This window comes from Lithobates pipiens, unplaced genomic scaffold (assembly GCF_037356315.1).
Source record: "Lithobates pipiens isolate NorthernLeopardFrog02 unplaced genomic scaffold, aLitPip1_a1.2 Scaffold_8, whole genome shotgun sequence".
NCBI classification, from domain to species: Eukaryota; Metazoa; Chordata; class Amphibia; order Anura; family Ranidae; genus Lithobates; species Lithobates pipiens.
This window is the reverse complement of record NW_027507903.1, coordinates 604,244,198-604,316,286: the sequence shown is the minus strand read 5'-3', so window position 1 is coordinate 604,316,286 and position 72,089 is coordinate 604,244,198. Positions and strand designations below refer to the sequence as shown.

Genomic DNA, 72,089 nt, shown 5'->3' with positions numbered 1-72,089 from the left:
AAACAAAATGAAGACTTTGGAGTGGCCTAGCCAAAGTCCTGACCTGAATCCTATTGAGATGTTGTGGTATGACCTTAAAAAGGCCGTTCATGCTCGAAAACCCTCTAATGTAACTGAATTAGGACAATTCTGCAGATGAGTGGGCCAAAATTCCTCCAGGACGCTGTAAAAGCCTCATTGCACGTTATCGCAAACGCTTGGTTGCAGTTGTTGCTGCTAAGGGTGGCCCAACCAGTTATTAGGTTTAGGGGGCAATCACTTTTTCACACAGGGCCATGATGGTTTGGATTTTTTTTCACCTTTAATAATAAACACCTTCATTTACAAATTGCATTTTGTGTTTACTTGTGTTGTCCTTGACTATTGTTTAAATTGGTTTGATGTTCCGAAACACTTAAGTGTGACAAACATGCAAAGGAACAGGAAATGAGGAAGGGGGCAAACACTTTTTCACACCACTGTATATCAAAATACAATAATCTGTATATTTAAACCATGTATAAATCTGATTTAAAAATATCTAAAATGTAGACATCTACCTAATGATATTATTAGTATTATGTCAGCAAACAAGAAAAATCATATAATACATAAAGTTATAATTGTATACTCATACAATGTTAGATATATGCATAGATAATACAATTCTCAGTAAAATATTGTCTTAAACATGTAACAAAATTACCAACATTCCCGTTTAGGCATATTATGGCTCATGGAGGTGGTACATTAATATTTATGATAATATTCATGGTGTGATCTTCATTATAGAATGTTCATAGATGGTAGGTAATGTATTCGTTGAATTCCTACATGGCTTAGAATTTTGAGAAGACAAACCCAATATTTACTAACGCCTTAGAAAACGTTCAGTGGGGTAAATATTCCCCAAAGTTTTCTAGTAAGACTTTGACAATGGCATTTGAGGGCGGCACAGTGGTGTAGTGGTTAGCACTCTCACCAAGCAGTAAGAAGGGTCTGAATGAGTTTGCATGTTCTCCCTGTGCCTGCGTGGGTTTTCTCTGGGTACTCCGGTTTCCTCCCACACTCCAAAGACATGCAGGTAGGTAAATTGGCTTCTGTCCAATATTGGCCCTAGTATATGAATGTGGACTTTAGATTGTGGGCTCCTTGAGGGTAGGAGCCAATGTGAGTGTGCAATGTACAGGGATAGGGGTAGACACTCACTCAGGTTGAACTGGATGGACTGGTGTCTTTATTCAACCTTACTAACTATGAAACTATGAAACTATGTATCACCTGGGGAAAACGGAAAATTGAATTCAAATACTTACCGTAATTTTCCTTTCCTGACGAGCTTCATGGCAGCACAGCTGGGTATAAGCTCTGCCCCCCCCCATGCCTCCAGGACTTAACTGATATACATTTTAGCCCACCTACAGCCTTGGTGTTCTTTAACTAGTCCTACCAAGCTGGGTTTTATCTGTGCTGCCATGGAGCTCATCAGGAAAGGAAAATTACGGTAAGTATTTATTTTGAATTCAATTTTCCGTTTTCCTGATGGCTCCATGTCTGCACAGCTGGGAACTAACTAGCCAAAACGGGTGAGGGATAATGCTACACACTCCTCAATTCTGACTAAAAAAACAGAAGCCAGGATGCCTCTGCCAAACTCAAATGTCATTAAGCCATGAATATGAATATTTTGGTACCCACATAGGTGCCTTGCGGAAAGAAACAGACACTCGGCCTGCTGCCACTCTCAAGGTCGAGACCCTTCTAGTGAAGTGTGCTGTGATTCTCCTGGCACGGCCAACCCTTTCAACTTGTAGGCCAAGTAGATGAGCTTTACCAACCAAGATGCAATAATCTTGCTGGAAGCTGTAAAATCATTATGTGTTCCACCTAGAATGACACACAGAGTACTCCCCAAAAGGAACGTAGGAGTGATATAGATTTAAGGGGGAAGGGAATTTGGGAATTTGAGTGAAATGTACGGCCTGTAAAGTTTGGGACTTTACATGAAGCTCATGATTTGCAACACAACAGTGGGTGGATTCATAAATAGTTTAATTGTTCATATAAATATATACAAGGATAACCAAAATAATCATATTAGCACTTGACAAGTAGTGATGGACGAACTTCCGACGGGACGTTTCGCGAACGCGAAATGCGAACGGACCCAAACGTTCGCGAAACCGAACGTTCGCCGCGGGCCCCATTGACTTCAATGGGAGGCGAACTTTGCAAACCTTCATGTCGAATTTGCGGCCACGTGGTAATTATTAGGGGGTAAAACGTAGTCCCACCATCTGGACAATGACATAATACATGTATGAGGTGAATTTGGGATCGATAACTACAAGCATTTTTATTTTATTTGGGAAATTGTTCTAACAATTCAGGACTATGGAGCTAATGAAGGCAATGGAGGAGAGGGAAGGTCAGGGACCAGGGTAGGCAAAGAAGAGGGTGCAGGAGATGATCACCAGCAGCGTGACATACCGGAATGACACATGCACCGTGATAGAGGCATCTGACAGCAGCACCGTAATACAGAGCACTGACAGCAGCACCGTGACATACAGCGCTGACAGCAGCACCGTGACATACAGCGCTGACAGCAGCACCGTGACATACAGCGCTGACAGCAGCACCGTGACATACAGCGCTGACAGCAGCACCGTGACATACAGCGCTGACAGCAGCACCGTGACATACAGCGCTGACAGCAGCACCGTGACATACAGCGCTGACAGCAGCACCGTGACATACAGCGCTGACAGCAGCACCGTGACATACAGCGCTGACAGCAGCACCGTGACATACAGCGCTGACAGCAGCACCGTGACATACAGCACTGACAGCAGCACCGTAAGCAGCCCCAGGAGGAAGTCAGCACAGCACAGGGATGGTGTGATCCCCTCATAATAAGAACCCCCAGGAGGAAGTCAGCACAGCACAGGGATAGTGTGATCCCTTCATAATAAGAACCCCCAGGAGGAAGTCAGCACAGCACAGGGATATCATAAGCAGCCCCAGTAGAAATATGACACCGCTCAACCTCTTCAAAGAGGAGGGTAGGGGCATATAGTACGGTGTGCTTTTTTGGGTCAAGGAAGTGAGCCAAATGAATTAAGAAGGTCTGTGTGCTTGATTAAAAAAATAGTTTATAGACATATACATGGTCTACTGGTCACATGTGTTGAATTCCTCCGAGATCCATGCCTCATTCATTTTTAGAAATGTGAGGTAGTTAACACTGTGGTGAGCTAGGCGAGTACGCTTATCGGTCACAATCCCCCCTGCTGCGCTGAACGTCCTTTCGGACAGGACACTGGATGAGGGGCAAGCCAACAGTTCGATTGCAAATTGGGCAAGCTCTGGCCAGAGGTCAAGCCTGCCCACCCAGTAGTCTAGGGGTTCATCACTCCTCAGAGCGTCCACATCGGCCGTTAACCCAATGTAGTCGGACACCTGACGGTCTAGGCGTTCCCTGATGCTGGATCCGGATGACACCTGTCGATGGGTCGGCTGAAAGAATGACCTCATATCCGAAGTCACCAACACATCTTCAAACCGGCCTCTTCTTGCAGGCGCTGTTGGATTGGTACCCGCAAATCCTTCTCTGGGAGTGGGAATTGCTCCTCTGCCAGCGCACGCAAAAGCAGAATGCAGCATTTCTCGAAGCAAGGCCTGGAAGTGCTGCATTCTGACAGCCCTCTGCGACGGCGGTAACATTTCCGCCATTTTGTGTTTGTACCGGGGGTCTAAGTACGTTGCCACCCAGTACTGGTCCTTGACCCTCATGCTTTTTATACGGGGGTCCCTATTAAAACACTGGAGCATGAAGGCCCCCATTTGCACTAAAGTGGAAGCGGTGTGGTGGCCTGGCTCCTGCTCATCATCCAGGATAATGTCGTCCTCTTCATTCTCCTCTCCCCATCCTCGCACAACAGGGATCCCAGAAAGGTTTAAAGCATGCTCTTCTTGCTCCTGCTCATCCGCCCCGGCACCATCCTCCTCTGACTCCTCATCAGACTCCTGTTGTTGACTTGTCTCAGATAGAGTAGCCCCCCCTGGGAATTCATCCAGCATTGCGACTTCCTCATCTTCCCGCTCCTGCTCCTCCACAGCCTGATCAATGACACGACGCAATGCACGCTCCAGAAAGAAGGCATAAGGTACCATGTCACTGATGGCGCCATGGCTGCGACTGACCAGTTTGGTGATCTCCTCAAATGGCCGCAGAAGTCTGCATGTGTCGCGCATGAGCAGCCACTGGCGCGGTGAAAAAAAACCCAGCTCCCCAGAACCGTTTCTTTCGCAGAGTTCATACAGGTAGACGTTAACTGCACGTTTCTGCTGGAGCAGCCTATCAAGCATATAGAAGGTTGAGTTCCATCGCGTCGGGCAATCGCAAATAAGACGTCTGACCGGCAGATGGTGTCGCCGCTGAATGTCAGCAAGGCGAGCCATGGCCGTGTAAGATCTTCTGAAATGGGCCGAGATTTTCCTTGCCTGCCGCAAGATGTCCTGGACCCCAGGGTATTTGACAAGGAATCGCTGCACGACCAAGTTTAAGACGTGTGCCATGCACGGCACGTGCGTGATTTTGCCCTGTTTCAATGCGCTAAGCAGATTGGCACCGTTGTCACACACCACTTTACCAACTGTCAAATTGAGCGGTGTTAGCCACTCATCTGCCTGTGAACGCAAAGCTGAAAGGAGTGCCGGGCCAGTGTGGCTCTTTGCTTCCAGGCACAACAGACGCAGCACGGCATGGCAACGTCTCACCTGGCATGTGGAATAGGTTCTGGGGAGCTTGGGCGGTGCAGTGGAAGAGACGCTAGCAGCGGAAAAGGAGGAGGCAGCTGAGGAGGAGAGGGAGGAGGATGGAGTAGGAGGAGGAGAAGAAGAGTCAGGCCTGCATGCAATCCGTGGCGGTAAAACCAAATCTACACGGGTGCCACGGGTTACATGCTTGACGGCCGTCAGAAGGTTCACCCAGTGGGCAGTAAAACTGATATACCTTCCCTGCCCGTGTTTGCTAGACCACGTGTCTGTGGTCAGATGTATCTTGGCACCGACACTGTGTGCCAGAGATACATTCACTTGCCGCTGAACATGGCCATATAGCTCTGGGATGCCCTTCTCTGAGAAATACTTCCTTCCTGGGACCTTCCATTGTGGTGTTCCAATGGCCACAAATTTGCGAAAGGCCTCCGAGTCCACCAGTTTATATGGCAGTAGTTGGCGGGCTATGAGTTCTGACAAGCCAGCCGCCAACCGTTGGGCAAGAGGGTTATCCGGCGTCATCATTTTTTTACGCTCAAACATTAGGCCCACGGAAGCCTGCCTTTTTGCAGAAAAATGTGAGCTTGGCGTGATGGAAGGTGGAGTGGAGGACAATTGTGAGGAGAGAGGAGAAGGAGAAGTAGAAGACGAGGCTGGACGGTGAGAGCCTGCAGTGTGGCTTTGTGTGTTCCGTTGCTCCCACTGGGCTCGGTGATGGCTGCTCATGTGCCTTCTTAAGGCGGTCGTCCCTAGGTGAGTATTGGGCTTACCGCGACTAACGCGTTGACTGCAAAGATTGCAGATGGCAACGCTATTGTCAGCAGCGGACACGTTAAAAAAAGCCCACACTGCGGAGCCATGTGCCGGTGTCCTGGGAGCGCCAGATGTGACCGTACATGGTCGATGACTCGCTCCTGATACATTTGCAGTCTGCTTTGTCCCTGCTGTGCAATGTAAGTCATTGCTGCTTCTCCTCCCTATCTGCTGGTCCATATCTCCCTCTGAACTCCCCTCCTCTTCCTCTCTTGTGGGCACCCACGTGACATCACTAGACACGTCATCATCAACGTCACCTTCCCCACCGCTATAAGTAGAGATCTCGGAGTAGGCAGCAACACCGGGGACCAACCTCCTCCTTGGGCTGATCTGGGTACTGGCGTCAGACTGCTGAGTAGCGCTTGTTGCTACCTCCTCTTCCTGATCCAATACCAAGAGTGGCTGCGCATCAGAAATGTCCTCTTGATATGGATCGGAAAATAATTCCAGTGACTCAAGCGGAAGGTATGTGGTGGTGGTGGTGGTGGTCGTGTTGTTGGTGGTAGTGTCTTTGGGGGTGCACATAGCAGAGAGTGAAGAAGAGGGTGCAGATCGAGAGGATGAGGAGGGTGCAGAAGAGTAAGGCTGAGCGAGCCACTCAACCAAGTCTGGTGCATCCTTTAAAGTAATTGAACGCACCTTCTGCAACTTCCCACTTTGGCTCAAGCCTGTTGCTCCTGCCCTACCCCTACCACCCCTGCGGAAGGGCCTGCCTCTTCCTCTGCCTGTCATTTTTTAAATGACCCTGTGACAAAACTCTTAGTCCCTATACCGATGAAGGACTGCTGCAGTATAGGGCAGCGGTCAGCAGTGGTGCACGTCAACCCTATCTATTGTGGACCGATAGCGGTCCTTACAGAACAGCAGACTGTACCGCACTCAAGCCTATGTACCGTAGCACCCTATACCAAGTTACCAGTCCTTATAAGAACTTTTGTGGAACAAGCAGGTTGTGTGTTAGTGATTAGCAGACTGTACGTCAGTCCCTATACCGCTGAAGGACTGCTGCAGTATAGGTGAGCGGTCAGCAGTGGTGCACGTCAACCCTATCTATTGTGGACCGATAGCGGTCCTTACAGAACAGCAGACTGTACCGCACTCAAGCCTATGTACCGTAGCACCCTATACCAAGTTACCAGTCCTTATAAGAACTTTTGTGGACCAAGCAGGTTGTGTATTAGTGTTTAGCAGACTGTACGTCAGTCCCTATACCGCTGAAGGACTGCTGCAGTATAGGGCAGCGGTCAGCAGTGGTGCACGTCAACCCTATCTATTGTGGACCGATAGCGGTCCTTACAGAACAGCAGACTGTACCGCACTCAAGCCTATGTACCGTAGCACCCTATACCAAGTTACCAGTCCTTATAAGAACTTTTGTGGACCAAGCAGGTTGTGTATTAGTGTTTAGCAGACTGTACGTCAGTCCCTATACCGCTGAAGGACTGCTGCAGTATAGGGCAGCGGTCAGCAGTGGTGCACGTCAACCCTATCTATTGTGGACCGATAGCGGTCCTTACAGAACAGCAGACTGTACCGCACTCAAGCCTATGTACCGTAGCACCCTATACCAAGTTACCAGTCCTTATAAGAACTTTTGTGGAACAAGCAGGTTGTGTGTTAGTGATTAGCAGACTGTACGTCAGTCCCTATACCGCTGAAGGACTGCTGCAGTATAGGTGAGCGGTCAGCAGTGGTGCACGTCAACCCTATCTATTGTGGACCGATAGCGGTCCTTACAGAACAGCAGACTGTACCGCACTCAAGCCTATGTACCGTAGCACCCTATACCAAGTTACCAGTCCTTATAAGAACTTTTGTGGACCAAGCAGGTTGTGTATTAGTGTTTAGCAGACTGTACGTCAGTCCCTATACCGCTGAAGGACTGCTGCAGTATAGGGCAGCGGTCAGCAGTGGTGCACGTCAACCCTATCTATTGTGGACCGATAGCGGTCCTTACAGAACAGCAGACTGTACCGCACTCAAGCCTATGTACCGTAGCACCCTATACCAAGTTACCAGTCCTTATAAGAACTTTTGTGGAACAAGCAGGTTGTGTGTTAGTGATTAGCAGACTGTACGTCAGTCCCTATACCGCTGAAGGACTGCTGCAGTATAGGTGAGCGGTCAGCAGTGGTGCACGTCAACCCTATCTATTGTGGACCGATAGCGGTCCTTACAGAACAGCAGACTGTACCGCACTCAAGCCTATGTACCGTAGCACCCTATACCAAGTTACCAGTCCTTATAAGAACTTTTGTGGACCAAGCAGGTTGTGTGTTAGTGTTTAGCAGACTGTACGTCAGTCCCTATACCGCTGAAGGACTGCTGCAGTATAGGGCAGCGGTCAGCAGTGGTGCACGTCAACCCTATCTATTGTGGACCGATAGCGGTCCTTACAGAACAGCAGACTGTACCGCACTCAAGCCTATGTACCGTAGCACCCTATACCAAGTTACCAGTCCTTATAAGAACTTTTGTGGACCAAGCAGGTTGTGTATTAGTGTTTAGCAGACTGTACGTCAGTCCCTATACCGCTGAAGGACTGCTGCAGTATAGGGCAGCGGTCAGCAGTGGTGCACGTCAACCCTATCTATTGTGGACCGATAGCGGTCCTTACAGAACAGCAGACTGTACCGCACTCAAGCCTATGTACCGTAGCACCCTATACCAAGTTACCAGTCCTTATAAGAACTTTTGTGGAACAAGCAGGTTGTGTGTTAGTGATTAGCAGACTGTACGTCAGTCCCTATACCGCTGAAGGACTGCTGCAGTATAGGGCAGCGGTCAGCAGTGGTGCACGTCAACCCTATCTATTGTGGACCGATAGCGGTCCTTACAGAACAGCAGACTGTACCGCACTCAAGCCTATGTACCGTAGCACCCTATACCAAGTTACCAGTCCTTATAAGAACTTTTGTGGAACAAGTGAGTTGTGAATGTTTAGCAGACTGCAGCAGAAGGGCAGCAGTCAAGTATAATATCCTTTCTATATTTGGAAGAAAGAATATTATACATGTACAAGCCTATTACTGTACCACTGATACCAGTCCTGAAAAGAACCTTTGTGGAACTAATAATAACAGCAAGTCTTTAAAATTACCCTCACTGCCTGACAACACTGCTTCCTTCCTGTCCCTATACAAATTGGCAAAAAAAGAGAACGATTAGTGGTTACTGGAACAGCTCTTTTGTGGACCTTGATAGTAACAGCTAATGATGATGATGATGATGATGATGATGAAAGACTAATCTGGCTGTCCCTGTAGCATACACCGTCCTTTCCCTTTCTCTAAACTAACAAAAGACACTCAGGCTGCTGCAAGAATCAGCAGCACAGCAAACCTATCAACACCTAACACCTATACCAGTCCTGAAAAGAACTTTTGTGTACCAAATAGCTAGTGGTTTATCTCTCCCTACTCCACACAGGAACCTGTCCCTATCGTAACAGAAGAAAGAATGTAAAATGGCCACCGGATCGGGTGTATTTATAGGTTAGGGGGAATGTACAAGTGTCCATGTGCTGTCATGTCTCAATTGGCTGTCCTGTATCACATGATAAACGTGTCACCAAAGGTTAAAGTTCTTGTATACATTAAACACGTAAGTCCGCCGCGGCGAACGACGGAAAAAGGCGTTCGAACGTGCGGACCGCGAATGTCGGAAATTCGCCGCGAAACGACCGCCGGGCGAAACGTTCGTCCATCACTATTGACAAGACACTTAGACTAAGTACTAGCACTGGGTACAGTGATCAACATACATATTGCTAGTGTCATATGGCAAGACAAGTAAAACAGGTAATAACAGATAGTATCATTAAATATGAACAACATTGCTAGATAAAACCAAGGGACCACCAATGACTGGATAGATGAGCACATATTGTACAGTAATGCCTGCATGATCTCTGCTCTCAAAATTCCTGAAATGAGAAATATTCCATATAAAAGATAAAATGTTGGATGGGGGTATATCTGATAGCTCAACGTGTTTCGTGGTTCTGGACCACTCATCAGGAATAGACACGCCATATTTCTAAAATGTGATATAGACTCTGAAGGTCAGTTCAGGCACAAAATTTGAGCTTTGGCATGAGTACCACCCTGTCTTGGAAGTACGCGAGTATGAGTTCTTGCTCTGCTGATTCTCTTCTGACTGATGTTATTGCCACCAGTAAAGCAGTTTTCAGTGAGATGTACCACGGAGTGATTGAAGGCATCTGATGCAATAACGTCCAACAGCAAAAAAGATCCCATTTCAGAAACAAATTGAGATTTCAACCAAATTGCATCTTGAAAAACAGTATAATTAGTTGTTGGATGCCCACTGTATGCCGGTGAAGGCAGAGATAGCCGAAATGTGTGTCTATAGCATACTTACACATAGACCTAAATCAAGACACGCCTGCAAGCATTTCAGAACATACTTCAGAGGAGTCCAGAGTAAAATCTCGATCAGCAATAATACTGGGAATTTATGCCATATTCTACTATAGGCACGGTTAGCGCAGTTCTTTCTTGTTTTCGTAAGAGTATTTACAATCTTCACAGAGCATTCAAATCCATTAGCCTCTGCCTCTCTAGAGCCAGGCCATCAGCCTGAGCCTGTTGGATGCTGAATGAATGGGACTTTGGAGAAGATTTGATCTTGCATACAGAGGGAGTCAATCCTTGACACTTATAAGGATGAGCAAAAGGTACAGAGTCCCCTTCAACCAATCTGGGATCATCACCAGAACTGTCACTTTCCCCCACCACAGCCTCAGATGGAAGCTGAGAATCAAAGGGGGCAGCAGAAAGGCATAAGCTGTCTTGGAGATCCACTATACAGTCAGCACCTCCACCCCGATTGCTTGCGGATTCTGGGCCCTGGAATGGAACTTCAGCAACTTGGTGTTGACTGGGGATGTGAGTGGTCTACCTCTGGAAGAAAAATATCAAGCTCTGTTCATTCTCGAAAGACTCGCAGGCACATAGGCTGCAGATAGCTGCAGAAGATTGACTTGGACAGATTCTAGAATTAGAGAAACCTCCTTCAAAAGGGAGAGACTGAGCATTGTTTCCAGATGTAGGCCACAGTCATTGCGCTGTCCAACTTTACCAGGACAGGCTTACCCTGGAACATTGCAGATGATTTAGTTTCTTCAACGATAAGTTTAGGCCACTAAAACCCGAAACCCAGAAACCCGAATTGAACGTGAGTGAGAGTTAAACTGAGCCTACCTGAGTTGCTGGAGCGAGACGGTTTCTATGGCTCAATCTGAAATGTGAAGGATGAAATATAGCCTAAAATGCTTGCCTTAATGGACCACATGTTAATCACCAAAGCCATACCTATGTCCACAGAGGAGCCACATAGTGCCCATAAGGCATGTATGGGTGGCACAATCCCAAAATAACAGAAAGCATCCTAACGTGGAACTCTTTACTGACTTATTGGTTTATGCATTGCCCTCCCAGTTTTTCCTGGACTCCCAGCCAGAAATGTAGAAGCTAAGCTCTCTGGAGTGAGAGTGAGCGTGAAAACTGACTCTTGAGTTTTTTGGTCTGCTTTAACTCAGCAGACATTCATCTTGAGGCAGGAAGCCAAACTAACCAATATTAAATTTAGGCTTGACCTTCAACGATCAAGAAAAATGCAGTGATGGCATTTGTCCTTGAAGGCCACAACATCTTCTGATGGTAAGGTCATGTATATGGCCAATCCCACAAGGGACACACACTGACCAGAGGGGTGACCTCAACCCCTGGACATCTTTTAGTTCAAAAGGGCATAATTTTGACATCCTGCTGTGAGAACATACTCCAATCTTGTAGAACAAGCACTTTATCCATCCAACATAAGGACATTGTCAAGCTGTCCTCTGGAGGTACTTAAAATATTTTCAAAGCTTCACTTCTACTCAAAGGCATTTCACCAACCTTACCAATCTGGACAAAGGTCGTCCTCATCTTCCTGTTCAGAAGAGACTGAAGAGGATTGATTGGCTTAAGAAGGCCTTGAATAGAAGACTGGACATTGGAAGAAGAGATGGCCCTTGCAGAAGATGAATTCAGCAAGTCTTGACGTCTTGACCATATGCTTAATTGTGACAACTTGGTCACCATTAAGGATGAGCCGAACACCCCCCAGTTTGGTTCGCACCAGAACCTGCGAATAGACCTAAACTTCATGTGAACTTTAGAACCCTAGTAAAGTCTATGGGACTCGAACATTCAAAATGTAAAGTGCTAATTTTAAAGGCTAATATGCAAATTATTGTCCTAAAAAGTGTTTGGAGACCTGGGTCCTGCCCCAGGGGACATGTTTCAATGCAAAATAAAGTTTTAAAAATTGATGTTTTTTCTGGAGCAGTGATTTTAATAATGCTTAAACAATAGTGAATAGTGAAACAATAAAAGTGTAATATTCCTTTAAATTTCATACCTGGGGCGGGGGGGGGGGGGGGGTCTATAGTATGCCTGTAAAGGGGTGCATGTTTCCTGTGCTTAGAACTGTCCCTGCACAAAGTGTAATTTCTGCCAGAAAAAGTCATTTAAAATCACTCGCGGCTATAATGATTTGTAGGCTCCCCGTAATACAGAGAAGTCATTGAAAGTCATTGATAATAAAAAAATAATAAAAAATAAAAAAAAAGCGTGGGGTTCCCCCAAATTCAATTACCAGGCCCTTCAGGTCTGGTATGGATATTAAGGGGAACCCTGTGTCAAATTTAAACAAAAAAAAATGACGTGGGGTCCCCCCTAAATATCCATACCAGACCCTTTATCTGAGCATGCAACCTGGCAGGCTGCAGGAAAAGAGGGAGGGTGAGAGCGCCCCCCCTCCTGAACCGTACCAGGCCACATGCCCTCAACATTGGGAGGATGCTTTGGGGGTCACAGACCCCTCAAAGCACCTTTGCCCCCATGTTGATGAGGACAAGGGCTTCATCCCAACAACCCTGGCCGGTGGTTGTGGGGGTCCGCGGGCAGAGGGCTTACCAGAATCTGGAAGCCCCCTTTAACAAGGGGACCCCCAGATCCCACCCCCCCTGTTTGAAATGGTAAGGGTTGTACCCCTACCATTTCACAAATAAAGTGTACAAGAATGTTAAAAAAGACAAACACACTTTTGAAAGTCCTTTATTAAAAAATAAAAAAAGATTCCAGCGGTGGTAATCCACTCTTGCTATCCAGCAATGGATGATCAACTCTCCGGGGTCCAGCGATGGCTCATCTGATCCAGCGACGGGTAATCTCTCCGTCCAGCGCAGCGCAGTCCATCCATCCTCTGTCTCCACTGGCGGAGACACTGTGGGATCCCGGCAGCCGGACATTTCTTATATGAGGAGAGCGGGGCCATGCAGGTTTCCGTTACATCAGAGGGAGGCGGGGTCACCCACACGTCATTGGGGAAGCCAGGTTTCCCCACTTGCGTCAGAGGGGGGTGGGGTCAGGTGATGGATGGCCCCGCCCTCCTCATAAGAAATGTCAGGCTGCCAGGATCCCGCAGTGTCTCCGCCAGTGGAGACAGAGGAAGGATGGATGGACTGCGCTGGACGGAGAGATCCCCCATCGCTGGATCATATCAGCCATCGCTGGACCCCGGAGAGATGATCATCCGTCGCTGGATAGCAAGAGTGGATTACCACCGCTGGAATCTTTTTTTATTTTTTTTTATTTTTAATAAAGGACTTTTTCAAAAGTGTGTTTGCCTTTTTTAACATTCTTTTACACTTTCTTTGTGAAATGGTAGGGGTACATTTGCACCCCCCTTACCATTTCAAACAGGGGGGGCGGGATATGGGGGTCCCCTTGTTAAAGGGGGCTTCCAGATTCTGATAAGCCCCCCGCCCGCAGACCCCCACAACCACCGGCCAGGGTTGTGGGGATGAAGTCCTTGTCCTCATCAACATGGGGACAAGGTGCTTTGAGGGGTCTGTGACCCCCACAGCATCCTCTCAATGTTGAGGGCATGTGGCCTGGTACAGTTCAGGAGGGGGGGGTCGCTCTTTCGTCCCCCCCTCTTTTGCTGCGGCCTGCCAGGTTGCGTGCTCGGATAAAGGGTCTGGTATGGATTTTTAGTGGAACCCCACGCCATTTTTTTTTTATTTGATGCGGGGTTCCCCTTAATATCCATACCAGACCTGAAGGTCTTTTTTTTATCAATGACTGTTCTCTGTATTACGGGAGCCGACAATCCATTATAGCCGCGAGTAATTTTAAATTACTTTTTTTCCTGCAGAAATGACACTTTGTGCAGGGACAGTTCTAAGCACGGGAAACATGCGCCCCTTCACAGGCATACTATACACACCCACCAGGTATGAAATTTAAAGGAATATTACACTTTTATTGTTTCACTTTAAGCATTATTAAAATCGCTGCTCCTGAAAAAACAGCCATTTTTAAAACTTTTTTTTGCATTGATACATGTCACCTGGGGCAGGACCCAGGTCCCCAAACACTTTTTAGGACAGTAACTTGCATATTAGCCTTTAAAATTAGCACTTTAGATTTCTCCCATAGACTTGTACAAGGTGTTCGAATTTGCCGCGAACACCCCAAATTGTTCACTGTTCGCCGAACAGGCAATGTTCGAGTCAACTCGAAGCTCATCCCTAGTCACCATCATCTTAATCACAGCCTGCCTGAACAAAGTAGGAATCACATGTTTATTCACCTCTGCTTGGGAAGAAGCCGACAATGGTTAATTTGCTTGAGGAGGTTCAGAGACTACTCATTGGCACCATATCCACTTTCAGACCGGACCATTTTGCTGGTAAATGACCAGAGGTCTTTTTACACTTTGGCACTGCGCTGCTTTAACTGGTAATTGCGCGGTCATGCAATGTTGTACCCAAACAAAATTTGCGTCCTTTTCTTCCCACAAATAGAGCTTTCTTTTGATGGTATTTGATTGCCTCTGCGATTTTTATTTTTTGCGATATAAACGTAAAAAGACCGCAAATTTTGAAAAAAAATGATATTTTCTACTTTTTGTTATTAGAAAAATCCAATAAACTCAATTTTAGTCATACATTTAGGCCAAAATGTATTCAGCCACATGTCTTTGGTAAAAAAAAAGTCAATAATTGTATATTTATTGGTTTGCGCAAAAGTTGTCACATCTACAAACTAAGGTACGTTTTCTGGAATTTACGCAGCTTTTAGTTTACGACTGCCTATCTCATTTCTTGAGGTGCTAAAATGACAGGGCAGTACAAAACCCCCCCAAATGACCCCATTTTGGAAAGTAGACCCCCTAAGGAAATTGATAAGAGGCATGTTGAGCCCATTGAATATTTTATTTTTTTGCCTCAAGCGATTGAATAATGACAAAAAAAAATTTTTTTTTTTTTTTTTACACAAAGTTGTCACTAAATGATATATTGCTCACACATGCTATGGGCGTATGTGAAATGACACCCCAAAATAAATTCTGCTGCTTCTCCTGAGTACGGGGATACCACATATGTGGGACTTTTTGGGAGCCTAGCCGCGTACAGGGCCCCGAAAACCAAGCACCGCCTTCAGGCTTTCTAAGGGCGTAAATTTTTGATTTCACGCCTCACTACCTATTACAGTTTTGAAGGCCATAAAATGCCAAGATGGCACAAAACCCCCACAAATGACCCCATTTTAGAAAGTAGACACCCCAAGCTATTTGCTGAGAGGCATGTTGAGTCCATGGAATATTTTATATTTTGCCACAAGTTGCGGGAAAATTACAAACTTTTTTTTTTTTTTTTTTTTTTTCACAAAGTTGTCACTAAATGATATATTGCTCATGCATGCCATGGGCATATGTGAAATGACACCCCAAAATAAATTCTGCTGCTTCTCCTGAGTACGGGGATACCACATATGTGGGACTTTTTGGGAGCCTAGCCGCGTACGGGGCCCCGAAAACCAAGCACCGCCTTCAGGCTTTCTAAGGGCGTAATTTTTTGAGTTCACTTCTCACTACCTATTACAGTTTTGAAGGCCATAAAATGCCAAGATGGCACAAAACCCCCACAAATGACCCCATTTTAGAAAGTAGACACCCCAAGCTATTTGCTGAGAGGCATGTTGAGTCCATGGAATATTTTATATTTTGCCACAAGTTGCGGGAAAATTACAAACTTTTTTTTTTTTTCACAAAGTTGTCACTAAATGATATATTGCTCACGCATGCCATGGGCATATGTGAAATGACACCCCAAAATAAATTCTGCTGCTTCTCCTGAGTACGGGGATACCACATATGTGGGACTTTTTGGGAGCCTAGCCGCGTACGGGGCCCCAAAAACCAAGCACCGCCTTCAGGCTTTCTAAGGGCGTTACAGTTTTGAAGGCCATAAAATGCCAAGATGGCACAAACCCCCCCCCCCCCAAATGACCCCATTTTAGAAAGTAGACACCCCTAAATTTAGGGGTACACTAGTGAGACTAGGTAATAAATGGCGGGTGCCCTGAAACTATAAAAAAATAACTAACCAACCAGCGTCACCTGTAACAGTTATATGGTGATCACTGGTGAAAGGGTTAACTAGGGGGCAATCAGGGGGCTTTATGCGGTAGTATATGGGGGTCCCTGGCGCTATAAAAAGCTGCGGCGAACCTAAATACCTACCTGCCTAACTAGCGTCACCTGTGACACTAATACAGCGATCAGAAAAACGATCGCTTATTAGGCTGGGTTCACACTGGAGCGATGCGGGAACGCCACGAATGCGCGGCGGGTTCCCGCATCGCATGCCTCCCGGCGGCAGTTCACACTGCCCTATGCGAACTGCTGGGAGTGTCAGTGAAATGTTAATGACACCCCCAGATCAGTTCGCATATCGCAGTGCGATCTGCAAACTTGGATCGCATGGTGTGAACACCCATGCGATCCGATTCTGCTGCGGACCAAAAAAAGGGTCCCGTGCGAGTTTGCGGCGGGTGCGGCGGGTGCGACACGAATTCAGCCATACTATCTGTATAGCTGAACTCGAATCGCACAGAGATCGGATGTGATTTGCACTGCAGTGCGGTGCGAATCACATCCGTTCTCATAAACCGCTGCAATGTGAACCCAGCCTTAGTGACACTGGCGACGGGGGGTGATCACGGGGTTAAACCTTTATTGGGGGGGTTAGGGGGGTACCTTAGAACTAAAGGGGGCTAACCCTAACTGCCCTAACAGTTATTAGTCACAAATGACACCTGCCGGGTGATCAGGGGGTTAAACCTTTATTAGGTAATAAATGGCGGGTGCCCTGAAACTATAAAAAAATAACTAACCAACCAGCGTCACCTGTAACAGTTATATGGTGATCACTGGTGAAAGGGTTAACTAGGGGGCAATCAGGGGGCTTTATGCGGTAGTATATGGGGGTCCCTAGCGCTATAAAAAGCTGCGGCGAACCTAAATACCTACCTGCCTAACTAGCGTCACCTGTGACACTAATACGGCGATCAGAAAAATGATCGCTTATTAGGCTGGGTTCACACTGGAGCGATGCGGAAACGCCGCGAATCCGCGGCGGGTTCCCGCATCGCATGCCTCCCGGCGGCAGTTCACACTGCCCTATGCGAACTGCTGGGAGTGTCAGTGAAATGTTACTGACACCCCCAGATCAGTTCGCATATCGCAGTGCGATCTGCAAACTCGGATCGCATGGTGTGAACACCCATGCGATCCGATTCTGCTGCGGGCCAAAAAAAGGGTCCCGTGCGAATTTGCGGCGGGTGCGGCGGGTGTGGCGGGTGCGGCGGGTGCGGCGAATGGCTGAACTCGAATCGCACAGAGATCGGATGTGATTTGCACTGCAGTGCGGTGCGAATCACATTCGTTCTCATAAACCGCTGCAATGTGAACCCAGCCTTAGTGACACTGGCGACGGGGGGTGATCACGGGGTTAAACCTTTATTGGGGGGGTTAGGGGGGTACATTAGAACTAAAGGGGGCTAACCCTAACTGCCCTAACAGTTATTACAGTCACAAATGACACCAATGCAAAAAAAAAAAAAAAAAAAAAATAAATGACATTGGTGTCACTGTGACTGGGGGGCAGGGGTAATTGGGGGGGTGATCGGGGGGTAAAGGGGGGGTGTGAGTGTGCCTGGCATGTTCTACTGTGTGTGGGATGTGTTGGTGCAACTCACTGATCCGCTCTCCTCCGTGTCGGAACGAAAAATACCGACACGGAGGAGAGAATACATCACTTCCTCTCCTGTGTTTACATTACAGGAGAGGAAGTGATGTCACCGGGGATTTCCATTCGTCGGGAGCGATCGCGAGGGGGTGGCCATGAATGAATGGCCGTCCCCTCGTCCGGGATCGCTCCCGAACGAAAACCGACCGCCGCAGGCACCGGGCGGGGGCCCGATCGGGCCCCCGACCCGCGGGAGGCAAAGGACGTACATGTATGTGCTTATGCCTGCCCGTGCCATTCTGCCGACGTACATCGGCGTGCGGCGGTCGGCAAGTGGATATATGACCCCCTTCACAGAGTTAGTGGAAAAGACTCCTTTAGAGTGTATTGACCACATGCTTAATGAATGTGACAACCGGTTAGGTGTTGTCATCTTTATCCTAGGTTGCCTGAACAAAGCAGAATTTAATGCAGACATGTCCATTCTGAAATTCAGAAAATGGTCTGTTTCGCCTGGTATGGCTAGGCAGCTTCTCATTGCCAGATCAGATAACCCTTTGAAAGGGTGAGCAAAAACCACTCCTTTAGAGTGTATTGAAAATGTGTTTATTGAATGTGTCATCCTTATCCCTGGCTGCTTGAGGCAGTTTGACACATACTGTCATGCCCATCCATGTATTCCTCTTCTAGAGTCTGAAGAGGGAGGTTTGCTTGGGAAAGCTATGAGACTGCTCCTTGCCAAAGAATTTAACCCCTTCACAGGGTAAGTGGGAATAACTCTTTTGAGTGTATTGGCCACTTTAATAAATAAGACAACCTGTTAGATATCAGCATCCTCATCTCTGGTTGCTTAATCAAAGCAAGATTCACACAGTCATGTTCATCCATGTCTTCTTTATTGAAGAGCAGACTGCAGCACACTGCTGGATGAAGATCTGGAGTCCTTCGTGTTCAACTACCTGACTGACAGCCCAGAGCCTGGTGAGGAGCCTCTGTCATTGGACTTCCCCGAAATTGATCTCTCCCAGTTGGACGCTAGTGATTTTGACACTAAGACCCCTTTCACACCAGGGCGTTTTGCAGGCACTATAGGGTTAGAAATAGCGCCTGCAATCCGCCCTAAAGAAGCTGCACCATTCTATGTAGTGTGAAAGCCCAAGGGCTTTCACACTACAGCTGTGCGCTGGCAGGACGTCAGAAAAAAGTCCTGCCAGCAGCTTCTTTGGAGCGGTGAAGGAGCGGTGTGTTTACCGCTCCTCCACCGCTGCTCCCCATTGAAATCAATGGGGCAGCGCTGTAATACCGCCGGCAAAACGCCGCTATTGCGGCGTATTGCCGGCGGTTTTAACCCTTTTGCTGCCGCTAGCGGGGGGAAAAGCGCCCCGCTAGCGCCCGATATGCGCCGCAAATCCGGCGGTAAAACGCCACTAAAAATAGCGGCGTTTTACCGCCGACGCAATAGGCGGTGTAGTGTGAAAGGGATCTAACAGCTGCTCTAATGAGTTGCAGGGGTGTAACAATCAGTCAGAAAACGAGGCCAATCAGTACAGAACTGACGACTCCGAGCTTTTTCAGGTCTGATCTCCTGGCCTGTTTTCAGTGTGTATATATAGCAATTTGCTGCTGCTGTTGGTCTGGTGTCCAGATGCTGAGTTTAACTACAGGCTTTTTATGATTGCCTTCTGGTAAGCGCATATTTTGTGTGGTGGAGGTTCACAATTATTGGTGATTTTGTTTGCACAGAAGAATCCATCTAATTATTCACTTCAGAGGACTTCACTAGACTGTTCTCTCAATATTTATTTATAATTTTTTTGAGGATTAGTTATTTAACAATTATCATTTAATATTCCTTTGGTATTTATGAGTTGTTAAGTTGGTGTAATACACTATATTTTGTCAATTAACATATTTCAATGTATTTGCGTAGCTTTTTCCTTTTCCTATAAGTGCTCATGCACACGGACGTTTTAAAAAACTGGCTGCAAAGCTAGCTACGATGCCTGGAAAAATTGTTGTTAAAAACGTGATTTTTACCGCGTTTTGCATTGGCGTTTTTGCGCGTTTTCCCGCGAATCGCGTTTTTACAGCTCTAGCTCCACGCCACGGAACGCACTGGTCCTGGGTTTTTTTTACAGCTTAAAAACGCCTATGCCATTTGCAGCTCGAAAACGCCTAGGTGGGCATGAAGCCATAGACTAACATGGACAGCCGTTTTTAAGCTGCAAAAAAAGCTCAAAAAAGTGGCTGTAAAAACGTCCGTGTGCATGAGGCCTAATTCTTTATTGCAGTGCCTGAAGAGGGCTGTTTGTTCTGAGACTGGTAATTACAAATAGATAACCTTCTCATATGGTTTTGTGTGCCAATTAACAAGCCAGCCCATAAAAATAATTAAATGCAGTAAAATAGTTTGCTTAGTAACAAACCTTAAGGGGTTAACCACTGCTAGAGGGAGACTGAAGCCTCAATGTACAGCCCTGATTCACCAGGTGGTTAATAAGCTAAACCTTGTCCTGTCGGGAATCAGGACATAATGAAAAATTTTGTTCAGAACAGCAACAAAAAGGTAGGAATTTGCAACAGAATTAGGCCCCTTTCACACTAACGTCCCGTTCAGGCCCGCCTGTCAGTTTTTCAGGCGGACCTGAACGGGTGCTCCATAGAGCTCTATGGAGCGTCGGATGTCAGCGGTGACATGTCCGCTGACATCCGACCCGCTCCGATCCGAAAAAGTGTGACGGAGGAAAAAGCTATTTTTCCATCCGTCTGCGGATCGGATCGGATGACGACGGGCACTGCGGTCCGTCGTCATCCGATCTCCCATAGGGGAGAGCGGCGCTGTGACAGGTCCGTCCCTGCACAGTGTGCGGAGACAGACCTGTCATCTCCCTGCTCAGCGGGGATCGGCGGAGTGATCCCCGCTGAGCAAACGGACATCCACGGGGCGGATCAGAACTGATCCGCCCCGTGTGAAAGGACCCTTACACTAATATTCTGCAATGTACACAAGCCAAGGGAATCATAGACCTCATAAAAATGCTTCTTTTTTCTTTTTTATGAAAAAATGGAGAGCACATAGAAATATAAAATATCCCATACCTCACAGGCCATGGCTGGTCCAGTAGTCATCCACAGGTGACTCCTCTACCTTCTCTGGAAATGCTGGTCTTTTGAGGGGGTTGGCATAATGGCACAACAGTAAAGCAAGCAGGAGAAGCCACCAATAGGTTATTGCCATGTGTGAATAGACAAAGTGTTACTTTGTGTACCTGTTATGCAGAGTACTCCCTGTGGAGGAGCTCAGGCTATGCATAGTAGCTGCAGGGAGCAAGGCACAACAATACCCAGCAATGCAGCACTCATTTGGATACAACAAATTTTTCAAATTTAGCTCACCCATCCTCTGTCTGTAAACACCAGCACAGCGCGGGTGCGCATGCATAGGGGAGACTCTGCCAACACCGCTGCCCATATTACATTGATCCAGCGGGCCCCAGACAAGGCTGTTAGCTCTGATAAAAGCCACCCCGAGCACCAGCAGCGGGGCTCCCTGGATTATGGGTAATTTAGCTGAGACCAGAGACTGCGTCCAGCCTATTCACATGCGTGGATGGACGGCCAGCCCTTTAGACCAGCCAGGTTGGGGAGCACACCTAGGTCCTGCGCATAAGAGGAAAAAAGAATGCTATATATCCAGTTGTGCTGACATGGAGTTGTCAGAAAAACAATTGAGTTTGCTGTGTTTCCAAAGCTTTATTGTTACTTTAAAGTGGTAGTAAACCCGCAGATGTTTTTTTTTTCTACCTGCAAAGGAAAAGGCATAAATACTTACCTTAGAACTAGGCCCCGACATCTGGTCCGATCCACGCCGAGGGAGCTGACATGCTCCCTCTGCGTTTCTTCCGGGTATCGCGTCTCCGGTGCTGTGAGTGGCCGGAGCCGCGATATCGTCACTCCTATGCATGCGCGCGGGAGATTTCATCCCGGCCGGGTCCGGCCACAGCCGAGAATCCCCTTGTGCGCATGCGCCGCTGCAGTCAGTGGCGCATACTGAGGGGAATATCTCCTAAACCGTACAGGTTTAGGAGATATTTTTTTACCTACAGGTAAGCCTTATTATAGGCTTTCCTGTAGGTAAAAGTAAAAAAAATGAGTATACAACCACTTTAAGGCTCCTCAAATGAGGAGACCATAAAATATACTTCCCTCTTGGTTTTATATATCCAGCTTATCAGACAAACTAGTTACAGGTGATACAAAGTAGGATGTTCTGTTTGAAATAACTCTCGTGTGTCTGACCTGAGCTTACCTTGTTTTCCGAAGGCCTGTCAACCTTATCTCCATCTGAAATGTATGAAACATGTCCATTTTTTTTTTTTATCATAGTTCTGACATGTGTCATTTCTGACATTCCTGTTATGTTAGTTGTTGCCATGAACTATAAAACATAGTGGACTATTATTTAGTATTTTTGTAGAATTTCCTCTTGTTGAGCTTAAAATATAATCAATTGTGGTAGGACATTGTTACATTTTAAATCTGCTTAATTTATCTGCAGATCAAAAGTCATGAGCTTCGATCTACATATGACGTCAGTTAAAGCAACCTGACAAGTAAAAAAAAAAAAAAAAATGTTTAAGACCTAATCAACTCCTTCTTACCTTTCTCCTCTTAGCTATCATTTTCTGCAGATTTTTTTCCATTTCCATTTTTCTAATCATTGATATTGAAACTTTTTTTTTTTTGTTTATATACATTTTTGTAAATTTTTTGCATCACATTACAATTACATTTATTTTGTTTGTACATATCTTTTCAATTCTTTATACCAAAATCTTAATTTTTAGTGCAGTCTTAAACAGGACAAATTGTAGAAAAGTTTGTCTACTTTTTTGGTCTATGGATTGCATAAACAATAATTTTTGCAAGACCGCATCACCAAAGGAAAGCCTTAAAAAAAAAAAAAAAAAAAAAATATATATGTCTTACTTACTTATTTTAAACAATGGAAATGGTATTGCCAATTAAATAGGCATATGAATGACATTTAAGATTGCTTGAACTATATTTAACTAGTTGAACTAGTTAAATATGATGAAGGGAATTGATCAATTCAGGAGCAGTTGTGCATGGCAACCAATCAGCTTCTAGCTTGGATTTCCAAATCTTAACTGAACAAAAAACTGAAGATAGAAGCTGATTCTGTTTGCTCCAGCTTTGATAAATCATCCCGCTCATGGGTCTTATGGTAATTATTCATAAAATAATGATTTATATTTATAGTTTCTTTTCAGATACCAAAGAATAGATTTTTTGGGGCAATATAGACCACCATCCCCCAAGAAGCACACACCTCCAACACATGTGCCTCCTATGGTTACCATTAACCCAAAGCTCATAGATTTTCTCAAACTGATTGAATGGCCAGAGCCGCCATCATCAATAAAACACTTCAACTTTTCAACTGACCCAAGGAAGTGTGGCTACCATCTCCTGAATCCTCAAGACACTTACAAGGTTGGAGAGACTTTAAAGGTGGAAATCACAGCTCGAGATCAGAATGGTCATCTGAAGGAATATGGTGGAGATTTTTTCCAGGCCAAGCTGCATTCTCCTAAATTAAAGGCTGGAGTTACTGGCCAAGTAAAGGACTATGGCAATGGTAGCTACCTGGCTACCTTTCTTCTGCCATGGACAGGGTTGGCACAAGTTCACATCCGGCTCATTCACTCCAGCGAAGCTGTGGATATTCTGAAGAAGAAGAGGGAAAGCTTTCCAGAAAAAGTAAATAAGTAGAAATATGCAGGATAATGTTTGGTTGTAGTGAAGGGGGTTCCTGTTTGAGATACACTATACATTCAAATATTTGTGGTAACATAACCATCACACCTATTAAATAGCCAAATGAATGTAGAAACCCCTCCAAATTTTTGAGTTCAGGGGTTTCCAGTTAAGTGTACTATTAATATTCAAGCATGCAAAAGACATTTTAGACAATTGTATACCACCAACCTTGTGATACCATTTTATGCATGACTGTGGCCATCTACACAAAGTCAGCTCCATAAAGACATGGTTTGATGAGTTTGGGGTGTGGGAGAATGAGTGGCCTGCACAAATCCTTAACCTCAACCTCACTGAACATCTTTGGGATGAATTGAAATGATTTGCACTAGGTGTGCGTGCCTTACATTTTTGTCTTTTTTGTAGTTTCCATCGGCTTACCCCATCTGAGGAAGGCAGCATCCAACCAGTCTTGGCATACTGATGTCCCTGTTGCCCTTCACTTTAGAAGATCCCTTAGCGCTGGAAGTGACTTGAATTTAATTGATGCCTGTGATTCAGGTCTTCTCTAACATCAGCACCTAATCTCAATGTAGCAAAGGGTTCAATTCCTTGTTACATTTAGTTATTTATTGACAGGTTCATATGTTTACCTTTTCAAATTTATGGATGTAGTGCAATAATTAAACCAATGTACAAATAGTATATAAATTCAAATTTACTTAGCTTCGGTTAAAGATGGGGTACAGATGATAAAATGGATAAATGCAGCTTCAATTCAATCCAGGGAGCCCCTCAACTTCAGAAAATCTTGGAGTCAACAATCTGCACAAGGTTTAAGGCACATTATCCAATCTCTACTAGATGAGGCTCTGACGTCTTCTATACAGTATATGTAAAATTTATGAGTGGGGCTCCTAGATTAAAATTAGTTTACATCTGTGTCCCCATCAGTGGAGCAGCAGGGTCCTCCTCACATCTGTGTCCCCTGCAGCACAGCACTCCTTCAAGCTGCATCTGTAGCTAGTTCCTGGCTTTCTCCGTGTGTTCAGTGGAGAGGGGAGGAAGTGGATGCTGCTCGGCATGATGGATTGCACCATAAAGCAGCTCCAAACCTCACCAATGAAGCGCAGCGTCTGCAATCTTGTGATTGCATTGATGTGGCGCCTCCCATAGTGCACTGTGACCGGAGCCCAAACACAGTGCACTTAGTTAAAGGACATTTTTTTTTCTTAAAGGGACTGTTTTTACATTTTTTTTTTTTCATTTCCTTTTTTTTTTGGTGACTACGGGGGGCGGTGCCCGGGCGCCCCCTATGGACGGGCCGCCACTGATATATATATATATATATATATATATATATATATATATATCTAATAGCTGCAAGAAAGGAGACCAGTTCTATATTAATGATCATTGTTTTGAATGGGGAATGTCCAAAAGGCTCATATAGATGCAATGGCCAAGTGTCCACCAACTTTTGCCATATAGCATAATAACAATGCTGATGCTTAGAGGGACTGTCAGCAAAATGGCTTGTAAATTAATTCATCCTGGTCATCCAACCAGGTAAAAGCAGCTCCCAGCTTCAAGGGTTCTCAGAGAAACAAGACTTGTTTGGTGTGATGGAACCCCCTTATTGGTAATTGGTTTTGGAGTTTGGAGCTGTATCCTTAGATGTAGCCTGGTTTGTAAGCCATAACACTAGCATTGTTTTAGCAAAAAAATGTTGTTTAATATTACTTTGAAATGGAACTTTCAAACATTATTGCCCGTGATCCTTTTTTTTTGCACTAACATCCATATTTTCAGGACAAGCTTTAGGGGTGTACCCCAATGTTTAAGGTACTGATGGACCTTGTAGAAGGGAGTACACCCCAAATGCTTGTGGGTGGGGCCACTCGCCCTGAACATATGGGTACCTTTCGATGTGCACACAGTCATCAATGCCGGAGACCAGATGAGCTGTGTCACTGTGTGCAGTAATGAAAGTACAAATTTCCTCTGAAAAGTACTTTCCTGTGTCACTACACTCTAACTTGATGTATTTGTTGCATTAGGAGGGATTCTGCTGAGCCCATGTACTCTTCACCAGTCCAGCGTACCTCTGTTATCTCACTCCTAGTAACAGAATGGGGTCCCACCATGCACCTAGCATGGACCTCATGCGTGCACTTTTTAACTTCTTCACTTCCTGTACCACAAGGCCATTAATTAATCTCTATAACATGGGTTTGGTTCCAGTTGCCACTGGAAATCGACTGCTGGGGAGAGCCAGATCACCAACCGGAGGACCTGTCATCTACACCAAGTACCACACTTCATGACTGGTTGCATTGTAGCTAGTTCCAACACTTGGTTAACCATAGCAACTACATTGCTTTTCTTGCTTGACTTGCCGAGTAAACCTTTTGTAGCAGTTGAACTTCATACCCCCATGTGCCTTACTAACCAAAGTTATTTTATTATACCAGGAGCAACACATAACTTCAGAGCAGGCTTAAAACAGTGGATGCAACTTTTCTGAAGTGCTTTGTGATATAGTCCATCATGAGCAGTAATGTTAGACTGTTCCTAACAAACTCTAGCTGGCTGCCCAGGCATAACCCAGAAAAGTGATAGTACATGTTTTTCCAGGTGCTGGTGGATCTCTGGTGCATCCGACTGACTCCAAGATGCAGCAGTCCTCCTCCACACCAATCACAGCATGTTCTTCTCCATATATAGCGAGAGAGAGCCCCGAACCCAGGCTTTCCCCTTTTCATATCACTGGAGGGTATTTTGGATCCAAAAAGCCTGGGAACAGCAGCACACACATTAACTCTTTCCCCTCAGCCTGGGCCAGCCACTAATTAACATCATACTCCTTCGGGCAATCTACCTACAAGCTTGTACTGAAAATTTGGATGTTAATGTAAATAAAAAAAAAAGTATCATGGACAATACTAAGTTGTTTTAGGTATACATGAACAAATTCCTAAATTCTTTAACCAGTGCCAAGTGTTTAATTAAAAAAAAAAAAAAAAAAATGTACTACTATCTCCGACTAATTAACTGAAATACAATCTAAGGGATCAGAAAAATAATCCAAACATAAAAACAAAATAGTCCAATATACAATTATGCAAAATAGTAAACATTAAAATGAAACAGTCAAACAGTGTACTCTTTTGTGCTGTGAAGCAATCCTTCTCATGATTGGTGACAACCACAGTCCCGGTTTCCCCCTGTTTAATTTCCTATAAATAGTGTTGAAAACCATCCATATTGACTTCCTGAAAGTGTTACATTTAAGTGCATTTGAAGTAACTAGTAAGTAACTTAGAAATAACTAAATGCAAAACTTTCTTTTTTGTTTTGGATAGGGTGGAGAGGAATTGGATCTCCTGTCAGATTTTTTTTTTATTGGATCTTTGTGCCCTTATAAGGGAGATTTATCCTCTCTATTTGTCATGTTAATTATTATCACCAAGAGTTAAAGTGAAAGAAAATCACTTATTTTCTCCCCTAAATAAAGGGATATTCTTGAGGAAAACCTGTAGCACTCTGTGTGTGATTTGAGACTAGGACGAAGGTTCATCTTCCAGCAGGACAATGACTCCAAACACACTGCTAAAGCAACACTTGTGTGGTTTAAGGGGAAACATGTAAATGTGTTGGAATGGCCTAGTCAAAGCCCAGACCTCAATCCAATAGAAAATCTGTGGTCAGACTTAAAGATTGCAGTTCATAAGCACAAACCATCCAACTTGAAGGAACTGGAGCAGTTTTGCAAGGAGGAATGGGCAAAAAACCCCAGTGGTAAGATGTAGCAAGTTTATAGAGACTTATCCAAAGTGACTTGGAGCTGTGATAGCCACAAAAGGTGGCTCTACAAAGTATTGACTTTAAGGGGGTGAATAGTTGTGCACATTGGCTTTTTGTGAATACTTTTGCAAGGCACTGTCAATTTTCTGCAGATTTTTGTCTTCAGAATTGCCAAAACCATATAATATGAGGTCAATCTTTAAGAGTTTAAATTTGTTTGCAATCAGGCAGGCCCTTGCACTACATGGTTTTGGTAAATCAAAAGACAAAAATCTTCAGAAAATCTAATAGTGTGTATAGGGTCTAAGTATAAGTAATATATACTGATTAGGCCTCATGACAAAGCTGTGCTGAGGAACCTGTAAGTGTAACTGGTGGGATTGGATTGAGCTGTGCAATGGGCACCTGGTACAGGAACTGGTTTGTCTGGGCTGCCTCATGAACTATTAGCATAGTCTAGAATGTAGACCACTAGCTGGAGGACTGCAAGGGGATTAATGGGTTCTACAAGAAAATGTTTCAACACCTGTCATCCTTGGTGAGACACCTACATGTCCCTGTCTGACCCTAAGCTGGCCTAAGCATCTGTGTAAACCAGGTCTTTTTGTTTATTAACTTAGCAGTATAAACTCTTCTATGAAAATTTGGAAATAAAAAAGATTTGATGCTATTTTTATAAGTATGATTTCTGTGTCTGGCAGGTCTTTTTCTATGGCTTTTTTCATTTCAATGGCAGTAGCGAGGTAGTAGAATGTAACCTCAAGATTACAAGAAATGACGTATGTAGATATAAGGACCCCCTTAGTGGAGACACTTGGGAGTGTGTAAAACCTCAGCGGCTGCCGTGTGACTCCTGGGTCCATCACTCTATGGGAGGATACCGAAAGGTGACAAACAAAATGGAGGACCTACTCCTGAGTGGGTAAGAATAGTAATTTATGAACTTGCAAAATTAGAATAAGCTATTTAACCAAATTCTTATGCACCATACACATGGTCAAAAATTCAGACGGAAAAGGTCCAATTGGATTATGTTGTCGGAAAATCCGATCGTGTGTGGGCTGTATCTGACTTTTTCTTTCAGAATTTCTGAATGAAAAAGTTTTGAGAGTTGGATCTAATATTTTCTGACAACAAAATCCGATCTGACTTTTTCCGGTCGTGTGTAGAGAATTCCGAGGGCCACGCATGCTCAGAAAAAAAGATGAAAGCTATTAGCTACTGGCCTCTACGTAGTCCCGTCGTACGTGTATAATGTCACCTCATTCCGAATGATTGGATTTTCCGACAACTTTGTGTGACCTTGTGTATGCAAGACAAGTTTCGGCCTGAATCCGTCGGAAAAAAACGAATAGATTTTTTGGTCGGAATGTCCGGCCATGTGTATGGGGCATTAGAAGCTACTCCATTCTTAATATTTCTGCAACTTCTACATGTCCTGTATATTTATGAGCACCCTATGAAGTAGCTAAAGGCAGAACTTTTTATTTTTCATTTTGGATAGAGTAAGGAATGTTATAACCAGATTTTTTTCTTTGCCGTCTGTGTTCCATTGAGATTTCTCTTCACTTCCTGTCCCATAGCCAAAACAAGGAGCAAGAGGTAATCCCTCCACAGTGAGGGAATCCCTGGTTGTCATATAACTGTTTATAACTAGTTTATTCATTTTCTGGTGACCAAAATTTGGTATTTTCTATCACTTTCAGTGATAACCGTCACCAGGACAAATAGCGTGGCTAAATCTCCTTAGCAGGGGCACAGACAGCAACAAAAACCCAACAGATTCTAATTTCTCTCCACTCTATCCAAAATGAAAAAAGTTAGTTTGTTAGTTTTGAATAAAGTCTGAAAGGTTAAAGAACATTTGTCAGGTTTTTATTGCTGCCTATGTCTTTATTTGGGAGATTTCTCATCAATTCCTGTCTGGCTGATGGGTGTAAGACTGAATAGGAAGCGAGAGAAAAGTCTCCTCCTGCCTCTTGTACATTTGATAAGTGTCATTCAAAACAGGACGTGAAAAAAAAGCTCCCAATTTCCTGCCTGTTTAACAGATGTCAGGCAAAACTTAACTCAAGAAATGTTTACAGACTTTGAACCTATGCTGTGAGGTCCTTTTTTAGATGTGCAGTTTACATTCCAATCAGCAGGGGATCCGCTCGCAGACCTCCTGCTGATCAGAGCAGAGCGGGCAGATGACAAGTTCCTGTCCAGATACTCTAAAAAATGTTTGATAGTTAGTAATGCAGAGCAAACACGGATAGACCGCACTCTGCTCTATGGGCAGGCAGAAGTAAATGGATTCCATTGTCTGTTTACACCTAGCTGCTCTCGATCCGGTCCGCCCAAATGGAAGACCCAGTCCTCTGCCATTTTTTTTTTTATAGGACAAGTCAGTTTACACCCACTGGTCCATAGGAATGCATGGACTATCCGATCAGGTCCACCTGAAAAACTGACAGCTGGTGTCTAAGGACCCTAACAGTGTTTGCATACTTATAACACGCAAACATAAAATAAGTTATTACTACTACTATTATTATGCAATTATAATTCTCAATTAAAATAAAAAATATAAAAAAACGTAGGGCCCTGTACTCTGCATATCCATAATCCTCAAACCACCTTAATGTAGACAACGGCTTATAGACATTTACGTAACAAAGAAACCTATCTCTATACAGGATTTTCAAAACTCCAAAAGGTCCAAAAATACCTCTAAGGTGATTTGATCAGCACATCATCCCCATATGAATTAACCGGTGTCTATTAACTGTGGAAAACAGGCATTTTCAAAAGAAAGAAACATTTTTTTCCTATATAAAACATACATGTAGCGCTCACCCCCACAAGATCCACTTGGAGTGACGGGTTTTGTGTTTCTTCATGACTCTGTAAACTGCTCTGTCCCTTCTGATACACCTGTTTGTAATTTTAGTATTGGTATACCACCACACTATATTAGCACAGGGGAATTAGACCACAGGCTACTTGATGGTAGATAACGTGAATATATTGTTGCCAAGGCAGATACATGCAATGCACAAAAAGCAATAAACAGGTAACTGAATTTGAATTTGTTTAAATGTATTTAACTAAGTAACATGAATAGTAGACTTAACGTAGTCCACAATAAAACTAAAACAAATTAACCAAGTATACACAGCATTGACAGTGAAAGGCTATAAATGGCAATGAAAAGTAATGCAATTATACCCAAAATTAGGCACCCAGTAGTATAAAAATTCCTGAACGGCTTACCCTTGAAAGGAGTTTGTATACTACTTGGTGCCTAATTTGTAATCTTAAAATGGCTAATGTTGGGGCTCGATCTGTACAGTGGGGGACTTGTTACTGCATCTTTAAAACTGCATGCAGGGAATGACTACTGGGCTGCTAAATAACGGGCGGCCTCTTCTGGCATTAAACTGCTAACAGTGATGGGATAAATACAGTAGATTTCGCTCACCATTGCTGGCACAAAGCGAATCTTGTCCTGAACGCTTGGTGGTCTGCTATCCCCAGAAACATGATCCAGTCCACAAAGGCTCAGTCGCTCAGTCAATCAGCTCTGATCCTTAGTGGCTTGTTTCTAGTCTCTGCACCTCAGCACAGGTCCTTCACTCTGGTCTTCACAGGGCTTGATTCTCTCCCCTGGGGAACAGCACAACACCCCCTTGTCAGAGAACTGTTCTTATAAGGATTGGCACACTTGAAAATGTGCCCAGCAAAACCGAAGATTGGCACATAGCAATTTGCCAATGCGCATGCACGCACAGGCATGGCCGTAAAGATCCATGTGACAGGGCCTATTTAAAGTATGAGGTATGAGCCATTAGTTGCTGGATGATCTTCAGCACCCCCCCCCCCCCCCGTGTGTGCTCCTGTGTTCCTGTTCTTGATATTACCTGCTACTGACCCGGCTTGCCTTTGACCTGTCTTGTCTCAATTCCTTGTTTTGACCCTTGGCTTGTTCCAGTGACTCCGCTCCTGCCTGCTGATCCGTGTATGACCTCTGGCTTGCTCTTCCACTTCGCTGCTGCCTGATAACCAGTGTATCACCCTGGCTGACTCCCGACTCTGCTTGGTGCTTACTTCTGGCTGACCTTTCGTGTATCATGTGTGACCCCTGGCCTGGCTCCTGACTTTGCTCCTGGCTCTCCTTTCTGCCAAGTCTCACCTGGTACTCCAGAGGGACTCTGCCCAGCAGTCCATCCTGCTCATTAGCTGCCATCCAGCAGACATCTCCTCATCACCTCAGTCTGTCGCAGCTGGCGACCCCTGCTATTCTGGGCATAGCAGTCCCTTTTACCATCTTCAGGGATGGTCTACACTTAGCCACAAGGGAAGCCCTCTCAGCACTTCGGCCTCCAATCAGGTAAGTGACACCCCTACACTACCAGAGTAACCGTCACCCTATGCTAATCACCCATTCCCTGTCTGGTTAGCTGCGTTAACCTATACATATACAGTTGTCCCTAGCAATGGCAATATAGCTTACAGTAGATAGCAAACTACATGTTGTACTAACGTGCACTGTATCTACTGTAACCTACAGTCCCCTTGTTAGAAGTCCTGTTCTTTAGATATGCCATGCAATAAACCACTTATCAGAGAAACTTCAGACCAGGCATTAAACAGTTAACGATAACTTTACTGAAGAAAGGCAACACACAGGAGCAGTTCTTATCAGGTAGCTTCTCACATGAATTCCTGTACAAGGTGCTCTAGTGCCCATGGGGTAATCATACCTGAATAACAGCAGAAAGTCCTTTTGGGGTCGATTCACTAAGCCCTTGTACACCCAGATTCCGACAACCAAATCCGTCGGAGTAATTCCGACAGATTAATTCCGGAAGAGGTCCGGAAGTGATGTTGCATACACACGGTAGGACTAAGTTGTCAGAAAATCCGATTGTACATAACGTGATGACGTTATTTTGTTACGACAGGACTACGTTCAGGCTAGTAGCCAATAGCTTTGGTCTAGGAATTTGATCTGAGCATGCGTGGCACTTTGTCCGTCGGAGTAGGCTACACATGATCGAAGTATGTCCGATCGGAGCATTTTGTCGGAAAATTTTACCAGCAAGTTGGAAAAGTTGGTCCGTCGGATATTCCGATGCAGACCACACACAAAACGGTCCGATAGAACACATTCCGTCGGAATCTCCGACCGTGTGTACAAGGGCTAAGAGTTAAATAACAGACAGAAAAATGCGATAAAATACCGCATGTGGTAAATCAATTGTGAAACTAAGGATTTACCGTTAAATTCCAAATGCGGTATTTGTTCTATTTAGTGGTAACTAACGCATTATTTAATGCAGTAATTTACCGCATTGGTTGGGATTGGTCAAAAACAGCCTGGGTGTTGGGGACCCCCAGGTTGCTTTTTGACAATGATGGTTGCTAAAAAGTGTGCCGGGAAGCCGGTCTCCCCATCCTTAACAGATAACTCATCAGCTGTCAGTGGCTTCCCCGTTAACAGCTGAAAAAACCCCCCAAAAATTAAAAAGTATGAGAAAAAAAATTGTGTGCGCCCCACCCAGGCCCTTCCGGTCTCTTATGGATTTTAAGGGGAACCCCACGGCAAAATGTAAAAAAAAAAAAAACTGTGTGGGCCCCACCCAAAATCCCTACCAGCTCCTTATCCAAGCATGTAGCCTGGCAGGTCAGGAAAGGGGAGGGAGAGCGAGCACCCCCCCCCCAACCATACCAGGACACATTCTCTCAACATGGGGCGGTGGGTGATTTGGGGCTGGAGCCCCTCCCACCCCAAAGCCCCTTTCCCCCATGTTGAAGGGTGCAAGGGCCTCTTCCCAACAACCCAGACTGGTGGTTGTTGGGGTCTGCGGGTGGGGGGCCCCCCGATCTCAGCCCCCCCCCCCCCAATATGAATGAATATGGCCTACCCATGCACCAAAAATGCCAAAAGGTATGAAAAACCCAGAGACAAGTTTTGACAAATCCTTTATTAAAAAAAGAAATGAAAGTGTCCTATGTAAATCCATCGTCAATCATGACACCCATGCACCTCTGAAACCTGAAAAACAAACAATTTTTGACAATGGATTTTCGGAGGACACTTTTTTTTTTTTTAATAAAGGATTTTTAAAAAACCATCTCTTACTTCTTTCTTACTTTTTGGCCCTTTTTTGGCGAATGGATAGGGGTACTATGTACCCCATTCTGATTTACATAGGGGGGGCTGGGATCTGGGGGTCGGCCACCGGTCAGGGTTGTTGGGAAGAGGCCCCTGTCCCAATCAACATGGGGACAAGGTGCTTTTGGGGTGGGGGGGGCAAGGCACCAAAGCTCCCACCCCCCATGTTGAGGGAGGGTTTTGACATGGGGTTCCCCTTAAAATCCATACCAGACCAAAATGGCCTAGTATGGACTGGGGGGGACCCTACGCAGTTTTTTCCTCATACTTTTTAATGGAAAGCTTTTTTTTTTTTTTTTTACTATAAGCTGTTAGCGGGGAAGCCACTGACAGCTGATGAGGCATTGGTTGTTAAGGACGCAGTGGCCGGCTTCCTGGCCCACTGCTTAGCAACCAGCCATTTGTCAAATAACAGCCTAGGGGTCCCTTGACTGCATGTGATACTACCAGCAAAAGCCTGGTTTTATTAATCGCATGCCTTTTTACTCTTTGGTCTGTATTGGAGCTTTTTATGCGATATTTACCTGCACATTTTTTTTCGGTAAACCCAGCATAATCAGTATTTTTTTCGTGAATGAGACTTAATACTGATCAGTGGCGGCCCATCCATTAGGGGCACAGAGGCTGTCCCCCTAATCCATGTGCCTGGCACCTAATCTACATTCAGGTTGCCGGACGCATGAATTCCAATGTGTGTTTTTTTTTTTTTAGAAGCACATGATTAAAGTCTGAGGCTTTAATTGGCTTTTAAAAAGGGTGGGTTCGGGGCACAGAGCCTACCCAGTTGTGTGACAATAGCAAATTAATAGTGAGAGAGAGGTAGTGGGGGTATGGAGCATCAGTAAGAAGGGATGAATGTATGAATTGTAGTGATATGAGTAAAGAGAGCCATTTTTTCGCTGTTGTCCAGCAATATAGGGGGCAATATGACACACGCTGTTGACCACTGCACTCTGAACTACATTGCGTTGTACATAACAGTGCTTATCACTGTTATTATACATGTGACAAATGGTCAGGGTACAAGGTTATATTTAGTTCTCATTCTAACATGTTATGTGATTGTGGCTCTGCTTTAATTCCATCAGTTTAATTAATTATTGCCATCTACCAGCTCTGTGACTAACCAGGTTGTCCCGGGGTCCATCCCTCCAATCAGTGTGATGTCAGATAACAGTACCCTGGGTAAGATTTAAATTTATTTACATAATGCAATGTACTTCTATAACTATCCTGATTTACCTTGCTGCTTGTGTGTCACTTTCATACCCTTTATTTTTACCCTTTGTATTATATTTATTTTAATGCCGAACTCCAAGACACAACTGAACGCAGCTCTGTATACATTATTACATGTATTGTTTTTTAAATGCATGAAGTGTAAGTATGTAAGTTTAGTCTGGTATTAGAACCTTGCAGTCTACTATATAGCAGTGCTCATAAAGGGGAGGGAGAAATCAGCACAAGGAGCCTATTGAGTGTTTGCAGTAAATAGAGCATGCTGCTAGCAGGAGAGAACAGAATGACCAAGAGATGAGCTCATCAGTCTACTGCTGCACCTTTCACTGTCCAGTCACAAGGTGGGGGTAGAGAAGGTGCAATGGCAATGAGGTCTGGTGACCTGATGCACAGAATGGGAGGTCATACTGAACACACAACCGCCCTAATTTCTCTGAAATTCACAATTCAATAAAAATAAACCATCAGATCTCCTGTCTGTGCTAACCTAGGCATTCATGATTAGGTAACACATTACAGTTCAGCTTAAAATGTTACCCACAACAGTAATGCCGTATATACACATCAGAAAATGCGATCGTGTGTATGCTCCATCAGACTTTTGCTGGCCGAATTTCAGCCAGGAAAAGATTGAGAGCAGGTTCTAAATATTTCTGTCGGAAAAAGTTTCTATCCGAAAATGCGTCCGTGTGTATGCAATTCCGACGTGCAAAAACTCACACATGCTCAGAGTCAAGTACGAGACGGAAGCACTTAGTCTGGTAAAACTACTGTTCGTAATGGACATGGCACATTCATTATGCTGACGTTTGTGAAATAGTTTAATACAGCATATTATAAAGAAAAAACTGCTTCATGGAAGACGGTGTTGGAGCAGTGGCTGCTAGTGAGCACTGACGGGGTGGATTCTGAAGCTTTGGTCATGTGTAGAGACCACCTGTGGCCGTGAACATATCCCTGGGATCGGGACCGTGTCATTCCACTCAAAGACAACCATCGGCACCTCGGTATCACGCCCAAAAGACCACCATTTATGCGCATTTGACCCACTGCCAGACGGTATGTGTATCCACCCCTGCTGGTAAGAGTACCTCATTGAGTATCCATATTATTCATGTTCTCCGTGTTATAAGCACCACTCTCTTGTGCCGTCATCACCTCTGAGACACCACAATTGATTTACATCTGGATTTAATTCCTCATATTGACTTACATTTTCTAGTTTTATACTAGTCATTGGACTTTAATTTGCACTGTACTGTTCACTTTGCGATCTTTATTTATTTCTATATAGCTATTACAAGCCTTAGCGCTACACATTTTTTGTTCACATATGTATAACTTTGTTTGAGTGTTAGCAGCTACAGAAATTTGTTTTTCTTTTCGTGGTTCAGCGCGGTGTTATCCCCCTCCTTTTTTGTCTACATGTTACGCGCCTTGCACTTCTTCAGGAGCATCAAAGAGACTTAAAGTGGAAGTAAACCCATTGATTTAAACAGTTAAAAAAAAAGGCATGCCGGGAATGCTAACTGCACATTGGCTGTGCTCTCAGCCAAACTATCAAACCATCCAATGGCTGGTGTCATAACGAATCATATGTGCAGCACCATAGCAGTTGAAGATTAAACAGAGGCAAAGATGGCATCTTCCTTGGCTGAAAACGATAGGGGAGTTTACTTCCACTTTAACATATTAAAACCGGTGTTGAAAGGACAAATTGTATATAGTATTAACTATATATGTTGAGTGATTGATCGACTAAAAAAGATGATCTTGATAGCAACAAGGGGTGTCGATACAATGTATAGGTAGAGGTATATAGTCAGTGCCTAAAGAACTGTATATAGTAGTCAGTCAACTCCCGACGTGTGTATCCAGCATTACACAGATTCCTGTTTAAGGGACCGTCTATAATATTACAAAACTCCTTATAGGGATATCAAAACCCATGATAGGGTAGAGGGTATATGGAGTGAAAAGGTGGTTGGTAATCCAGGGGAGTCAAGGCTGGAGCAAATACCTGCTTATGACCATGTGAAGAGGCAACCTTCTTATGAATAGCCACTCGGGTAGAGGTGGCTGGAGGCAGAGGATTCAATATCTACCCTATTATGGGTTTTACAGTGACTCCCTTGCCCTGCCCATAATTCAAAGCAGAAGAGGATTTAACTTCCTCCTGCTCTGCGCTTAGTGCTTGTGGGGCCTAAATAGTCCCGCAGGTTCAGTGACGATCCAGTCCTCTTCTCCGCTCTCAGCTGTGACATCAACAGGGGTCCATATAGTGAACTTGGTTTTGAGTTATTCACTTTACAGTCAACAAAGAGGACAAGGGGGCACTCTTTAAGTCTAGAGGAAAAGAGATTTCATCTCCAAATATGGAAAGGTTTCTTCACAGTAAGAGCTGTGAAAATGTGGAATAGACTCCCTGCAGAGGTGGTTCTGGCAAGCTCAGTAGATTGCTTTATGAAAGGCCTGGATTCTTTCATAAATATACATAATATAACTGGGTACTAACATTTATAGGTAAAGTTGATCCGGGGAAAATCCGATTGCCTCTCGGGGGATCAGAAAGGAATTTTTTCCCCTGCTTTAGCAAATTGGATCATGCTCTGCTGGGGTTTTTCGCCTTCCTCTGGATCAACTGTGGGTATGGAATTGGGTATATGGGATTGCATGATATTATTATTTTATTTTTTTCATGGTTGAACTGGATGGACTTGTGTCTTTTTTTCAACCTGACTAACCATGTAAGACAGGCTGACTGAGGGTCCAGAGGACAAGAACGGGCGGGAGGTAGGAGCGTCATACACACCTACCAACAACAGGGGGCACAGGAGGGACTGCAGGCAGGACTCTCTCCCACCCCCTCTCCTCCCCTCCAAAAAGACTCAGTGGTTAAGCTTGCCCTGCTTTCCTCACCAAGCAGGAACTCAGCAACTCAGTTCCCCCTGCTTCCTCCCCTCCGAAAAGACTCAGTGGCTAAGTTTGCCCTGCTTCCCTCACCAAGCAGGAACTTGCCTGCTCAGCTCCCCCTTCTCCTCTCTTAGTCAAAAATGGCTTGAACAGCAATTTTATATGGTATATAACATTTTCAATACAAGTAATTTTCCTTTAAACCAACATATCTTTTCATTGCTTGCAAGACTTATCTGGTCATCCTGTCTTCCAGGTCTTACATCCAATCTCACAGTCTGTAGGGCTGGTGAGGAACCTGCAAAGCCATCTGGTTTCTACTATAATGATGTTTGGACATCCCTGATATGTAAAACAAGACATTTTCCTGGACCATCTGACGCATTAGCCTGCCTTAAAGGGAAAAACATCCACATGTTTGGTGACTCTACACTACGCCAGTGGTTTGAATACCTGGAGAAGTTTATTCCAGGTAAGAACTTTGCCCTATTTTCTAGTGAAAAACAGAATTGCCTTTTCCAGGAAAAAAGCTTTTGCATACTATAAAAATACAAGAAAGTATTTAATATTAATGGAGCCATTCAAATTATGACTTTTATTTTCCCCTTATCAACTAAATCACAGGTATAGGATACAATGCCATATAAGAAAAAGGTTTTTTTTTCCACCTTAGTGTGCGCCTAAGAGAAGGGTCAGACCAAGGTGGCAAAGGTGGCTACTTTAGTGTTAATGGACAAATAATAATTTGGAGATTAAATGTATCCAAAAAGTTTATTTTGTAAATAAAATTTATACATAAAATGTTAACTCTGCCCTATGGCTTACTAAAAGTACTCTTAATCTGCTCTACCTATACATTTCATAATTACCTCACAAAATTAATCCTACTACGTTATTTCCTATAAATACATACAATACATTTTATGTATAAATTTTATTTACAAAATAAACTTTTTGAAAACATTTAATCTCCAAATTATTATTTTTCCATTAACACTAAAGTAGCCACCTTTGCCACCTTGGTCTGACCCTTCTCTTAGGCGCTCACTAAGGTGGAAAAAAAACTTTTTCTTATATGCCAGTGAATTGGCTACAGTGTTATCCCCCAAAACAAGGAGGAGAGACATAAATTGGTTTATTTTTGATAAAAAAGATTTAAAAAAGGGAATTCCTTTATATCCGTACTAAAGATTTTCTTGGTGACGAATATAAAATAGGGTCACTTTGCTTTGTTTTGAGACAGAATACAATGCACAGCTTTTTTTTTTTCTGCTTCTTAATCCACACTGGTGTAAAATGTTGCTAGTGTGCTATCTATATGGGAAAGCTAGGTGATCAAGAAGACAGAAAAGCCATTTAAAGTGATCCCTTCATTTGTAGCACAAACCCCCAAGCCATGCTGGCTGATTTATCCAAGGTTCCCTGTGAGGCATAAGGTAGCCAGGCACACAGCAGTCTTTCAACTCAAGAACACAACAAGTAGAGGCGCAAAAATCACATAATAATATACTCAAAAAGGCTGTCTGTATAGAGTTATATGAGACGATAATAAATATGAGATCTTTTTGTTATCAGGTCCCAGGAAAGTGTCTTTCGTTCCTTGGGTGGGAATTCAACATGCAGGGCTGCCACCGCAGGGAGCTGAAACCAGGCTCCTAGACTGTTACAGAGAAAAAGGAGAAGGGGGCGCCTCTGGGTGTAGATTTTTTTTTAAAAGCAATTTATTCACAAGTCTAAAACGCCTCTGCCTCCAGAGACCTGAGGCAGGGGAGGAAGAGACTGAGAGTCACGTGACGGCAGGATTTATGAAGGTGAAATCTGAAATATATTACACAGGCGACTGTCAAGATGGAAGCCTGGAGCAAATTGGCCTGATGAAAGAGCGCGGTCGTCTCTCCACCTCGACCCGAACGCTCAGGAAACGCGTCGCCCGCCGTGACGTCACAATTCCGCGACCCGCGTGTCACAGTCAACCAAGCCTCGCTTTGGATAAACATCCTCTGCGTCCACCGAGCCGGCTTTTTCGAAACAACAAACCAGTGGTAACGCCAGGAGAGGACAATAGGACACTTACGGACCGGATTTGAAGTGACGGACAAATCAGATGACCCCTCTTATCCTACATGCCATTTTATTCTTTGGAAAATGTGAGTGCAAAATCTCTGTTTTAGACTTGTGAATAAATTGCTTTTAAAAAAATCTACACCCAGAGGCGCCCCCTTCTCCTTCCCTTTCAACTCAAGAAACAGGCAGTGCATGTCTTCATGTAGTTTAATGCTGATACTTGGGTAGGGTGTGGTATGAGCCTTGGAATACTCCAAACTTAGTAGAAAAGGTAACAAAGGGCCCTTCTAACCTTCTAACTGTATTGTCTCTTCAGGGTGCAACCATCCTCCTGAAGTTAATGATTAGTGGAATACAGTTCAGGGGACTCCATTGCAAGAGTAATACCCAAACTAGGAAATTTTTTTATTTTTTTTTATAACCACTTCAGAAAACTATCGAGATTATTCAGCTTAACACTCATTCACTGTCTCCAACATGGTCTCACATCGTTGTGGTAAAAACTTGCCTTTTTTTTTCTATTTCTCTAAACTTTATTCATTTTTTTTCCATGTACAAATAGGCAAAAACTAAAAGATCTGTTTCTGATTTGTAAAATACATACTTTCCCTTCCTATTTCTCCCTCCCTCTCCCTACCTCCTGTCTGGTTTGTCATCACCTGTTCCTCCTGTTTCAAGCCCTGCTGCCCTCCTCCATCCTCCTCCATCCTCCTTTCTACATATTTCCCTGGAGACTTAAAATCTGTCAATCTTCCCCAGATACTGTTATATCTTTCTACCTGTCCTATGTCTCTACTGCTTAACCGGTTCAGTGCACGCCGATGTACATCGGCAGAATGGCACGGCTGGGCAAGTGGACGTACCTGTACGTCCCTTCAAATTTGCAGCTGTGCCATTGCGAGAGTGCTAGCCGGGACCTCCGTGAGTTATGACACGGGACTCAATTGCCGCGGGGATACCCGCGATTGCCTCACGGAGAGGAAGAACAGGGAGATGCTAATGTAAACAAGCATCTCCCCATTCTGCCTAGTGACAGTGTCACTGATCTCTGCTCCCTGTGATTGGGAGCAGAGATCAGTGACATGTCACATGTAGCCACGCCCCCTACAGTTAGAATCACTCCCCAGGACATACACTGCCCCCTAGTGGTTAACCCCTTCACTGCCAGTGTCATTTACACAGGAATCCATGCATTTGTATAGCACTGATTGTTGTATAAATGACAATGGTCCCAAAAATGTGTCAAAAATGTCCGATGTGTCTGTCATAATGTCGCAGTCATGAAAAAAAATGCTGATCGCCACCATTACTAGTAAAAAAAATTATTAATAAAAATGCCATAAAACTTTCCCCTATTTTGTAAACGCTATAAATTTTGCGCAAACCAATCAATAAAAGCTTATTGCGATTATTTTTTTTTACCAAAAATATGTAGAAGAATACATATCAGTCTAAACTGAGGAAAACATTATTTTTTTTATATATTTTTGGGGGATATTTATTATAGCAAAATGAAAAAAATAATGGGTTTTTTTTTTCAAAATTGTTGCTCTTTTTTGTTTTTATAGAGCAAAAAAATAAAAAACGCAGGGGTGATCAAATACCACCAAAAGAAAGCTCTATTTGTGGGAAAAAAGGACATCAATTTTGTTTGGGAGCCACGTCACACGACCGCGCAATTGTCAAATATGCAATTTTACAAATGTAGTCCACTCTTTCAAACCACTCCTTTATATCTGGTTTTCTTAAAGATAACCTTTGGTATTAGCCCTTTTGCAGCATTTAACAGAAATGGGGTCAATCTTTTGTGTCATGAAAAAGACACGTCTGTTGGATTGTTTAATTCAGTATACTTGTGAAATCCCATGTTTTAGTGGTGTTTGCATCCTGAAAAGTTTTTCTAGTGGATTCAGCTTCTTTCCATCTCTAATTGGTTGGGTTAGTGTATTTACCAAATGTTTTAAATGCAAATATTCCTATTCACTAATCTTCCACTCATTTATGTACTTTAAATCCTGTAATGTTCTTATTTTCCCTTGTTCAGTGATATCTTTTAATTGTGCATTTCCCATTCGGCTACTGTTATATTCTTTATATTTAAGTTTTAATTTGGTTTTGAAAAATATATGACTGAGGTCATGAGCTTCCCAGTAAAAAAGGTGTGTATGTGAAGTCTTTTGAGTTAATAACCTACAGAGTACCTACAGTGAAATTTGAACTGAGTTCTCAATTTCAAGAAGTTGTCAAATCATTTTTGATTGATATAACTGATTATGTTTTCATCAAGGAATTTCTATGTTACTGATAACATACGGTAGAGTCAATCAGCCTATGGCAGAGAACCCCCCTCTTCCTGTGTTTGTATTTAATTAGAGATGGTGTTCATGTTACTACTCGTAAATCCCACCCTTGGAAGGGAGGAGAAGGGAGAAAAAGGGGAGTATTATGGGAGGGTTTCGTTTTTGGCGCGATTTCTAACAAAGAAAGCAGATTTGATATAAGGGACATTTTTCATGAAGAAGCTGACACATTTCTTGCAACACACAGCAAACTTCTACAATAAATCAGCATACAGACAGCTGATCTCAGGACAAAGGAAACGGCAGCCATTTTTAAGCACATGTCTTGAACTTATTTTTTGAAACAAAACAACTTTATCTCATATCTTTGATCATATTTGAAGCTGCATTTATTTTGTATTTGAATGTACAATTTTTGTAAGTATTTTTGTAACTTTTGTGTGGAAAAAAAACACATGGTTTGATTAAAGCTGACTCCATCAAATATAATTAAGAAATTTGTTGCACAATCATCGGGAAGAGGCTGAAGAGCCTTTCACAGCTATAAAGCTACTTTTACAGCTTCCGAAATGTGTCTCCTTTCCTGGAGTAAAAAAATGTGTTCCTGTGAGTGAGATTAATGGTGAATTGTATTTCCATTTTCCCTGTCTATAAATTAAATCCCATATTTTAAATATGTTCCTAATCAGGTCATGTGCTTTTAAGTCTAGTTTTCTGTGCTTCCGTGGTACCCATATATTCTTGCGCAGTGGTGTCCTACTTAAGGTTTTTTTCCATCTTTACCCACTTTTTCTCACTTTTTTCATTCACCCATTCTACCATTCATAAAATAACTGCTTTGTAGTATCTATTTATATCCGGTGCTGCTAAACCTCAGTGTTTTTTATTTCTAGTGATTAATGCAAATTTTACTCTCAGCTTTTTATTTTGCCATACATATTTTAGTATCATTGTTTTTATTCTAAAAAAAAAAGTTATGGTATTGGTATCATTTGGAACTTATATATTTTTGGGAGTATTACCATTTTTAACATATTTATCCTTACCAGAGCGGGCACCCCTGTCTTGTTCCATTGAGCATTTAAGAAGGCAGTGACATACTTCTGTTAAACCCTTACCCTCGCCATAGGGTGACTGTATAAATTTATAATCCAGCATATAATTTTTCTCTGCGTCAATTGAAGGGGTAGCGCTGGCGGCCCCCTGTTTTTTTCCCCCTTTCACAGCATTAACATTGTTCTTATACTATTATCCCTGCCCTCTCTACCAAGTATAAAGCCTGTTTGGTCTGCGTTTACCCATTCTGGCATACATTTTTAGTCTCAATGCCATCATTTTTTTTATCCTTTCCCTCTTTGGGTATTATTGTAACATGGGCTAGTAATGACTCTCTTCTTTATTAATTTTCCCCTATTTTATTCAGGAAGTCACACATTTTTGGTATTAATTGATTTTGAATTTTTTTTATAGTATTTAATCGTAAACCCATCGGGTCCTGGGATTTTCCCTAAAGGTGTTTCTTTCAATGCCTTTCTGATTTCATCTTGTGTAATTGGTTCATCTCGTTCCTTCAGTCTTTCTGCTGAAATTTTTCGTAATTTGGCATCTATTCAATATTCTTGAGTTTTTTATTTTTCTTATTTCTTCTTCATTTTGTGTCTTTGTTTCTGATTGAGTATCATGCACTACAGTATGTTTGAAAGGTCTTTGCGATATCAGTTGTTTTATATAACATCTCTCCTCTCTAATTTTTTTATCCTTTCTATATAATTTAAGGTCTTCTTATTTCATAATATTTTTGCAAGGTGTTTCCCTGGCTTATTTCCCCATTTGTATCTCTCCTTTACAACTCTGTTTAAATACCTTTCTTGTTTTCTGTTCCACAAAATATTTTAGTTGATCTTTTTATAATTAAAGCCGATGGATTTTGGCTTCTGCTTGTTTTTTATGTCTTTGTTCTAATTCATATATTTCTTACCATTTTTTCCACAATATTTTAGCTCTTCTTTTTTCTTGCCCCAATAGAGATCAACTTCCCCCTAATGAAAGCTTTATGGGCTTCCCATATAGTTTGCTTTGTTAATTCTGGTGTCTCATTCAGCAGGAAATATTATTTGATTTCATTTATTACAATTTATTACAATCTTTTCTACTTCTACATCTTCTATTAAGTCTTCGTTTAACCTCCATGGGGCTGTTCCCCTGTTTTTCCCCTTTCAATTTCATCTTCATCATTACTGGGGCATAGTCCAAAATCAATGTTATTCCAGTTGAGGTTTCTATTACACCCTCCAGAACTCTATGCTCCACCAATATATAATCCAGCCTGGAGTACGTGTCGTGCACTGCCGAGTGGTATGTATAGTCCTTTGTACATGGATGTTGAATTCTCCAAACATCAACCAATTGATAGTTATATATTTTTTTTCTTTACCAATCTTAGTTGTTTGTTTTCCTTGTCCGGTGCACCAGACGTACTATCCAGTTTATGGTCCATGGAAAAGATAAAGTCTATGGCCAATATTATGTAGCCCTGCTTAAATTCCATCAAATCGTTTAAAATCTCATTCAAATATTTGTTGGGGTATTTATTGGGGCAATATACATTTGCAAGCATATACTTCATTCCCTGTAAGGTCCCCTTCAAAATAAGGAAGTGACCTTCTGGGTCTACCTTTTTCTCCTCTAAGATGAAACTGACCTTTTTCACTAGCCTTATTGTTACACCTTTTGCCCTTCTACTTGGAGAGTCTCCACAATACCATACTGGGATGGCTTTTGAGTATAATTTAATGTTTGTATCTTGTGCAATATGTGTCTCATGTAGGGGGGTCCCCAAGCACGGGATGAAAAGGGGACCTGAAGGGCAGCAAAACACCTGAAAAATTACAAACCATTTACAGAAATCCTTTGCTTCCTCAATAAACCTGAGTTTTACAGTGCGTCCTTTTTTTTTCCTACCTATCAGACATGCGGGGAAACCCCAATTGTATTGGATTTCTTGTTCTTGCAACACCTTCAGTAGAGGTTTTAGACTCCTCCTTCTTAGAGTTTCTTGAGATAGGGCCAGAAAATTTTGCAATGTCTTTTACTCGTACTTGATTGGGGACTTACACACATATTTCCCCATATTCGTTTTTTTCCTCCCAGTAAATGAACCTTACAATTATGTCTCCATCGGGATTCCCTTGGGTTCTCTTAATCTATGGGCTCTATCAATTTTTATTGGGTTTGTTTCTTCTTTCACAAGTATTGGGTTGACTATTTTCCTTACTATTACTGTTAGATCCTCGATCTGTGCAGATTCGGGGAGACCCCTTATTCTCATTTATTTTTCTTCTGTTTCTGTTCTCTTGGTCTTCAAATCATATGCCTGCTCTAGTTGTTCTATTTCTCCTCTTAGGTCCTTATGAATTGTTGCCATCTCTGTTTTCAGGGAGTTATCCGGGGCTACAAACATGGTTGCCATATCTGATTTTGTTGGTAGTTGAACCTTCCTCTGTTGTTCTTCATCTCTCTGCCTCCAGCTAATTTGCAGTCTTGTTGCATTCTAGATTAAGAGTGTGCTTATTTCTAGTGATGTTTTATTCTGGCCCTTTTTTTTTTTGCTTCGGTTTGGCGCCCTTTGATACTTTGTTGTTTTTCTGTTGTTTGCTCATCATTTTGTGCTGGGGGGCATTTGGGTAGAGAGGAAGAATTTGTGCTGGGAAGGGTCATTTAGAGGGAGTTGTACTAGGAGGAGGGATTTGTGGAAATTTGTCCTAGCAGGGGGATTGAATAAATAAGATTTGTGCTGGGAGGGTAGATAGAGAGATTTTATGACAGGAGGGGGTGTGGAAATTTGGGCTAATAGGAAGGATTAGGGAGGATTTGGGGAGAAGATTTGTGCTAGGATAGAAAGCTTGAGAAGTAAGAGGATATGTGCTAGGCTGGTGATTTTTTTTTGGGTGAGGGAGATTCGTGCTGGGAGGGGGGATTTTTGTTTTGAAATGTTTGCAGGGAGCGGTCTGGTATGCTTTACAGCAGAGGTCTCAAACTGGCGGCCCTCCAGCTGTTGTGAAACTACAAGTCCAATGAGGCATTGTAAGGCTGACAGCTACAAGCATGACTCCCACAGTCAGAGGCATGATGGGACTTGTAGTTTCGCAGCAGCTGGAGGGTTTCTAAGAGCGGCCCTGTCGGCGAACATGCAAATGTGCAGGGCGCTCGGTGGGATATTTGCCTGCTCAGCGCCCCACAATGCACTGTGCACCACACAGTGTATTCTAGAGCCCATATTGGCTGAAGAAATTCATCTAACCGCTGGTCAGGTGCAGGGCTTTGCCCAATCAGGGCACAGAGCACTGTCAGAGCCATGATTGGACAAAGTCATGATGACTTTGCCAAATCATGGTTCAGTAATCTTAGTCCCATGCCACATTATAAAAGGTTCTTTCCCACCTGAACTATTTGCAGTGTGTTGTTGGAGATAGAGCAGGGCTAAGTTTGCTACTAGCGAGTGTGTTAGTGTAGTGTGAGTATAGTGTGTCAGTATAGTGTTTTAATGTAGTGTTAGTATAGTGCAGTGATGGTGAACCTTGGCACACCAGATGTTGTGGAACTACATTTCCCATGATGCTCATGTACTCTGCAGTGTAGTGGAGCATCATGGGAAATGTAGTTCCACAACATCTGGCGTGCCAAGGTTCACCATCACTGGTATAGTGTGTCTGCATTACATAACATTTAGTGCTGTATACCTTTTGCTGCATGTTTATGTTTTTTTTTTTTTTTTGTCCCCTGCCTGCCTCCTTTTTTTGTAAATTGTCAGCTGCAGTTTTTCTAACTGCGACCCTGGCATTCCCTCTTTTTTTTAATTTTTTTAATTTTTTTGGGTTAATAAACCCCCCCATCATGTCTGGTAGGCCAACAAGGAGAGGCACTTTCCCATGGCACTATGAGGGGGCCAGCAGGGTCTGTGTCTACAGGCAAAGGTGGATGTGGTCTGTCCTTAGGCAGGGCACGTTTTTCTCTGTTTAGTGAGGTTGCCTAAGCTATCCAGCCACAGCTTTCAGAGGAGGTGGTAGACTGGCTTACTAAATAATCCTCATCCTCCTCACCCTCTATGACCCAAGCTGACACTAGTGCGCAGTTCACCGCAACTGCCATGGCAGCTTATTCTGCCTCCTTGTCCACAGCTACTCCTGCCATCGCCCCGGCATCATGTAAGGAGGAGTCAGTTGAGTTTTTTGAACACAGTGTTAGCCACCTGCTTATTGGGGATGCACACATATACCTTATTCTAATGTTGGTTCTGAGGTAAAGGAAGGGAGGAACATGAACCTACAGAGAGGGGAGAACACAGATAAACCACAAATTGGTGGTCATGTTCCTCAGCCACAGCGTATTGCCAAGTTGGCTCCAGCGATGATGAGGATGGAGGGGATGATGATGATGAGGTTGCTAACACGACTTGGGTGCCGGAAAGAGCTGAGGAGGAAAGTGAGGGGGACACACAACCCCAACAAGACAGGATGACCTCCAGAGGCAGCCATCATGGAGGAGTAGAGAGCAGCCACCCTATTCCATCACATTGTGGAGCTGTTATCTCCCAGCCCACTTCCCTCAGCTCAGCTGTGTGGGCCTTTTTTAGCACATGTGCAGCCGATCGCACTGTTGCAAATTGCAATCTCTACCCCAAGCAGATGAAGCATGACAAAAACACCAGCCATTTGGGTATCACATGCTTGACAGGGCATTTAACCTCCCACCACTCAGCCCGTTGGCAAGAGCACCTGAAAGCCACACAATGGGGATGCAATTCTTCTCCTTCTCATGCCTCACCTTTTAGGTCTAGCCGGGCTGTATCTCTTTACCTTTCAGCAGGCTCCACTGTCAGGGATGATGGTATAGCAAAGGGTGTCACAGGTCCCTGAAACATGTCTACCAGCAGCACACCAGGTGTAGAGTATAGCAGGCAAATTTCTCTGCCCCAGCTGCTGCATCGAAAAAAGAAAATACACTCCCTGCCACCCACATTCCCAGCGTCTAAATCCCAGCTTATTCAACTTGCTGGCTTTACAACTCCTGCCTCTCCATCTGGTGGATTCTGCCCTTTTCTGTGCATTTGCAGAATGAACCACAATGGCAGGTTCCCAGTCGCTATTTCTTTGCATGTAAGGCCATTCCAGTTCTGTAAAATCACGTGGAAGGCAATGTTTTGGCATTGTTGGGCAAGTCAGCCAGCAGCAAGGTCCACATTACTGCTAACACGTGGTCTAGTAAGCATGGTCAATGACAATATATATTTAGTTCACGGTACACTGGGTAACTCTGTTTGCAACTCAGAAGGATGCAGGTCAGGGCTCAGTGCTGCAGCTTGTTGTGCCTCCCACGTCTCCATATAGCTAGTGGTGATGATGCGAGATCTATCATCTCCAACCCCTCCTCCTCCATGCACTTCTCTGCTGAATTGTCCTATGAACCACAAGTACCCCCTAAGCATTCAAGGGGCTATTTAATGAGTCAGGCTAAAATATACCATACAGTGCTTCAGCTGCTCTGTCTAGGGGACAGGAGCCACACTGGAGCAGAGATTCTTTCCGCTCTGCAGAGGTGGTTCACACCATGGCAGCTTGAGCCAGGAATGGTGGTGTGCGATAATGGCACTAACCTTCTGTCCGCCCCTCAACAAGGAAAGTTGACACATGTACCATGCCTGGCCCATGTCCTCAATTTGGTGGTGCAGCGTTTCTTAAACAGGTACTCAGGGTTGCAAGATCTTTTAAGGCAGGTCAGAAGAGTCTGTACCATTTTCAGGTGGTCATGCACAGCCAGTGTTTGGTTGGCTGAAATTCAGGGAAGTCCATCTGCCCATAAATTGAATGATTTGTGACATGCTCACCAGGTGGAACTCAACTTTGGCAACACTGCAGCAGCTGCACATGCAGCAGAGGGCTATCGGTGAGTACCTGTGTGTGTATGGCACAAGGACAGGCTCAAGGCAGCTCTGCTTTTTTTCCCCCACGCCAATGGCTGCTGATAAATGATGCATGCACTGTACTGTCACCAGTTCAGGAGGCAAAAAGGATGGTGAGCCGTGACAATGCATGCATCAGTGACACACTCTCTCTAGAGCATACTACTGCATGGCATTATAGACAGGGCACTCGAAGCAGAGGAATGGAAGAGGAGCACTTCCTTTTCTCTCAAGGCCCGCTTAATGCAGGCAACCTTCTTGTGATGCCACAGAACACAAGAGGATAGGGTGGAGGAGGATTCTGGCAGTTTTGGAGGCATTGAAGCAGAGGAAGACATATGTCAAACCTTTAGGAGATGGTTCTCAGACCCCAGAAACCTTGGGAGTAGTACATGGCTGTGAGGAGGCAGTTCCAGATACTGTAATCCTTAGTGACCCCAAGGACTCTGCTTCTCATGCCTCCACAAATTTGCAGTGCATGGGCTATCTTATTCTTCAAAGCCTGCAAAAGGACCCAATAATTTTTAGCATCAAGGAGAGGGTTCATTATTGGTTGGCAACCCCTCTAATCACTGTTACAAGGGGAAAGTCTCAGACCTCATCCTGCTCTCCTAGAGGAACACAGCATGAAATATCTTGAGGACACCTTAATGAGGAGTTTATGAAACCCCTTTCCAGACTTTGGTAGGTTACAGTCTTGTGGAAAAGGTAGTTTTGAGACTTCTGTTGGTCAAAGGAGGAGCGGTGGAGAAGGGGGCCTTCAAATGCATTTCAAAATTTTTTTAGTCCTCGGTGCCCAGGGCTGTCATCTTTAACATCCCATTGGCAACGTTTGCATCATATGGTGGAAGATTATCTAGGGGCAAAAACAGACATGTCTTTCCAGTAGACGATCCACTGGATTACTGGGTCATGAGAATAGACCACTGGCTACAACTTGCTCAGTATGCAAATGAGCTTCTGGGCTACTCTTCATTCATCGTGCTTTCTGAACAGGCATTTAGTGCTGCTGGAGGTTTTGTGACAGATAAGAGTGCATCTGTCCACAGACTCCGTTGACCGGCTGTCATTTGTCAAAATGAGTCAGGCTTGGATAAGCAGCAGCCCCTGATTCCGATGTCGCTGATTAAGTGTTTTGGGGATTTCAAATCTCTGCAAGATTGTCTAGGCTGCTGAGTTATGTGGGTGTTGATTTTATCTTTTTGGTATAAGTTTCATTGGCACAATTAACACCCAAGGAGCAATTTTTCCGCACCTGTTTGACCGGGGTATATATATTGTTTAATTTTTTTACAGCAAGGCCAATTCTTCTACCTCTATAGGAATACGTTGGGAAGGCATCACCAATACTCAAAGACCAATTTTTTTACAGCAAGGCCAATACCTCTATAGGGTTATGGTTTGAAGGCACCACTAGACATGTGCATCTAGTTTCGGTCTGAATACAAATTTGGACAAATTTTTGGTTATTCAGAGATTTGGATGTATACGAAACGCCAAATGAAATAGTAACGAATAGTAACAAATTTTGTTGAAATTCTTTAAAATTTGTTTTATTTGTTTTCTAATGAATTCCAAATTTCGGAACGATTAGAATTGGGATCGGTCAAAAAATGATCGACCGATTTTAAACTGTATGAAGACTAGCTGGCTGCCACATCCTTAGGCACTTCAGCCCCGGAAGGGATTTGCCCCCTTAATGACCAGGCCACTTTTTGCGAAACGGCACTGCAACATTTTTAACTGATAATTGCCCGGATGTGTGACACTCAACCCAAACAAAATTGACATCCTTTTTTTCCCATAAATAGAGCTTTCTTTTGGTGGTATTTGATCACCTCTGTGTTTTTTCTGTGCTATTAACAAACAAAGAGCAACAATTTTGAAAAAAAAAAAAGCCATATTTTTTTAACTTTTTGCTATAATATCCCCCCCCCCCCCAAAAATATAAAAAAAAACTAATTTATTTCTTAGTTTAGGCTGATATGTATTCTTCTACATATTTTTGGTAAAGAAATCGCAATAAGCATATATTGTTTGCGCAAAAGTTATAGCGTCTACAAAATAGGTAGATTTATGGCATTTTTATTATAATTTTTTTTTTTCACTAGTAATGGCGGTAATCTGCGATTTTTATTGGGACTGCAACATTGCGGCAAACAGATTTCACACATTTTTGAGACAATTGCCATACAGCGATCCGAGCTAAAAATAGCCACTGATTACTGTATAAATGTCACTGGCAGGGAAGGGATTAACACTAGGTGATCAAGGTGTTAAATGTGTGTCCTAGGGAGTGTTTCTAACTGTGGGGGGATGGGACTGCTTGGAGGAGGAGACATATTGCTGTTCATACTTAGTATGAACAACAGATAAGTCTCCTCCCCTGACAGAGCAGAGATCTGTCTGTTTACATTGACAACCGGGCAAGTGCATCGGCTCCGTTGTCACGCTGCAGGCACACTCATGTGCCCCCTAGTGTTTTTTAAAGCGACATATAGCTACAGTGATTTGCCCAGGAGAGCCAACCAGTCGCAGTATAACTGCGGTGACTGATGGTCTGATAGTGGTTAACAACCGATGACTCATCAACTATCAACGGGCTTCCCCACAGCATGGGGTTCCCCTCAATCCATACCACTCCCTTTGGGTCTGGTATGTATTCTAAGGGGAACCCCACTCAAATTAGTTTTTTTTAATGGCATGGGGCCCCCCAAAATCTATACCGGACACTTATCCGAGCATGCAGCTTGGCAGGCCAGGAAAGGGGGGGCGGGCTAGCCCCCCTCTACTGAACCGTACCAGACCACATGCCCTCAACATGGGGGGTGCTTCTCCGATCAGCCCCCTGCCCTGGACAAGGGTCTCCGATAAGCCCCCTGCCTGCAGACCCCCTCAACCACAGTACAGGGTTGTGGGGGTCTGCGGGCAGAGTGCTTATCGGAATCCGGAAGCCTCATTTAACAAGGGGGCCCCTAGATCCCAGCCCCCAATTCACCAAAAATGTCTAAAAAAATGTATAAAGGCAGTAAACGAGTTTTTGGCAATTCCCTTATTAAAAAATTAAAAACAACGTCCCCGAAGTAGATCCATCTCACGCCACCCACCGCATCTCTGAACACAAAAAAAGAAAAAACCCTACGGCCTCATCAAACTCTTTCCACGGACTGCCTGCTCTGCTGCCTGACCTTTCTTGAATAGCTAAGGGGTGGAGTCACCAGTATGCCCCTGGTCAGTGACATCACAATGGGGCAGGGTCATCTACTAACATCATCAGGTGGCTCCTACCTTTAGCTATTTAAGAAATGTCAGACAGAGGAGCAGGTAGTCCTGATGGAATGAGGGTCTGTCTCATTTCCTGAGACCCTTAAAATGCCAAGACAGTACAAATTCCCCCAAATTATTTCCTTTTAAAAAATAGACAGTCTGAAGCATTTAATATGAGCCTGTCTGTCTGGCTCACAGCAGGAACACTCCATACAAGTAAGGGACAATGTTGTTAAGAAGTACAAATCAGGGTTAGGTTAAAAAAATATCCAAATCTTTGATGATCCCTAGGAGCACCATAAAACCTATCATAACCAAATGGAAAGAACACAACAGCAAACCTGCCAAGAGATGGTCGCACACCAAAACTCATGGACCAGGCAAGGAGGGCAGGGCTGGATTAACGTAGGGGCTATTGGAGCTGCAGTTCCAGGTCCCTACCTTAGTATAGGCCCAGCCACCCAAAAAGGACATGGAAAGTAATGGGTCAATGGGAAGAGATCTCCCCTGACGGGCCCTGCATTCCACATGCACCACCTGGGCAGGGTGGTGGGATTGATAATGGGCACTGCATGAGCATTCCTAACAGAAGCCTGGGCCCCGCCAATGCAGGGCTCTTACAGAAGCCTGGGGATTCCATAGTGTTAGGCCTGCACAGCTGCACTCTCAGCTCAGAGTGCACGCCAATGCACGGCCCTTACAGAAACTTGGCAAATCAAATGCCAGACTTCCCTAGTGTTATGCCTGTGCGGCTGCACACTTTTGAGTTTGGGCGTATGCCAGCACAGGCTCTTGGAAAGCAGAAGGGTGCCCAGTAAAAGGCCCACCAAAATCCTCAGCACCAAGCAGATGATGCTCTTAATCCGGCCCTGAAGGAGGGCATTAATCAGAGAGGCAGCACAGAGACCTTAGGTAACCCTGGAGGAGCTGCAGAGTTCCACAGCAGAGACTGGAGTATCTGTACTAGGGATGAGGTTCGAGTTTGAATTGAACTCATGTTCGACTCGAACATTGCCTGTTCACCCGTTTGCCAAACAGCAAACAATTTGGGGTGTTTGTGGCAAATTCGAAAAGCCACGGAACACCCTGTAAAAGTCTATGGGAGAAATCTAAAGTGCTTTATGGATTTTTGTAAGCCCCATTATAATCTATAATCTATGGAATTTTGGGGGAACTCCATGCCATTTTTGGGGGGAACATGAAAATGTTTTGTGTACTGATAAAACAAAAGTTGAATTGTTCAGGAAGAATATTCAGCACTATGTATGATGCAAAAAGGGTACAGCTTACCAGCATCAAAACATCATCTCAACGTTGAAGTATGGTGGAGGGAACATCATAATTTGGGATTGCTTTGATGCCTCAGGACCTGGACCACTTTCCATCATCGAGGAGAAAATGAACTCCTAAGTTTACAAAAAAAATAATAGAAGACAATGTCAGGGTGGCTGTCCGACAGCTAAAGCTTAGAAGTTGGATAATGTAGCATTGACATTGACCCTAAGCATCAACGCAAATCCACCAAAGACTGGCTTCAGAAAAAGAAAATGTGCCTTTTGGAGTGGCCCCGTTAGAGCAATGATTTTAAGCCCATAGAGATGCTGTGCAATGACTAGTGATGGACGAACTTCCGACGGGACGTTTCGCGAACGCGGCCGATAGTTCGCGAACCGGAACGTTCGCGGCGGGCCCCATTGACTTCAATGGGAGGCGAACTTTGCAAACCTACAGGTCAAATTTGCAGCCACAAAATAATTAATAGCTGTGCAAACATAGTCCCACCACATGGCCAATGACATAACACATGTATGAGGTGAATCTGGGATCGACAACTACAAGCATTCTTTTTTTATATGGGAAATTGTTGTGACAATTCAGGACTGTGGAGCGCATGAAGGCAATGGAGGAGAGGGAAGGTCAGGGACCAGGGTAGGCAAAGAAGAGGGTGCAGGAGATGATCACCAGCAGAGTGACATACAGCAATGACACCTGCACCGTGATAGTCATCTGACAACAGCACCATGATAGAGAGCACTGACATCAGCAGCGTGACATAAAGCACTAACACCAGCACCGTGATATACAGCACTGACAGCAGCACCGTGATAGAGAGCACTGACATCAGCACTGTGGTATACATCACTGACACCTGCACCGTAAGCAGCCCCAGGAGGAAGTCAGCATAGCACAGGGATGGTGGGAGCCCCTCATAATGAGCATAGCACAGGGATGGTGGGATCCCCTCATAATGAGCATAGCACAGGGATGGTGGGAGCCCCTCATAATGAGCATAGCACAGGGATGGTGTGAGCCCCTCATAATAAGCAGCCCCAGGAGGAAGTCAGCACAGCACAGGGATGGTGGGAGGCTGGGAGCCCCTCATAATAAGCAGCCCCAGGAGGAAGTCGGCACAGCACAGGGATGGTGGGAGCCCCTCATAATGAGCATAGCACAGGGATGGTGGGAGCCCCTCATAATATGCACAGCAGAGGTACAGCCCCAGGAGGATGTCAGCACAGCACAGGGATGGTGGCAGTCCCTCATAATAAGCAGCCCCAGTAGAAATATGACACCGCTCAACCTCCTCAAAGAGGAGGGTACGGGCATATAGTACGGTGTGCTTTTTTTGGACAAGGAAGTGAGAAGAAAGAAGGTCTCTGTGCTCGATTAAAAAAATTGTTTATAGACATATACATGGTCTACTGGTCACATGTGTTGAATTCCTCCGAGATCCATGCCTCATTCATTTTTAGAAATGTGAGGTAGTTAACACTGTCGTGAGCTAGGCGAGTACGCTTATCGGTCACGATCCCCCCTGCTGCGCTGAATGTCCTTTCGGACAGGACACTGGATGAGGGGCAAGCCAACAGTCCCATTGCAAATTGGGCAAGCTCTGGCCAGAGGTCAAGCCTGCCCACCCAGTAGTCCAGGGGTTCATCACTCCTCAGAGCGTCCACATCGGCCGTTAAACCGATGTAGTCGGATACCTGACGGTCTAGGCATTCCCTGATGCTGGATCCGGATGACACCTGTCGATGGGTCGGCTGAAAGAATTACCTCATATCCGAAGTCACCAACACCTCTTCAAACCGGCCTCTTCTTGCAGGCGCTGTTGGATTGGTACCCGCAACTTCTTCTCTGGGAGTGGGAATTGCTCCTCTGCCAGCGCACGCAAAAGCAGAATGCAGCATTTCTCGTAGCAAGGCCTGGAAGTGCTCCATTCTGCCAGCCCTCTGTGACGGTGGTAACATTTCCACCATTTTGTGTTTGTACCGGGGGTCTAAGTACGTTGCCACCCAGTACTGGTCCTTGACCCTTTTGCTTTTTATACGGGGGTCCCTATTAAAACACTGGAGCATGAAGGCCCCCATTTGCACTAAACTGGAAGCGGTGTGGTGGCCTGGCTCCTGCTCATCATCCAGAATAATGTCCTCCTCTTCATTCTCCTCTTCCCCATCCACGCACAACAACAGGGGTCCCAGAAAGGTTTAAAGCATGCTCTTCTTGCTCCTCCACATCCGCCCCGGCACCATCCTCCTCTGACTCCTCTTCAGACTCCTGTTGTTCACTTGTCTCAGATAGAGTAGCCCCCCCTGGGAATTCATCCAGCATTGCAACTTCCTCATCTTCCCGCTCCTGCTCCTCCACAGCTTGATCAATGACATGACGCAATGCACGCTCCATAAAGAAGGCGTAAGGTACCATGTCACTGATGGCGCCATGGCTGCAACTGACCAGTTTGGTGATCTCCTCAAATGTGCGCAGAAGTCTGCATGCGTCGCGCATGAGCAGCCACTGGCGCGGTGAAAAAAAACCCAGCTCCCCAGAACCTGTTCTGCCGCAGAGTTCATACAGGTAGACGTTAACTGCACGTTTCTGCTGGAGCAGCCTATCAAGCATATAGAAGGTTGAGTTCCATCGCGTTGGGCAATTGCAAATAAGACGCCTGACCGGCAGATTGTGTCGCCGCTGAATGTCAGCAAGGCGAGCCATGGCCGTGTAAGATCTTCTGAAATGGGCCGAGATTTTCCTTGCCTGTCGCAAGATGTCCTGGACCCCAGGGTATTTGACAACGAATCGCTGCGCGACCAAGTTTAAGACGTGTGCCATGCATGGCACGTGCGTGATTTTGCCCTGTTTCAATGCGCTAAGCAGATTGGCACCGTTGTCACACACCACTTTACCAACTGTCAAATTGAGCGGTGTTAGCCACTGATCTGCCTGTGAACGCAAAGCTGAAAGGAGTGCCGAGCCAGTGTGGCTCTTGGCTTCCAGGCACAACAGACGCAACACGGCATGGCAACGTCTCACATGGCATGTCGAATAGGTTCTGGGGAGCTTGGGCGGCGCAGCAGAAGAGACGCTAGCAGCAGAAAAGGAGGAGTCAGCCGAGGAGGAGAGGGAGGCGGATGGAGTAGGAGGAGGAGGAGAAGAAGAGTCAGGCCTGCATGCAATCCGTGGCGGTAAAACCAAATCTACACGGGTGCCATGGGTTACATGCTTGACGGCCGTCAGAAGGTTCACCCAGTGGGCAGTAAAAGTGATATACCTTCCCTGCCTGTGTTTGCTAGACCACGTGTCTGTGGTCAGATGTATCTTGGCACCGACGCTGTGTGCCAGAGATACATTCACTTGCCGCTGAACATGGCCATATAGCTCTGGGATGCCCTTCTCTGAGAAATATTCCCTCCTGGGACCTTCCATTGTGGTGTTCCAATGGCCACAAATTTGCGAAAGGCCTCCGAGTCCACCAGTTTATATGGCAGTAGTTGGCGGGCTATGAGTTCTGACAAGCCAGCCGTCAACCATTGGGCAAGAGGGTTATCCGGCGTCATCATTTTTTTACGCTCGAACATTAGGCCCATGGAAGCCTGTCTTTTTACAGAAAAACGTGAGCTTGGCGTGATGGAAGGTGGAGTGGAGGACAATTGTGAGGAGAGAGGAGAAGGAGAAGTAGAAGACGAGGCTGGACGGTGAGAGCCTGGAGTGTGGCTTTGTGTGTTCCGTTGCTCCCACTCGGCTCGGTGATGGCTGCTCATGTGCCTTCTTAAGGCGGTCGTCCCCTAGGTGAGTGTTGGGCTTACCGTGACTAATGCGTTGACTGCAAAGATTGCAGATGGCAACGCTATTGTCAGCAGCGGACACGTTAAAAAAAGCCCACACTGCGGAGCCTGGGAGCGCCAGATGTGACCGTACATGGTCGATGACTCGCTCCTGATACATTTTCAGTCTGCTTTGTCCCTCCTGTGCAATGTAAGTTTATTACTGCTTGTCCTCCCTATCTGCTGGTCCATATCTCTCTCTGAACTCCCCTCCTCTTCCTCTCTTGTGGGCACCCACGTGACATCACTAGACACGTCATCATCAATGTCACCTTCCCCTCTGCTATTAGTAGAGATCTCGAAGTAGGCAGCAACACCAGGGACCAACCTCCTCCTTGGGCTGATCTGGGTACTGTCTTCAGACTGCTGAGTAGCGGTTGTTGCTACCTCCTCTTCCTGATCCAATACCAAGAGTGGCTGCGCATCAGAAATGTCTTCTTGATATGGATCGGAAAATAATTCCTGTGACTCAAGCGGAAGGTATGTGGTGGTGGTGTTGTTGGTGGTAGTGTCTTTGGCGGTGCACATAGCAGAGAGTGAAGAAGAGGGTGCAGATCGAGAGGATGAGGAGGGTGCAGAAGAGTAAGGCTGAGTGTGCCACTCAACCAAGTCTGGTGCGTCCTTTAAAGTAATTGAACGCACCTTCTGCAACTTCCCACTTTGGCTCAAGCCTGTTGCTCCTGCCCTACCCCTACCACCCCTGCGGAAGGGCCTGCCTTTTCCTCTGCCTGTCATTTTTTAAATGACCCTGTGACAAAACTCTCAGTCCCTATACCGATGAAGGACTGCTGCAGTATAGGGCAGCGGTCAGCAGTAGTGCACCTCAACCCTATGTATTGTGGACCTATACCAGTCCTTATAGAATGGCAGACTGTACCTCACTCAACCCTATGTACTGTAGTACCCTATACCTTACCAGTCCTTATAAGGACCTTTGTGGAACAAGTAGGTTGTGAGTGATTAGCAGACTGTACATCAGTCCCTATACCGATGAAGGACTGCTACAGTATAGGGCAGCGGTCAGCAGTAGTGCACCTCAACCCTATGTATTGTGGACCTATACCAGTCCTTATAGAATAGCAGACTGTACCTCACTCAACCCTATGTACTATAGCACCCTACACCAGGTTATTACCAGTCCTTATAAAGGACCTTTGTGGAACAAGTAGGTTGTGAATGATTAGCAGACTGCAGCAGAAGGGCAGCAGTCAAGTATAATATTCTTTCTATATTTGGAAGAAAGAATATTATACGTGTACAAGCCTATTACCATACCACTGATACCAGTCCTGAAAAGAACCTTTGTGGACCTAATATAGTAACAGCTACTGATTAAACTGACCCTCACTGCCTCACACACTGCTTCCTGCCTGTCCCTATATAAACTGACAAAACAGAAGCTACTGGAACAGTAACCGGAATAGCACTTTTGTGGACCTGATAGTAACAGCTAATGACTAAACTGACTGTCCCTACAGCAGACACACCGTCCTGTCCCTTTCTCTAAACTGACAAAAGACAGTAGCACAGCAAACCTATATACACCTAACACCTATACCAGTCCTGAAAATAACTTTTGTGTACCAAATAGGTAGCGATTTGGGTCACTGCAATCTCTCCCTGCTCCACACAGCAACCTCTCCCTATAGTGACAGAAGAAAGAATGTAAAATGGCCGCCGGATCGGGTGTATTTTTTATTTTTTTTCCAATATAATTTTTATTAAGTAATTTCAAAAGCGAAAACCATTACAATAAACACAGTATGCGAATACAATTTTTCCATACAATGAACATATTACAAAAGCATTCTGTATATAGTCATCATATCCTTTTACACAGTTTAGTAGCGTGAAGTAAGGAGAAGAATTCAATGCAAGTCCTATTACATCGTCCTATTAAACCATATTAAAACCATATTAACATCATATCTAAACCTTCCTACCGATGATGAAAGAGGCTCATTATGATATGTGTAAGGCCAAAATCAAATTCTGCTGGGAATAAGTAATCTATCTGTATTATGCGAGAATGACTATGGAAATGTATGCCATTAGATATTCCCTACTCCACCTCTGCACCCCTTACGGGAGCTTGCTGTGCAGAGGGAGCAGGGACATATCTGTTCTAGTAGTATGCGGTAGTCCAAATTCTAGTAAGCTTTCCTAAGTGGTGATGTCACGTTCTTTTTCAATTCATAGCATTCACCTTGCATATATGTTCCCCCTAGACTCTTGGCTAGATTCCTTTAGACCCAAAGAAATGTCAACTCATACAATTAACCACAAATGTATTTCCTATTGTATTTATTTCCATGTGCTGTAAAGTACTACTCCAACAGGAGGACAATGTTTAAAGGGGCTTAAGGTATTCGATTATGGTCGCCGAATCGCGGGGAGGTTCTATAGTTAATCCAACACATCCATAATGCAGTGTATTTAGCAGGGGTGTCATGGGCTTGATGGATTAATTGTTCCATCTCAGAAATTTTTTCAACCCTTGTAGTCCAGTCTGCCCCCCGTTGGAGGTGTTGTAGTCCTCCAGAAAAGAGGGACACATTGTTTAGCTGCATTTATCAGATGCGGTATGATTGAGTTCTTGAGGCTTATGTGTGAAGTGGACGTATAATTTAGCAGAAATTGCATCGGTGTGAAGTCTAGCGTTCTCGATGAAATTTCTGCGATTAATTTGTGAATGTTTTCCCAAAAGGATTTAATTAGCGTACACTCCCACCAGATGTGTAGAATAGTTCCTGTTTCTTGGCCGCATCGCCAGCATAATGAAACGGAGGGAAAGAACTTATGTAGTATGTCCGGTGTTCGGTACCATCTCGTGAAAATTTTATATGAGTTCTCTTGAGTTGATACGTTAACCGAGCTTTTATGAATGTTACGAAAGATCAGTTCCCACTCCCCATTCGTGAGATCTAAGTTTAGGTCTCTCTCCCAGTTGCGCACCGCTAGCAGGTCTTTGGAGTTGTGTTCTCTGAACAGTAGTGAGTATACCTCTGAAATGAGGTGCCTGAGAGGAGGTGTACCCATACACAGAGTTTCGAACGGGTTCAAATTTCTACTCCAGTGTGATATGTGAACAGCACTTTGGAGGAAGTGTCTGAGTTGTAAAAATTTAAAGAATGGAATATCATAGCCGGGGAGGGACGAACCTATCTTTCGGAATGGGAGGATAGTACCATTTAAAACTAGTTGTGAGGCTCTCAGAATCTGCCTTTTTAGAATCTCCCGCCGTCTCTCGTACGGAAATTCTCGGGGGGAAATCTGGATTGTTAGTTAAAGGAGTCATCGGACCCTGAGAAGCAGTCCATTGCAATTGCGCGGCTACGTCCCTAAACACTCGCACAGATGCACCTGTGAGCGGGTGCGTGATATAAGCTTTAGGAATGTTTCCCTCTGAAATCCATGGTAAGTGCATTATGGGAATGGAGTCGAATGAGTCCTCTAGGTTTATCCAATCTTTCATATCTTTGTGTACATGCCAATCGATAATTCTCGTAAGGTGGCAAGATGAGTGATATCTACGAATGTCTGGTAAGCTAAGACCCCCTAGAGCTTTAGGTAATGCCAGTGTATCCCAACTTATTCTTGGAGATTTTGAGGCCCAAATAAAATTTCTGCATAACCTTTTGTATGTTGTAAAAAATAATGCAGGAAGTTTAATCGGCACAGTTTGCATTATGTATAAAATGCGAGGTAGAATGTTCATTTTTATGATGGCTATGCGGCCAAACCAAGAGAACTTGCCATGCGTCCATTTGGTGAGGTCGCTTTGTAAGGACTGAAGGAACGGTTTGTAGTTTAAGTCGTAAAGGTCGTCTAACGAGGAAGGTAGTTGGATTCCTAGGTATGTGAGGGCTTTGGGTTCCCAACTAAATGGGAAGTTTAGCTTACATAGATCTACTGTGGACGAGGGGCGGATCGGGTTTATTTATAAGTTAGGGGGAATGTCCAAGTGTCCATGTGCTGTAATGTCTCAATTGGCTGTCCTGTACCCCATGATGGATGTGTCATCATAGGTCAAAGTTCTTTTACACAGTAAAAACACGGAAGTCTGCCGGGCGAACGGCGGCAATAGTCCACCGATCGGGCGAATTGCGAACAGCCGAAATTCGCCACGAAACGACCGCCGGGCGAACCGTTCGGCCATCACTAGCAATGACCTGACTAGAGTCATTCACAGAAGACTTCCTATAAATATGTCTGAGATGAAGCAGTTTTGTAAAGAGGGATGGTCAAAAATTCCTTCTGAACATTGTGCAATTCTGATTCAGAGCTACCGAAAGCACTTGCTTAAAGTTATTTCTGCCAAAGGAGGTTCGACCAGCTATTAACTCCAAGAGTTAACTTACTTTTTTCTTCCAGTACAGTGTGAATGTTTAATGTACATGTTCAAATAAGGACACAAGAAATTAGAATTGCTTAAATACATTGTGCTTATCTATTGTCTTGACTTAGACGAGGATCAAATTGCATTTTATGGCCAATTATTGCAAAGAAAATACACTCACTTACTCCATCTTTCCATCTGTACTGTGTATGCTTACACAAGGTTGGCAATGCCACCTCTTACCAATGTTTTGCCATGGCCATTGGCTGCTTAGGTCCAAGCACTGCATCATGGGAGGAAGCCACATGCTCCCCTAAACCCATAAATGCGGGTATTTCTTGTAGGATTTGTTGGAATAACAGTCTACTCCATTTTTTTTGAAAGACAAACATTTTAAGGATAAAAGGTGTATGTACAGATAGCCGCGCTTAGGGAAAAGGGGAAGGAAACAAATGTTAAGGTTGCTGCCGCCCTTAAGTTCCTCAGACTTTGTTAACCACTTGCCGCCCGCCCTATTACAAAAAGACGGCGGCAAAGTGGTTTGATAATCCTGACCGGACGTCATATGACGTCCTCAGGATTATGAGCCGCTGCGCGCCCCCGGGGGCGCGCATCGCGGCGATCGTTGTTGCGGGGTGTCAGTCTGACACCCGGCAACTACGATCTCGGTAAAGAGTCTCCGACGGAGACTCTTTACCACGTGATCAGCCGTGTCCAATCACGGCTGATCACAGTGTAAATGGGAAGAGCCGGTGATCGGCTTTTCCTCACTCGCGTCTGTCAAACGCGAGTAGAGGAGAGCCGATCGGCTACTCCTCTGACAGGGGGGGTCTGTGCTGATCGATTATCAGCACAGCCCCCCCGAGGATGCCCACACTGGACCACAAGGGATGCCACCAGACCACCAGGGAAAAGGTAATCCTCCCTAGACCACCAGGGATGTCAATGGTCAGCACAATGGATGCCAATCAGTGCCCATAATGGATGCCAATCAGTGCCCACAATGGGCATCACTGATTGGCATGCATTATTGTTTGGCACGGATTGGCATCCATTAGTACAGTATAACACCAATGCCGCCTATGAGTGCCCACCTGTGCCGCCTATGAGTGCCCACCTGTGCCGCCTATGAGTGCCCACCTGTGCCGCCTATGAGTGCCCACCTGTGCCGCCTATGAGTGCCCACCTGTGCCGCCTATCAGTGCCCACCTGTGCCGCCTATCAGTGCCCACCCATGCCCATCTGTGCCGCCTATCCATGCCCATCTGTGCCACCTATCCATGCCCATCTCTGCCGCCCATCCATGCCAATCCGTGCCAGCTATCAGTGCCAATTTGTGCCACCTATCAGTGTCCATCCATGTCGCCCATCCGTGTCTCCCATCCGTGTCGCCCATCCGTGCCGCCTATCAGTGCCGCCTATCAGTGTCCATCAATGCCACCTCATCAGTGCCACTTCATTGGTGCCCATCAGTGCCGCCTTATCAGTGCCCATCAGTGTAGCCCCATCAGTGCCCATCAGTGAAGGAGAAAACGTACTTATTTACAAAGTTTTGAAACTGAAACAAAAAAAAATTTTTTTTTTTCAAAATTTTCAGTATTTTTTTATTTGTAGCGCAAAAAATAAAAACCGTAGAGGTGATCAAATACCACCAAAAGAAAGCTCTATTTGTGGGAAAAAAATGATACAAATTTCATTTGGGTACAGTGTAGCATGACCGCGCAATTGTCATTCAAAGTGCGACAGCGCTGAAAGCTCAAAATTGGTCTGGGCAGGAAGGTGTTTAAGTGCCCTGTATTGAAGTGGTTAAGAGTCTGTGGCTTATAATATTTAAAGTATTGGTATGGGCTCTTGGCGCTACCTCTATTGGATTACTTTAACCTCTACTAAATTTTGTTGCCTCTGTCATGTGACCCAAAATATTTATCAAGTGCTTATAGAGAATGGGTGACATCAAAAAGTGTACCCGCGATATTACTCGTCAGAAGCGGCTATCTATTTTTATAAGCGCTACGGCGCCATATATACAATTTTTAGTATACCTGTCACCTATTTTTAAGGTGCGTTTTTGTCCGGTCTGGAGTTAAGGATTACTAGACCCTATAGTGATTCGGGAAATAGCTAATAGTAACCACCCAGCCTTTACATATATCTTGTAAGGTGAAGGCTATACTAGTGGGGTTACATCTAGTGGTCCTTTCTCTAGTCTTGCCAAGCAGGCTTATGACATATGTTAACCTGGGAGGCATATTTATTTTGCTTTGTTTACGTATTATTATGTTTTAATTTTATTTTAATTTTTTTGACTTTTTTATTGAATCTTTTTAGCTGTTATGGCATTTTTCTAATGAATACTGGCCCTAGGACCAATTTTTCGTAATATCCTGTAGAGACTCTCCTTTTTTTGTGCACCTAACGATCTTTTTTTGTAGCACTACATATCCCACATTAAGTTCTATTAAGCGTTTGGGAATATGTGTAAAAAGTTTTTTAAAAAAGTTTATGGTGACCGACATACCACACTATGAGAAACGATTTTTTTCCCCTTTGAGGAACGAACCTGTTCGCCGTAGACAAAAGGAAAACCACCATTTGGAAAAAAGGAATACCGGCAGAGTGTCAAGTATACAGCTGGCAGGTGGAATCGCTAGGAGCAAGGCGTACAGTGGTGGAAATTCTATATGCCTATAACCCCTTAGGGGGATGTGGATCCGGTGAGTGGGGACCTAAAGGGGGAACAAGCACGGAAGTCACCAGATATATTCTGATCACGAAAGTCACTTTTTCCTTTTTCCTGAGCTGGAGTCTCGAATGTTGTTGGAAATCACAAGATACTTGCTGAACTTTATATATTGAGCACCATTTTTATATATAAAAAAATAAATTTCAAATTTTTTTCATATTTTTTTCACAATTTCCTAAATCTGATGATTGGACATTTTTTTTGTATTTATACTTAATGTAAAGTGATTGTCTGTTTGGTTCACAACCTTTTTTTCATATGATATATGGTTTTTGTATGGGGCTAATGTGAGTACTTGGATTGGTATCCGTAGGGTTTATTTGCACAAGTATTATTATTATTTTTTTTTTTTTTTTTTTTTGTATCATTTTTTGCACTACACTGCACCTTACAATTTTTACTGTAGCACATATGTATCATATTGGTTTATAACTTAGGTATGTACCTTATTAGTTTGCAATTTTTTGCAAATTTACGCTTAAATCACAATAGCACTATATGATAGAGACCTGTAGCATCCTCTGCATGTACAGAGGAGTGGGACTGTGTACGGGGGAATTAACTAACCAATTTTAATTTTTTTTGGGTCCTTGCACTGTGTAAGGGGGGATATCCTTTGGGGTTTTTAATGTAGAGTGGCATGTTGTGCATAAATACAAGTTTACTCTGCTATCTACCCTCCATCCACCTACTCTTCTTTTTTACCTTTTGTCTCATTCGCCACAGCCTTTGGCCCCCGTTTTCCTCCTTTTTTCTCTACCCTCTGAGGGCCATCACCTTACTGTATGCTATTGTAAGCATTAGTGTATACATATGTTGGGCAGGGGTTTGTACACTTTTTGATGTTACCCATTCTCTATAAGCACTTGATAAATATTTTGGTTCACATGACAGAGGTAACAAAATTTAGTAGAGGTTAAAGTAATCCAATAGAGGTAGCGCCAAGAGCCCATACCAATACTTTAAATATTTTAAGGATAAAGTTTTTACTGCCTAATGCTAGAATGATTGAGTAATTATATGTTTTTATTTTTTAAACTAAGGTCTCAAGAGGATAGATCTACATGTCAACTATCAGTCAGGACCTCTGTTAGCTGTGGATCCTAATGCGGGTCTTGTTGTGCGATGGAGAGGCCATGGGTTGCCCTTGAGGACTGGCAAGACAATGATCTCTGACTTACACTATGAGGTGGCCCATTTGGCTGGAATTGGTGGAGGACCTCAGACCGTTGTGGTAATGACTCTGTGGGCCCATTTCACGACCTTCCCTGTGAGTGTTTATTTGGATAGGGTGGAGAGAGTCCATCAAGCCATCGCATCTTTGCTTTTCCGTAGCCCCGAGACCAAAGTAATTATCAAATCAGCAAACACGGGATATAAGTCAATATATGGCAGTGACTGGCTGTCTCTTCAATTGGACATCTTACTGAGGGCGACCTTCAAAGGCATGGCAGTCACTATCATAGATGCCTGGGACATGACGTCATGTCACTACCTTCCTGATAACATTCACCCAGGTCCGCCAGTCATCAGGAATGAGGTGGACCTTTTGTTGTCCTATATATGTCCAAGATAATGGACCTAACTTATTGACAATTGACCAAGAGATATAAACTTAAGGGAAGACACCCTTAAGTCATAACCTGATGCTGCTTGGGATTCATCCAACATCCACCTCATGATGGCCTCTATAGCCTTGACTGGCTGAACTTGCAATCTGAACAGAAAAGCCAGAGGTCTATGCGATGGCTTTAAAAAATCAGCAGGGTTTATTGAAGATTAATAGCAAATATTAACAATGGTCATAGAATGTGTTGAGTCCCACACTGTAAGGTTAAAGTACAGTAGATACAGAGGCTCTTGTTTGACAGTATAAACATGTCCAGTGGTTCCATTTTCCAGAGACCCGGACATATTCAGAATGGACTGTGCTGGGAGTGACAACTCTGCTCTGCATCTTATGTGTGTCTCGTCTCCCCACCAGCAGCCTGCCTGGTTGACAGCAGAATGTCAGTGGATCTAAGCTGCCGCCTCCTCCTCCTTGGCTCTGTTTACACTCACACGGGGGGAGGAGGGACACGCGCTGATCGAGTTCTGTAGAAAGTGTATTATACCCATGGACAGGGGTGGGGAGAGAGTGGATGGGAAGTAGAACAACTTAAAAAATACGTACACTTGGTGGAGTGATTGGGGGGTTAAGAGGATATGTGCTTGGAGGGCTCTTTGGCAAGGGAGAGGACTTATGCTAAAAGTGTGGGTTGGATTTGAAATCTGACAACCCATTCAAGCACAAATTCTCTCCCTTTTCAAAGTGCCTTCCCAGCACATATCTGACCCCTCTTTGCTAGCTCTAGATCTCTCCCCTCCCAAAGCCACCCCTTTACATATCTGGCCCCCAGCACTAGCCCTCTCCCATCCCAAAGCACCCCTAGCCCATATCTAACTCCCTTACCCCCACTAGCATTAGCCCTCCCCCTCCTAAAGCACCCCACAACACATATCTGACCCCCCCCCCCCCCCGCTAGCACCAGCCCTCTCTCCTCCCAAAGTGCTCCCCCCACCCACCCAGCACTAGCCCTCTCCCATCCCAAAGCATCCCCAGCACATATCTAACTGCAGCTCTTCCTCCACCCCACCCCCTTCTTCCACCCCCCCTTCTACAACTAGCCCTCTCCCATCCCAAACCATCCCCAGCACATATCCAACTCCCCCCATCCCCTTTTGTTTTGTATTTATGATTTCTACAATGCATTACATACTCCTGTCCCCGAATTCTGTACATTAAATATTCCTGACCCCTGCATTCCATCCATTACACTCACAATTTGGCCACATTACTGCTCTCCTTGGGGCAACCAAAAGTGTCCCAGGTCTTTTACAATCCTATAGAGTATACCCACCCCCCCCCCCCCCCCAAAATAAAAGTGCACCCCTTAAGTGTTCAGATTTAGCTTGAAGAAAAGGTGGCAATCACAAAACAGAGTTGTGTGTTTATAAACACACACAATTCTGTACACACTACACACACATCGATCTGGCTGTTTATTCTCCCTGAATTCAACTCTGAGTTTGGGGAGAAACACAGTCAGGTCTGTGAGTAAAAGCAGCACACATTACACTTGTTAGGCACACAGTTAACCCCTTGATTGCCTTTAGATGTAAACCCATGTCCCAGACAGTGTCAGTACAGTGTATAGCAGTGGTCAAAATGTTAGTGGGCTCTGAGTACAGGGTTGATGGCCACTGGTGTACAATATTGTCACTGATCGCTGTATTAGTGTCACTAACCATGTCAGTGTCAGTTACATGACCTGGCCTGACCTCAAACGGTGGTTTTCAAAACCTTGTCCTGAAGTACCCCCAGCAGGCCATGTTTTGGGAGTTTCTCTTAGATAAATTAGCTGTCCAAAATATCAAGCCATTGACTGATTTAAAGAATCTATGCAAGGTAAGGGAAAACCTGCAAATGTGGCCTGTTGGAGGTACTTGAGGACAGGGTTAAGAACCACTACGATAGAACACCTTTGGGATGAAATAGAGCAGAGGCTGGGAGCCAGGCCTTCTCATCCACATCAGTGCCTGACCTCACAAATACGCTTCTGGAAGAATGGTCAAACAATCCCATAGACACTCCTAAACAGCCTTCCCAGAAGAGGTGAAACTGTTATAGCTGCAAAGAGTGGGCCAATGCAATACTGAGCCATATGGACTAATACTGGGATGCCATTAAAGTTCATGCATGTGTAAAGGCAGGCGCCCCAATAATATAGTGTACTTTAGGCTCCCACAGAACAGGCAAGCCAAAAGAAGTTGTGTTAAAAAGCTGAACGCCAGGAGAATATAAAATACACAGAATAATGCAGCTCTGCGTTCATTAATAAAGTATATATTTTTCTTATATTCAAGCTGTGCAAGTACCTGAATGAGAGGAAGAAGCAGCACAAGGAGCCAATCTGTTCCTTTGCTGGTATAAAGCAAGCTGATAGGTGGAAAAAACAGAGTGACCTAGTCATGAGCTTATCACCATGATGCTTCACCTTTCACTGTCCAATCACAGGCTGGGATGGGTTCAGAACAACCTGTGCTTGGAAGAAGTGGGTTGAACGATGCTGGCCATAACATTAAGGACATCTAATGGCAGAAAAAATACAGCAGGCGAGATCTCTGGACTGGAGATGAATATTGCAGCAAAAACTTTTTTCTTTTCTTTTTCTTTTTTTAATAGGCGCCATTCATTTTTTTTTTTTTTTGTAATATTTGCCTGCTTTAAAGGTTAACTCTAGGCAAACCATTAAATACAGAGATAACATACATAAGATAGCTGTTTACATTTTTTTTATACAGTGACACCAAATCTAACACCATATGATACTGAAACTGAAAAAAATAGTTAAAGGGGAGGGCCACCCTGAAAAACAAAAAAATGTTAAAAATTACAAAAAATCTAAAAAAAAAAAAATGAAATTTTTTTTTTTTTTTTTACTTACCAGAAATGCCTGTTGCTAGGCACTTTCTCCTAATCTTCCTCTTCCTCCTCCGCGGAGATCTTCTGTCTTCTGTCTTCGTCGCGGCGTCTTCTGGGTAATGAGTCACGCTGTGTTCTGGGAACTGTGTGTTCCAGAACACAGCGCGTCCCATTCAGAAAGCGCTGCGGGACTCGCGCATGCGCAGTAGCTGCGGGACTCGCGCATGCGCAGTAGGAAACGGGCAGTGAAGCCATAAGGCTCCGCTGCCTGTTTCCCTTACAAGGGATGGCGGCGCCGGGACCCGAGAGCCGAGGGACGGGTCGGCCTCGGGCGGCCGACATCGCGGGCGCCCTGGACAGGTGAGTGTGTTTATTAAGTCAGCAGCTGCAGTGTTTGCAGCTGCTGACTTTTTTTTTTTTTTTTTTTTTATAACCGGCCCTCCACTTTAAATAAACCCATGTATCCAATATAAATTACTTTGTATATATAACAAAGGAATGCACATGTGAAATGTACTTGTAGCGGTACTCCCATGGGGGCTGCTGTGTTTGTTTGTTATCTTTTATCAGATGGTCGATCCCCCCCATGCAGGACACCAAACAGTCAACTCTGGATTTTATAAGGCTTTATTCTGGGCATAAATCGGTTGGCGTTTGAATAGAGTGTATGAGATGCCCCATCCGACCCAAGATTCGAATCAATAAGGGTACTGATTTGTTGCCATAGCATTTGTTAGTTGAGACCCTCCTAGTGATCCTTTCCTGGTCCCAATTGCAATTCCTATCTCAGGCTTTTGCACTTCCAATGTGCACAGATAAGCATCACTCTGAATAATGCTGTGGATGTTGACCCCGAAGTCACAGGCCACACTGTCTATTTCCATGGCTTGTGTTGTCAAACCTCCCTCAGTCCTGGAAAAGTGCTTGATATTATGGTCCTTGGATACACAGTATAAAGGTTCGGATTAGTCCTACTAGGTTGCACTCCCGTTGCTCTCTCCCAATCAACAGTCCATGTTACTCACAGAAAGTCGATTCACCGTTTCCACCATCCCCTTAGTTCCTACTTCCTCCTCCATGCTATCCGGTACATTCCCGCATTGGGACGTCCAACCTTATTCCAGCACTACATACTGACTTCTTCTCCAGGGGCCAGATGGCAGCCTCCCTGGACTCGCCTCCGGCTATCCAGCTACAGGATCTCTGAACTCCCGGGCCTTCAAGCCTCCTACCAGAGGCTCCTGGATCTCTGAACTCCCAGGCCTTCGGCCCTGAACCTCTAGTCCTCGAACTCCTCCACCACAGAGCATGTGACCCCCCCCTTTTATGAGAGACCTCCCATTGATCATAGTAATTAACCATTGGTCAATTCTCTCACATGGGTTTCCTGCCACTCAGGCCTCAGTCCTTCCTCTCTTTTCAGAAAAATCTACTGTCAAGCAGAGGAGGTATCCCTGAGCCCAAGTGTAGGTGGCCACACCCCCTTCTACTCTGAAACTCCCATCCCCAAATAAACAACCAGGCCTAGTAAAGAATAGGACCCTGGCTAGATTTATGTGTCTCTCTATACCCTACACTGTCAAAAAAAAACCACTAAGCACCTACCTAAAAGTAGAGGGCGCTACATACTAATAAAGTCCATGCAAAGTAATATGTTCCACGTGATTCAATTAGTGAGGAAAATATCTTCTTATACACCTATAAGTTTCCTTCCACCACACCGATTTGTGATTGTGATCCACTCTCTTTAAAACCACACTCACCACAAGAATTTGCCTTGCACTCCCATGATCGGCATAAATGCTTTTCAAACCCACCAGGGTTAATCAAGCTTTTCAAATTCCAGCAGTGTCCACCAGAAGAAGATTATGTTTCCACATGTAAACATGCAATAAAAAAGTGCCTTCAATAGCGTGATACCGTAAAATCATTTATCAAAACAACAAACTAAATCCTCAATTATTGCACTCACATCACTTGTTCGTTCGTATCGGAACCCCGTCACAACCGAAAGCAGCAAAAGGTCATACGTCTCAAATGGTTGCCATACAGCCACGCCCCGACATGTTTCGTCACTCCGACTTCTTCATAGGATTCAGCGAGCGAGCGAGTGGAGGGTGAGAGGCAAGAGCTGTGTCTCGGGTCTGCCGTGACCACAGTACTCCGCTATAGCTCACTTATTGGAATGTTCCCTGAGTGCTGTTATAAGATTGAAGTGATGTGAATGCAATAATTGAGGATTTAATTTTTTGTTTTAATAAATGATTTTACGGTATCACACTATTGGAGGCACTTTTTTATTTCATGTTTACAGGTGGAAACATAATCTTCTTCTGCTGGAATTTGAAAAGCGTGATTAACCCTGATGGGTTTGAAAAGCATTTATGCCGAGCATGAGAGTGCAAGGTAAATTCTTGTTGTGAGTGCGGTTTTAAAGGGAGTGGATCACAATCACAAATGGTTGTGGTGGAAGGAAACTTATAAGTGTATAAGAAGGTTCCTCACTAATTGAATCACGTGGAACATATTATTTGCATGCGCAGTATTAGTACATTTCACGTGTACAGTTCCGTTGTTATATATACAAAGTAATTAATGTTTGGCTACACATGTTTATTTAAAGCAGAGGTTCACACAAAAATTTAACCTCCGCTTTTCGGAACCCTCCCCCCCTCCGGTGTCACAGTTGGCACCTTTCGAGAGGGGGCAGATACCTGTCTAAGACAGGTATTTGCACCCACTTCTGGGTATAGACTCCCAGGAGAGTCTATGCCTCTTCCTGTCCAAGCACGCTGTCTGCTGGGACACATACGGGTCCCAGAGACAGAGGGGGCCATTCCCATTGTTCTGCGCGGCTCGCGCATGCGCAGTAGGGAACCGGGAAGTGAAGCCGCAATGATTCACTTCCTGATTCCCTCACCGAGAATGGCATCGGCAGCAGCCGAGAGCCAAGCGATTGCTCGGCCTCGGCTGCCGACATCACTAGACTCCAAGAAAGGTAAGTGCCCATTTATTAAAAGTCAGCAGCTGCAGTATTTGTAGCTGCTGACTTTAAAAAAAAAAAATTTCGCTGGACTCCCACTTTAACGATTAACAAAAAAAAAATGTTGTGAACACAGCGCCACTATTTTTCTCAATTAAAATATGCTCTTAAGATAGCTATTTTACCTGCCAAACTATTTTTATTTTTGTCCATCCAGTTATGAGATTTACACCATAGTCCTGTCTGGAGGGTCAAAATACCTGATTTTCCCCTGCT

The 72,089-nt window shown here is 44.4% G+C and overlaps 1 protein-coding gene across 1 annotated transcript; it reads left to right on the top strand.

The window, feature by feature from the left end:
* Window positions 1–22,995: 22,995 nt before the first annotated feature.
* Window positions 22,996–65,955, top strand: LOC143963796 (NXPE family member 3-like). Its single transcript, XM_077473530.1, has 5 exons — window positions 22,996–23,470; window positions 27,979–28,199; window positions 34,555–34,625; window positions 37,849–38,064; window positions 65,409–65,955. The coding sequence occupies exons 1-5, from the start codon at window positions 23,060–23,062 to the stop codon at window positions 65,939–65,941; spliced, it is 1,452 nt and encodes a 483-aa protein (XP_077329656.1). The 5' UTR covers window positions 22,996–23,059; the 3' UTR covers window positions 65,942–65,955.
* The last annotated feature ends 6,134 nt before the right edge of the window (window positions 65,956–72,089 follow it).

Bases quoted from the DNA above. Each gene is read 5' to 3' on its own strand.
- LOC143963796 (XM_077473530.1), top strand. From the start codon at position 23,060: ATGGTTACCATTAACCCAAAGCTCATAGATTTTCTCAAACTGATTGAA. The intron at 28,200-34,554 runs GTAAGAATAGTA...GCCATCTACCAG, and splicing joins GAGGACCTACTCCTGAGTGG to CTCTGTGACTAACCAGGTTG. The intron at 38,065-65,408 runs GTAAGAACTTTG...TTTTAAACTAAG, and splicing joins CCTGGAGAAGTTTATTCCAG to GTCTCAAGAGGATAGATCTA.